At 39.6% G+C, this 72089-nt stretch overlaps 1 long non-coding RNA gene across 1 annotated transcript; it reads right to left on the reverse strand.

The window, feature by feature from the left end:
• Positions 1-10060: 10060 nt before the first annotated feature.
• LOC121637099 lies at positions 10061-32662 on the reverse strand. Its single transcript, XR_006009799.1, has 3 exons — positions 32651-32662; positions 27606-27612; positions 10061-10202 (listed from the first exon to the last, which is right to left on the reverse strand). It is a non-coding gene; the product is annotated as an uncharacterized LOC121637099 (long non-coding RNA).
• Positions 32663-72089: the final 39427 nt, after the last annotated feature.

A 72089-nucleotide genomic window follows, 5' to 3' on the forward strand; every position in this document is an offset into this window, starting at 1 on the left:
GTGTAACACTTGGTGGAGATGCAAAGGCACACTTAACAATGATGTGTAATTCCTTATTGATCCTGGAGGGAAAATCTCCCCTTGTTTGCTTTGCTGTGGGAATATCAGCTCTGTTCGATATCAACTGTCCAACATATCACAAAAAAAATAAATAAATAAATAAATACTGAAACAATCTAGTTGTAGTCCTGTAAATAGTGATTCACAGTCTTTGTCAAATCTCAGTCTAAGGCTAAGCTAAGACTAAACATTTGTCTTTAGATATGAGGAGGTGTGAGCTGGTAGTTTTCTAGAGTCTCTTGCAACTCTTTTCAAAGTCTTCTGATATAAGCCTGGCATTAGGGCGATCATGCTGTATTGAAATACTGAGCAAAAAAAAAAATGCAGCTGAAAATCCTTTTTTTTTTATGTGCTGCAATCATCTGGTCAATGTGTTTACCAATTAACTTTTGTCCACATGTTTGTCTTTGCATCTTCCTGCTGCTCCAAAACAGAACTTAAAACAGACGGATGAAAACGAGCAGAAGGAAGTTGCATCAAAGAGCCTCAACATTTAGGAGCTTTTGTTTCTGTGCTGCAGCAGCAGAGATGGCAGATGGTGTCGGTACCGGTGTAGTGAAACAGGTCAGCAAAGATTCAGAAACCAACAGGCATAAAATGAGCTGCTGTGATGTGGTAGGGTTTATGATTGGGGGGCTTATCTGACTTATGTACCTTTTGGCAATATTAGTAAGGCTACTAATCAGATGCAGAAGCTCTTTTTTGGAAAGTTTTTTGTTTTTTTGTTTGTTTATAGTCCGTGTCATTGCGAATAAATATGTCTCTTCTCAGATTTAAATAAAAAGTTTGTGAGAACAAGTGAACAAAGAAGTCTAACAGAAATTCCTTTAAAGACACCAACATTCTGCTATTTATTAAATAATGACTGCAGCTCAGCAATAAAAGAGAAACTGAGAAAGATTTATAGTTTACAACATATTTATATCATTGCCATGTTGGGGTTAAATGCATTTCATCTGAGGTTGAGCCAAACTGGTGTTTGATACTTTTATTTTACAAGTGAGAGGAAGGAAAGTGGCTTTGTTTGAAATCCTACAACACATTTATACCCTCACTGTTCTCTTTATCAGGTCCACATTGCCAGTAATGGGTTGGGCCCCCTTTTTCCCTCAGAAATGCCTTAATTCTTGGTGTAATAGATTCAACAAGGTGTTGGAAACATTCCTGATATTTTGCTCCATATCAATAGCATCACATAGGTGCTGCAGATGTGTCTGATAAACATCTGAACTGCTTGCGGATTTTTACAAGACTCCTCATACATCACATGGTGTGTGTGAGTGACTCCTATAGGATGCAAGCTACAGTGTCCAATTTGCAGGACACAAAAGGAAAGAGCTTTGTTCCCATGGCTGTCCAACACTTTAACTCTTCTGTCAGTGGCTGTCTTTCCATTTTAACAACTCCCCTTTTGCACTTTGCATATGTTTTTGTTGTTTGGTGTTGTGTTGCTGCTCTCTGTGCCTTTTTAATTGCCTCCTTGGGATAAATAAAGTACTTCTAATTGATCTGAATTAAACTGAATAATGAAAGTCTTCCACCACATCCCAAAGCTGCTCTACTGGATTGAGATCTGGTGACTGTGGAGGTCGTTGGAGTCCAGTGAACTCATTGCCATGTTCTAGAAACCAGTTGGAGATAATTTGAGCTTTGTGACATGGTGCATTGTCCTGCTGGAAGTAGCCATCAGAAGATGCTACACTGTGGTCACAAAGGGATGGACATGGTCAGCAACAATACTCAGGTAGGCTGTGGTGGTTAAACCAGGCCATGCTGGCATGGTTAAAGGGCCCAAAGTGTGACAAGAAAGTATCTCCCACACCATTACACCACCAGCAGCCTGAAGTGTTGATACAAGGCAGGATGGTTTCATGCTTTTATGTTGATTCCACCAAATTCTGACCCTACCATGTGAATGTGGAGCTGAAATGGAGACTCATCAAACCAAATAATGTTTCTCCATCTTCTATTGTCCAGTGTTGGTGAGTCTGTGTGAATTGTAGCCTCTGTTTCCTGTTCTTAGCTGACAGGGGACACCCTGTGTGGTCTTCTGCTGCTGTAGTCCATCTGCTTGAAAGCTGGACATGTTGTGTGTTCAGAGATGCTATTCTGCATATCTTGGTTGGAACCAGTAGTTATTTGACTTCCTGTTGCCTTTCTATCATCTCCAACCAGTCTGCCCATTCTCCTCTGACCTCTGACATCAACAAGACATTTTTATCCAGACAACTGCTGCTCACTGGATATTTTCTCTTCTTCAGAACATTCTCTATAAACCCTAGAGATGGTTGTGTGTGAAAACCCCAGTAGATCAGCAGTTTCTGAAATACACAGACCAACAACCATGCCACGTTCAGTCACTTAAACCCCCTTTCTTGCTCATTCTGATGCTTAGTTTAAACTTCATGAGGTCGTCTTCCCCATGTCTACATGACTAAGTGTGTTGAGTTGCTGCCATGTGATTGGCTGATTAGATAATTGTGTTAACATGCAGGTGAACAGGTGGAGCTGATAATGTGGACGGTGAACACAACTAAACACAACTAAGCATATTTGTTGTCAAATTAGTCAAGGTGATTGTTAACCATGCTGTTGCTGATGTTGTGTTTTTCTCATCTGTCAGATTGGTGAGGCTGTGAAACCATCAGTTCAGTCTGCTGTGAGGAAGATGATGATGCAGGTCCTACAATATACACGTGAACAAGAAGTCACGCACTGCTTGGATAAGTGATGAAGAACCAAACAGATATAATAAATGAACCTAAATTGTAGCCCCAGCTCATACCTTGGTTAACAGGTTGTTGTTTCCCTTTCAGCCTTTGCTCCCATATGACATTTCCTGCACTGAAGTTAAACCAGCTTGTGCGCGCCAAACAAAGAAGAGTCCAAACTGTCCTGCATCCATATTTCCTGAGCTCATGGCTCAGATGTGAGCAGTGAGAGGAAGGGAAGGGAAGAAGACTGAAATCTGAGGGGAAACAGCAAAGAAAGCCATCTCATAGAGATTGGAACTTATGTCAGAGTGGAGGTCTGAGTGATGAGAAGTGATTTGGAGAATGTTGCAGCGTGTAAAGCCCTCATCTCCTGGACTTAAATTTATTCTCCTCCGGTTCTCCCTCATTGAGCGCAGCATTACAGAGGAGTTATCTTTCCCTCTCAGTAAAGTCTTGTCTTGCTTCAAAGCTCAGCTCTTATTCTCCCTTTTCTGCTCTTCCCCGCCTTCTTTTACCTCCAACCCTCTTTTATCTTTGTTTTCTTTCTCTTTTTTTTTTTTTTTACACATTTTTAAAGTTTGCTTAGCTTCATTCTTACACCACTTAAAATAAATGAACAGCAATTAATTCCCACCTGCAAAATTTTATATTCTAATGTTCACACGACACTGGGAGAAACTAAATTCATAAATACATCCATCTGTCTATCCATCCATCCATCCATTCTTTGCCGCTTATCCGGGGGACTGGTTGCAAGAGCAGTACTTTAAGCAGAGAGACCTAGGCATTCCCAGGCCAGCCGAGAGACAAAGATCCTTCAGCATGTCCTGTGTCTTCTCTGTTACAGTAGGAACGTGTACAGTAGGAAAATATCCCCAGCAAGGCATCCAGGAGACATCATGACCTCATCTGGCTCTATTCTCATTTCTGACCATCAGAAATTTAATTCACTACCTATTTAGTCATTAGGGACAACAACGCCCATTTCAAAGAATTGACACCAAACTTTACATATTAATATTTATTTCTGCTTGCTTTCTGTAAACGTTTCTTGGGAGAAAATCAGCTTTAAACCAAAGAACATTCAAAGGACTTTAACCCTTTAAATAGCACTTTGAATACTTAATGTCACTGTTGACATTCTCTCTATTTAAGGTAAAAAGCACTTCGAAAATTAATGCTTTTTGAATTGCCTTGTAAATGAAATGCGCTATACAAATAAAATTGCCTAAAAGTTTCACATTAAGTTATATTAAATCCACATTTTTTTCATCTAATAACCTTTGCCAAATATAACTATGCATTCTGTGATGGCATCGCTGGTGTATGAATGTGTGGGTGAATGTTCGGTGATGGTCGGAGAGGCCGTAGGCGCAGACTGGCAGCCACGTTTCCGTCAGCTTGCCCCAGGGCAGCTGTGGCTACATACGTAGCTTACCATCACCAGGTATGAGTGAGGAGTGGATGAATAATGGATTCACAATGTAAAGCGCTTTGGGTGCCTTGAAAAGCGCTATATAAATCTAATCCATTATTATTATTATTATGATGTTAGAGTTTTTCTAGATAAACAGTAACATTGGTGATTTTTACTGTTCACCTCCATAATCAGTTACATTATTGGCCTGTGCTTAAAATGTTGTAAGCAAAGTTTAAAGTTTAATTGTAAAATTTGTCAATAGAGACATTTTGACAAATAATTGTGCTATTTGCATTAACACATTCAAAATGCTGACCAGATGATCTGAAAAAAGTTTTGAACCACAAAAAAAAAAAAAAAATGAACCAAAACCTTGTGCATAATGATGCAAAAGGTTTAATTCCCTCTTTATATTCTTAAGCAGAGATCCAGATACAGTATCACCAAATCACTGTAAAATGAGAAAGTAAAATGGCCAACAGCAGTCTATGTCTTCATGTTAAGATATTGTCAGCAGTAGTGGAATACGCTTCACCATATAATATTTATAACTTTAAATATGATGCAATGATGTTTTAAATATGATGATCGATCATTACTCCTTAGTTTTCATAGCAATTCTTGTCAGACTAACATGTTTCATGCATTTTAAAAGTCCACCTTTAGTTGACATTGTGTTTGGAGTTATGTGTCATTGTGTAGAGAAATGGTGCTGTTTAAAGTGCTGTTAGAAAAACAGTGTGGCCCCTTTAAGAATGGTCAAGCTAGAGAGGAAGGGAAGTGTCTTGGGCAAGATTGGCTGCCACATCTCTGTCAGTCTGCCCCAGGGTAGCCATCTTTACACGTGTAGCTTACCATCACCATGTATGAGTGAGGAGTGAATGAATAATGGATACAATGTAAAGCGCTTTGGGTGCCTACAAAAGCGCTATATAAATCTAATAAATTATTACAGGAGGGGAGGGGGTGAGAAAGTCGCTATGAGAAACTACATGTTTAACAATGAAATGTTTTTCTTCAAGTTTTAGCAATTTACACCACACAGCTCTTTAAGTTCCAGCAGTCCAGTGTTTGATTCACCACTGCTGGTAAACTGAAGGGAGCTAAGCTTGAAGCAAAGTTCTTGCTCACAGCTCTGAACAAAGAGAATATATATATATGTATGTATGTATAGTAGTATGAATTGATCATTCATAATTTACCTTTGTAGTGTTCAAAGCAACAAGCCTGCACTGTTGTATGAACACTTTACAAAATAGGACAAAATTCTTTCAGTGACTACAGACTCCTTCTTTCAAGGGTGTAACCGCACATCCACTCAACCTTTGCATTTCTTCAACTCATCCCTCTCTTTCTGCAAATCCTTCTCTATCTCATGTAGGTGAGCAGAGTGCCACTGTGGGCTTAATGAGCTGAGGCCTGCCGGAGGCCACCGTTATGAGCACTTCTACTTCTGTTCCCATTTAGACCTAGGGTTTGCTTTACAGGAGAGAGAGAGATGGAAAGAATGGGAATGGAAAGAGATGGAGGATACAGGGAAGGAAAAGTAACAACATTCACCAGCAACATCATTCATCCCCATCAATCTCCACATCACGTCATATTGATATTGATATTGTTCGTTGAAATTGTGATCTTGTATTTACACAAAATGGCTCACAAAATAGCACCTGGGTCCAACTGGACCCATATCAGTCTGACTGCCACTTAATTATGACGTCCCGTCTTGTTTGAATTCTTGCTTGTGTTGTTCTTACTCTCAAATGTAAGTCGCTTTGGATAAAAGTGTCTGCTAAATGACTGTAAAACAGAAATAGAATGTCATCCACCAAATCTGTGTTCTTGTGTGTCTCTTCAGGAGTGGACAATCTTTATTTCCTCCCCTTTGATTTGTTTTCTTTATTTTCTTTACTTACCTCCCCATTTACAAACAGGTTTGTAACTCATATTATCTTCCTGAGAAAGCCCTTTATTTGTTGATGGTTTTGTCTAATTTGTTTTAAATCTGGCTGTGAGGCATGCTATTCTCTGTTGGAGCAGAAGTTTGTGTCTATGTTTTTCTGTGATGGTGTGGTGACCCTGTCCAGAGGGTACCCTGCCTTTCACCAGAGCGCAGATGGGATAGACTCAGGCCCTCCTGTGAACCTGAGCTGGATTGAGCAGGTGTAGAAAATATAGAGATGGATATTACTACAGCTGTATTTTATTTTGTTTGAGGATCAGGTGAACACTAGAATATCTCTAGAACTTGTCTACTTACACTGACCTAAACCACTACCAGCCTGTTGCCCTCACATCTATGAATATAAAATGCCAGGACAAGTTGTTGCTGAATAACAACCTGCCAGCTGCCAACCTACAGCTGGGCCAACTCCAATTTCCCTAAAAGGTTTAAGGGAGCACAGAGGAGTCTGTAGCTTGTCTGCTACACCACATAATTCAAGATCTGGATTCTCCAGGCCACCTTGCCTGGATACTTCTCATAGATTTCAGCTCAGAGACGTAGTCCCTCCTACATGTCCTGGGTCTTCCCTGGCATCTTGTTCCAGTGGGACATGCCTGGAACATCTCATCATGAAGGTGGTATCCAAACCAGATGACCAAGCCACCTCATCTTGCTTCTCTGGATGGGGAGGAGGAGCACCTCTACTCTGAGCTCCTTCATGACTGAGTTTCCCACCTAATCTCCAAGGAAGAGTCCAGACACCCTGCAAAGCAATCTCATTTCAGCACTTGTTCTTTGAGTCACAACCCACAGCTGGTGACCATAGATGAGGATAGGAGCATAGATCAGCTGATGAATCGAGAGCTTCTCCTTTGGGCTCATGTCCTTCATCACCATGACAATGACCAATACACTCCATTCTCCCCTGACTCGTGAACAAGACCCAGAGATGCTTGAACATCTGCACTTGAGACAGGATCTCATTCCCAACCTGGGGAGGATTCTCCACTTGGTAACCGCTGAGGGCCATGGTGTCAGATTTGGAGGTGCTGATCCTTACTCTGGGCCCGCAGCCGGGGGGTGACCTAGACTGGAAAACCAACACAACAGCAGAGATCAAGAAACCCCAGCAGTGACTTTACTTCTTGAGAGTCTTGGAAACAAAAAAGGCCTAACCAAGGGTGTCCTATAGATGCTCAGTGGAAATGTACTGTACTATCATGTTGTATTCCACTGTGGTTTGCCAGCTGCACTGCATAGAAAAGGTCAATGTTCCATAGAATCATCAACACAACTCAGAGGATCATCGGCTGTCATCAAAGTCGTTCAGGTCCTGTTGCCTTAGAAAAGCCTAAAGCATCCTGTAGGACAGGGGTGTCCAGCTCCGGTCCTCGAGGGCCACAATCCTGCAGGTTTTATATTCCTGCTCCAAAACCACCTGACTCAAATTATTGAGTCATTGTGCAAAACTTAATAGGCTGTTGGATCTATTTCATTTGAGTCAGGTGTGTTGAAACAGGAAACACTCGAGGACTGACTTTGGACACCCCTGCTGTAGCACAACCCACCCATCACATCATCTGTTCCAAATGTTACCCTCAGCTAAGCGGTATCTACTACTGACTATCAAAACCAAAGCAAACAGGGGAATGCTAGACCAGATCACATGATGATCAGATGAACAGCTCATATCCCAGAGCTGTAGTGTTAGTAAATGACATGATGCAACATATTTACTGGTCTGAAATATTTATATCTGACATTAATATTTAAAAAGAATGTGTTTCTTTGTATGTTTTTAGTAATATATTTATACTTTTGGAAATTATCGGGGGGCCTTGTACCACATACTCCAGAAAAAAAATACCCTGTAAGACAAAACACATGTAGACTGGTTAGTCAAACTCTAATGAACCCTTCAAGACCCTGTTGTGACTATAGAGGAGGTCCACCACTCCACAACCAGGACCAAAACCACACTGCTCCTGTTCAGTCCTAGATTAGACTCTCTGATGAATCCTCCTTACAAGGAAGACAACACTTGACAGTACTGAGAAAACTTTATTATGACTGACTAAAATATGGGATTTTTACACTTTAGTTTTATCCAAAGTGTAGAAAGTATAAAGGGACGGCAGTGGCTTTGGTGGTAGAGCAGGTCGTCCAATAATTGGAAGATTGGCGGTTTAATTTCCACTCCCCCAGTCATCTATCGTGTCTTTGGGCAGGACGCTTAACCCCCCTTACCTCCAGTGTTTGCATCGCTGGTGTATGAATGTGGATATGAATGTTCAGTGGTGGTCGGAGAGGCCGAAGGCCCTGGGGCTGCCACGTTTCCATCAGTCTGCCTCAGGGCAGCTGTGGCTACACATGTAGCTTATCATCACCAGGTGAGAAGTGAATGAATAATGGACACAATGTAAAGCGCTTTGGGTGCTTAGGAAAGCGCTATGTAAATCTAATCCATTATTACTTTTTTATTATCCCGGTCATTATGTGTGTCGATTATCTGCCAACTCTAAGAACAATAAACCTGTAATTTTGTGTTTGTTAGACATGCAAACAGAACCCATGATGAGCAGAGAGGAGGGCGATGGAAACCTCCCAGACTCAATCACACCGACTGCTTTGCTTCCTTTCACCAGGGCAGCAGGAGTGCTGCTCTGGGACCAGCTCTTCAGTTCAGGTCATTATGAAAAGAGATAGCCTGGGGCACTTTTTTAATGATCTAACATCAGCACTTTTGATCTTGATTAATGCCGGCCATTATTACCCCAGCAGTGATGTTACAAAGCAGTGACTGGAATAAAGTGCAGGGAAAACACTTGCATCTCCCACTACAGCTTCAAGGTGGCAGATTGACAACAAAAGCAATATATAAACTGAGCATTTGCAATATTGTCACTCTATGAAAACTGTCTGAAACAATGTAAATCATTTATGGCCTAAAAAAAGCCTGGTGTTAAAGAATCTTCTAAAAACTTCCAGTCGTTTTATCCAACGCTCCATCTCTTCCACCGATGAGAAGGCCATAATAAACTGGCTTCAGGTATAGTCCCATGGGTAAAATGAGAAACTGATAACATTTCCTTTATCTGGTTTCCTCAGCTGTTCCCCTCAACAACAGAAAAAAGGAGGCTACAGAGTCAAACCATGACACAAAAACAGCAGGAGGAGGTAGGGGATGAGGAGGCCTCAGGGCAGACCCAGGACCCGATAGAGAGATTATCTCTCGGCTGGTTTGGGAATGCCTCTGTGGAGGGGGGAAGGCCAGGAGATCTCTGCTTAGCCCATTGCCCCTGTGACCTGATCTTGGATAAGTAGCTGAAAATGGATGGTTGGATAAAAAAACGGCTTGAAATGCTTAAGAGGTTTTAAATGAGATTGGACTTTTTTCAGAAACATAGCATTTTTAGGGGTGCATCACATGTTTTGGTCATCAGTTCTTTGGTCATGAGCTTTGTGAAACAGCAGCAACACGTGTTTGAGGACAGAATGTGGCTCTTCAGTTTTATATATTTGTATATATTTGTGTATTTTCAGATTCCCCAAAAAGTTGTGATACTGTGTAAAATGTAAATAAAAGCAGAATGAAATTATTGGCAAAGCTCATACTTTACCACAATTTATTCCCAATATAAGCAACATATCACACATTTAATCTGAGACGTTTTACCATGTCATGGAAAATATGAGCTCATTTTGAATTTGATGGCAGCAACTCATCTCTAAAAATTATTTCCAGTGTGATGTTCAGCATTGTGTAGCATCCCCTCTTCTTTAACAACTGTTTATAAACATCTGGGTATGCAGACCAGTTGCTGAAGTTTTAGACAAATGTTGTCCCATTTTCATCTGATGCAGGATTCTAGACTTTCTGGACTTTCTTTGCTGGCTGTTTCATTACATGATGCTCCAAAGGTTTTCTACTGGTGAAAGATCTGGACTGCAGGCAGGCCAGTTCAGCACCCGGACTCTTCTCCTGTGAAGCCATGTTGTTGTGGTGGATGCAGGATGTAGTTTAACATTGTCTTGCTGAATTCTGCAAGGTCTTCCCTGATCACTACTATTAACACATATTCAGTTAGTCCTCATGAATTCTGGAAATCTTTTTGAAAAATTTTGCACAAATAACCACAATTTTAGTGCAACTTTGATAAATCACATTGTTCCTCTGTATAACCTGATATACATACATATCAACAACTTTACTTCCTGTTTCTGGTAATGAACATGCAGATGTGTGTAAAAACACTACAATAGACTACCCATGACTCTTTCCAAAGTTCTACATCAAAGTGGTGGAAAACTGTTTTGTAGCACTGCATCATTGTGGTGGAAGACAAACATTTTTCTACATGAAAATGCTGCAACAGAATGTCTGAGATGAGAGCAGACAGGATAATTCACTGTGGTGGAGTTTCCATCCAGATCCGATGATGATCAAATAATCTGAATTTCTTTTCTTTTTTGTGCTGCTGATTGAATGCTTCGTTGCAGCTTCAAGATCACTCTGCCAGGTTGTACAAGTGTTGCAATATCAGATGGAATATATCTGAATTAATGGTAGTAGAATAAATTAAATGAAAAATATTTTACATGAATTTAAGATGCTTTTACATTAAAAAAAAGATGAATGAATGAATGAATGAATGAATGAACTTTATTGTCACTGCAACAGGTGCAATAAAATTTTTCAATGATGCAGTGAAACAAAACACTTCATCTTTTGTTGTAACTTTTCTCAAAATCTGCTGCTTTGTGAGCTGGTGCAGAGTCAAGGAACCTGGTGCTTAGCATGGAAGAAATTAAGTAGATGATGATCAATTTTTGGGAGGTACAACTACAACACGCACCCCACAGCATCAGGTGTCGTACAGGGAAGACAGTGGAGAACATCAAGATTTTTGAAGCACAGATCTTTGATGATTTCACACGGTAGAAAACACCTCAGTAGTGGTGAAAAGGGCCCCGCAGAAGAGGCACTTCCTCAGAAAATTGAAACCAAGTATCCCTCTCCACCAGCATCCCAACAATAGTTCATAGTGATAATTTCAAAATATGCAAGACATTTTTCAATCAGAGTGTGCTTTCAAAACAGCCAATATGTTGCTATCCAGGTGCTGGCATGTGACGCAGAACATAAACTGAATCTGTAATGAGATGTTCCTGACTGGAACACAGAGATGTGGATTGTGGCTTCTCAGCCTTTGGATGCTGCTGGGCAATGAAAGCTCCCGAAATGTACATAATTAATGTCAGTGTGCCTTCAGAACAAATCAGAAATGCATATATATATATATATATATATATATTTCATCACAAAGTTACATTGTGCAACTTTATGGAATATTTGGCCTCTTTTTAGTTGGTGTGTTTTGCAGTGGCAACATATAAAAAGCAAACTTTACACATTTTGTTATCGTAATTTTTTCTGTGAACACCCCCACACTGTTAGTTTACACTTCATAAACTGCATTATAAATAATCGAGTCGTGTAGGTTTTTAACTCTGTAGAAAACATGTTTTTTTTTAAACATGTTTTAATCAAATTCAAAGCTGTTTAAATAAAGAAATAAACTATTCATCTCAGCTGTTCTCCAATATGTGAGAACTGCAGACAAATGGAGACAAGATGACCTTCATGGGGGGGGGGGGGGGGGGGTTACATAACTCATCAGGCGTGGGAACGCCTCCGGATGCCTCAGTAGGAGATGCAGTGTTGCTGGGAGACGGATGGCTGACATACCCTGATCCATCTGTTGCTACCAAGATCTGATCCCAGACAAGTCAAAGAAGATGAACGGACATTAATTTTTTTAACACTTAATGTTCTTTGTGTACTTTTTTTGTCAGACTGAAATATGTATAGCAATATGTCTAGTGTTTTCAGTTTGATTCTCCAGTTTTTCTGGTTTCATGATGGAGTAAAATAAAAACGGGTTTGAAAGGATTGTCATTTGGGCTTAAAATAGCACTATGTAACTTACTGACCTTAAGCATATGAATTTCAGACTCAGTTTGATGGCATATTGACATTTTTGATGTACATTCCTGGAGCTATTGTTGCCCAGCACCATCCCGAGGATGAGAAAGATGGCAAGATGGATGCCAAGTTAGTCGTCCTTAAGGAATGTCACTGAAAAAAATCTGCCAAAGTTCAGCAGTGCCTCATTAAAAACATAAAATACTTTACATCTACATCACCTACATCTACCTACAGTCTTTCTATTATGATATTTAGATTTTTCAATGCACCTCAGACTTTTTAAAACAGTGTTTTTAGAGCCAAACAGAACAAGAAGTTTAACATAAAATATTTCTGCATGTTTTTAGAGCTTTGGTCAAAATACCACTGAACAAAACACCTCTTTCATTTCTTTCAGTGGAAAGTTCGCTAAGATTTTTGGAGGTCCACCACAACAGCCCGAAGGAAAAAAAAGAAAAATCCATTTGTTGTTTGTTGTCAGCTATCTCAACACTGTCCATCCTTTTTTTTTTTTTTTTTTCCCCCCCACTTATCCATGACATGTTCATGGAGGAGACACAGACCTCCCACTCTCCAGCTCCTCCTGGGGGATCCCAAGGCATTCCAGGCAAGAAGGGATATATAATCCCGCCAACAGGTCCCGGGTATGCCCCGTGGTCTTCTTCTAGAAGGACGTGCCTGGAAAACCTCCAAATGGAAGCGACCAGGAGGCATCCTAATCAGACATACAGGAGCAGTAACTCTACTCCAAGCTCCCTCTGGATGTGTGAACTCTTTCAGAGTGAGCCCAACAACCTTCCGAATAGGTTCATTTCAGCCTATTTCTACTATTTGTATGCAAGCGCTCAACTTTTACCACCTCGTTAGTCATCATCATTCTCCCCTATCTCCTTTCTTTTATCGTAACCAGCCATCTATACCAAAAACGTTGGTTGGCGGTAATTAAAGCTCTGCTCAGGACTATAGGTAAAGGTCGCAAAGTAGATTGACCAGTAAATTAAATTAAATTAAGCTTACCACAACAAACTGATGCAACTCCCTCAATAATCTTGATGAGGCCATCTGTCCACCTCTCACTCCATCTTACCATCACTTGTGAACAAGATCTCGAGATACTTAAACCTTTCTGCCTGAGGCAAAGATTCATTCCCAACTCGGGTAGAACCATGACCTCTAACTTAGAGGGGCTGACCTTCATCCCCACCTCAACACCTCTCACCTTAGTGAAAACAGCAAAGGAGTGAATGGAGACCTAAAATTTCATTCTTTCTTCCTCCACATGTGACCACATGGTCCACTTTACAGATGCAAGATGATCCAGAATTTATTCTGCAGTCCAAACCATCTCCTATAAATTATTTTGATAAGTGTAGGTTTAACATGAAATCGCTGACTTCTTGGAAAAGTGTTTACGTCATTGTTTCCAATCCATTAAAAGTTCCGTAAGGCTTCCTGACCTTGCTCACCTACAGATCAATCTTGCTTGAATGAAGGCTTACCCATAGCCAAAGATAGCATTTCTGAGCATTTTCCTGCCCTCATGTTTCTTTTCTTGTTGACTTCCGAATAACTGGCCTGAAGACATCTGCACTGTGAAACAAATTTGTTGTAAATATATATACACAACACTCCTTTTTATAGATTAAATGTTGTTTCGCTTACCCGCAGAAAAGCTAATGGATTTTAAATAAATAAAAAAGACTAATAGTCTAGTGTAATTGTCAGTGTGGGTGGATAAAAGGGTTTACTTTTGATCCTGATGTAGAGAAATGAATATTTGATGAACCAGAAAATAGCTTCTAACAATAGAAGAATGGCAGAAGGAGTCGACCGGCTGCATCTGCCAGGTACGACTCAAAGGAGGGTGTTGTGTGACCATGTTTATTTATGTGCAAGCTCCTTTGCATGCAAATACCTGCTGTCCAACATCTGCAGGTCCATGCATGTGTAGCTCAATGCAGGCTGGTGCTCAAACACTTTGCTGTCACAAAGAAATGTGCACAGCAGCAGTGGAAAGAATGAGCGTGAGGGGGGATTTGGGGGTATTGGAAAACCTAATACAATGAAAAGCCACTTTGCCTTTTGTTTGCTTTGCATGACAGGGGACAAAGCTAGCCACAAGTGGGGCTTAACATTCCATTTGGCTGAAGGAAAAGAAGGCAGCTGGCACAGCGGAAAGGCCACACTGTGGATCTATGGAACAAACCAATGGGACATATTGGGTTTCTGAGGCCACTAGGAATGCATGGGAACTGGACAGGGAGTGGGGAACACTGGGGATCGGGGCAGTTGGCGGAGCTTTGATAATGTGTGTCTGTGTGCAAAGGAGGTAGCGTAGTTGTTAACTATTTAATTGCTGACTTTAGAGGCTACAAAGGACAATATATACTGCATTTACACTCACTTCCTGTTCATCAGCTCCACCTGTTCAACTGCTTGTTAACACAAATATCTGATCAGCCAATCACATGGCAGAAACTCAAAGCATTTATATATGTAGTCATGGTGAAGACGACTTGCTGAAGTTCAAACTGAGCATCAGAATGAGGATTTAAGATACTTTGAACGTGGCATGGTTTCTGCTCTGAGTATTTCAGAAACTGCTGTTCTACTGGGATTTTCACATGCTACCATCTCTAGGGTTTAAAGAGAATGGTCTGAAGAAGAGAAAATATCGGCAAAAGATCACAACGAGTGCCACTCCTGTCAACTCAGAACAGGAATCTGACGCTACAATTCACAAAGCTTCACCAAAACTTGACATGACAAGATGAAAAAACATTTCCCGGTCTGACTTCATTTCATCTCCACGTCAGATGGTAGGGTCAGAATTTGGTGGAAAAAAAATAAACAAAAACACAGATCCATCCTACCTTGTTGTCAATTTTTCAGGCTACTGCTGGTGGTGTAATGATGGAGGTGGGTATTTTCTTTGCACACATTGGGCTCCTTAGTATTATTGTGTCTGGTTTAAACACCACAAAATACCTGAGTATTGTTGTTGACCATGTCCATCCCTTTGTGACCACAGTGTAGCATCTTCTGATGCTACTTCCTGCAGGATAATGCACCATGTCACAAATCTCCACCTGCTGTCTTGAACATCAATTGTTGTTGACAATTGCCAGTTCCACTCAGGCTAAATAAAATCAGCTTTTAATTGCATATAGCTTGTATTTAATAGCAGCAGGGCAGTTGTAGAATTGGTTTGGTTGTGCGAGGCAGGTTAGGGGCAGGTAAGATTATTTTATATATGTGAGCATCACTAGTGGAGACTACCACACACTGGACATATGCATGACTCTAAAAGCTTGGACAAAAATACATGCAGTTAATGATTTTGACATTCTTTTTAGTCAGTAAGTGATAAAATGGGTTGTTAAGGAATACTAAAATTAAACAAATTATTTTCAACATTGTCCAGGCAGGGCAGCAAAAGGGATGCTCCATTTTACAAACACGGTCAAAAGACATCTACAGTCACTTCTGGCATTGTTGCAAGACTGTAGACAACTATGCAGATTTTCTGGCAAATTTTACTGAATTGTATCTGCTTTGTGTTGCATACATGAGAGAAATTACGATAATATGAATGGTTAGCTTTAGTAACATGACGTCTCAAATGGCTGACCAGTAAAAATAACTACTCTTTTTAATTAGCTGGTGGTCACGCTATGCTAGTTTCCCCAGCAAAATGGGGGAAAAGGGTTCCATTGCACACCAGTGGTTAAAAGATATTGCTCTGGATGAACGATGGCTAAGTAATTTTCACAAATATAAACTTGCAGGTAAATTGGTGTAGCTCCATGTTTCCTTCTATGCATGTAATTGTCACTAACTGCAGAGAGATAAACCATACCATAAACCATAACTTTGTAAAAATTGTAAATTACAGGTCCAGTGCTGAGCTGGAATCCTTCCACAAACATATTTTGATGTATGCAAGAAAGGACTGTAGCTTCTTCTCACCAGTGTATGTAGCCTGGACTATACTGGCTGGCCTTAACAACAACCACCATGTCTATATACCAGTCATAGACCATAGATCAGTAAGAACCTCATAGCATTTTATTCTGCAGGTGAAATGCTGAGTCATGGTAGATTCTCAATAACTTAAATGCTGTGTTATATCAGGTACTATAAAGTGTCAAGAAATCATGGAAGTATTGTATGTATACCATGAAAGTGGAGAAGGACTACAACAACATCTCAGACTGCCATACTGCAGCAAAGGCTGCCGGCCACAGAGAGAATAACGTGGACCAGAACCATGAGACAAGATGATCCATGTCAGCATGGAGTTCTTCAGGTGTCCCTTCCCCAACCACCCAGCAGCTATGGCAGGAGCAAGTGAGCAGGGGGACTGGTGAGAATATTTGCAATACCATAAAAACATTAAATACTCTTTCTCTCTCTCTCTCTCTCTCTATATATATATATAGAGAGAGAGAGAGAGAGAGAGAGGGGCACTTCAGATTTGTGCAGCTTTATTTATAGTCTGCGAGGGATGAATCCTCAATATTGTCCATGTTGATCTGGGAATGTGTGCTGAATTCTCCAGAAACAACATCGTTACCATGCCCTGGTGCTCCGTACTGCCAGACAAACTGCCTATATGCTGCAAATCGAACTGTCACTTTTGCCGGAGTCTGGAAGCTCATCAACTGCTCGATGTCATTCCAGATGCGTCTGGCAAGCCAGAGGATCCCTTGCTGCAAAATAAATGCCACCACACAAGGGAGCATGGAAACACAAGAGTCTGTATGTTGCTTACAGCGCTTATCTAATATTGGAAGGCATTTCTCTGCCCGTTATGACACTGGCACCAAAATGGTTGACCTGCTGTGGGTGGACCTGTTCTAAGAGCATTTCCAGATATCTCCTGCAGAAGGTGCAACATCAGGCTCAGGTCAAGCATAGCTGTGACCCTTTTTGTGCTTGATCCAAATTGAGGCTTTTAATTCCTTTCATTTTAATAGAACATTCTTTGTTTCACACCTGGAAAGTCAACAAAGCCCACTGTGTAGGCAAGAAGAAAAAAAGAAGTCACCAGGAAAAATCATGATGGATCTGAAATTCCCTGGTGAAAAAAATATATATATAAATAGCTGAATTTAAAGATGGTAACATAGCATTCAGTTGGTTCATGTAGCAGTCATTATAACAAGCTATGATGAAGCATGAGCTCCCGCGACTCTTATTCAAGTTGATGTGCTCGGCTCTGGCACATGCTCGGACTCAGAGTCGTCAAGGCTTTCACTGTTTTCACCTCAAAAGGAAGAAATACAATAATTAATTAATTAATAAGACATTAAAAAAAATAAATAAAAAAAAGATTGTCATGTAAAATGACTTGCTAGCTATAAGCTTTGGAAAGAGCTGTGAGGAAAGAGGACGGCATTTTCTCAGCTGTGTTTCAAATTCTGCCTTTCTGGAGCTCCAGGAAACATCATCTACTGCAGCTTTAAGGCAGTTCTGAAGGAAAAATGGGGTCCAACCTGGTACTAGCAAGGTGGACCTGATAATGTTGACACAAGTGTACTTGTGTTGTCTGCCAACTGATTTCTTCTTCTGCAGTTGCAGAAGATAATTCATAATACATAATTCCCCTGAAAACAAGAATTGTGAATTATTTAATGCCCATGTTTTTTGTCTTTTGTGCTTCAGATAAATGGTCACCTTTAATTAGTCATGTGCTGTTTACACCCTTCCTCGAAGATAACAGAGTTTAAGCATTCCTGCTGTTTGTTTTCCTGGTTCCAACATTTAATTATTGACAGAAGACGCTAACGTGCACTCTGAGGCAAACTAATCCCAGGTGGGTGACTGATATGTGCCAGACGGTATGTCTAAAATGTACAGATGTATTGTTAAATTTTGAGCGTTTGAATCAGTACCAAGTGAAACCAAACTGAATCGGATGGTGAGGAAAAATAAAGTTTCACACCTTCAGTTTGTGTATTTGTGAAACCGGCCTGTTCCGGCTCCATTGCTGACACAGAACCAGATTAATGGCCCTCAGCCTTTTGTATTAAGACTGAGGAATCTGCTCCATTTTTCACACACTGACACACACACCAACATGGTTTCATGGAGCACCTCCCCCACCACCCATTTTAATGTTTTTATTCTATTCGAGCTGTGACATCATTTTATTGACAGGAGATAAAAACAGGAGAGATAGACGAGTTAAAAAGAGAAAAAAAAGGTGAAAGTGAGACATTGAGTGAAACATAGAAAGGAAGAGAGACAGCTTCCCCTTGACTTTCGCAGGTCTTGGACAGAGGGGGAGAAAACAAATTAGGGTGAGAAAAGAGGAGGATAAAGAGGGACCTCATGTTGATTAGCTTGGAGCAGCATGAATACTAATGAACAGAGTGTGGATCTGCACTGCACATGTAAATCTTAGAGAAAAACTCTGGAACCTTTTCCCCTCTTATCTAAACTGTAGGAGTACTCCGCATGCCAAAACTCTGCTTTACTCTCAGCACCTGGTTGACAACACATGGATCCAGATGACGACTGAGAAAACATGGACTTTTTTTCTGTCCTCTTTGAGCTGCAGACCTGCTCAGCCTCCCCAGAGGAATCACAGAAGAAGTGTGCAGTGTGTAGTGGAAGCAGGAGAGGATACTCCGTATTGATCAGCTCAGTCTGACATGAATACAAACTGGAGATTAATGGCTTAGCTAAAGGCATGAGAATCTCTCTGGAACTTTCTATCCCCTGAGCTGCTACATTATTAGCCTACAAGCCACCATGGCTGAGCTGGATCAGGTGTGTGAAGTACCGTCTGGAGCTGACGTGCTTTCGAAACTGTAGCAAAAATAACTAAAACTAGCAGAATTTTACTGAAACCCTGCTGGTGCAATCTCAGTGTTTTCAGTCTCATATGGGATCATCTGCTATTTGGTTCAGTTTAAGTGTTAAAGAGGCTCTACAGAACTTTGGCAGATTTTCCTAACAATGCTTAATTCTGCATCCATCTTGTGCTCTGAGCTCTCTCCAGCTAGTAAAAGACAGTCTTATCTTGACTCTTGTCTTTCTTCGATAATGTCCTCTTACTGAATCTGCCATGGGGAGGGGGTGTCAAAATAGACAGTGTTTATCTGCTTGCTAGTGTGTGATGTGGTGCATAAAGCAAAACTCAGCTGCAACATCGCACGGCATCCTGGAAGTTACATAGTGTGACTTTAAAAATGTGTTTCACCAGGTGAAATGTAGAAATAATACATAACTGCGGAGGCTTGTCCAGTGTCCCTTGAATCCTGGATCTTTACTCCACAATAAAATCTGTAACAGTAAACAATATCAGTATAAAAACATCTACGATCTTCCCCTCTTCCCCATGTTTATTATTCTGAGGTTGTGTTGGAAGATCAGATCACTGGTGTAACTGAAGTCAACCACCCACCGCAGGGTGCTGACCCACAGTGGGTGGTTGTCCAGGGTGGTCCAGTCCTCCTGGGTGTTAGGCAGGGCCTCTACCATGAAGATGGGTAGTTCTCTGGCTTGTTCTGATTGTTCTGATCAGACTTTTGGTTTTAGGAGAAGAATAAACTAAACTGTTTAATTTAAACTCTCAAAATGGAAAACAAACCTGACCCAGATGATCTTAGAAGTCTCGGTGCTGATATGAAGTCAGCAGATTGGATATTTACTTTGGACCAGAACCATTCAGAGTCTTGTGCACCAGCAGAAATATTTTCAAATCAGTTTCTTTTCCCACAGGAAGCCAGTGAGAACCAAAGTTATATGTTCCATTTTTTTGGTCTTTGTGAGGACGAGCAGCAGCATTTAGTATTAGTTGCTTTTGTCTCAGTGACTTTCTTTTAGAGAAAAGGCTGATGTGGTTCTTGCTTTGATGTCTGTTAAAATGTAGCTCAGAGTCCAAAATGGCACCAAGATATCTGGACTGATCTCCTGTTTTTATCATGATTAAAGCTGAGCACTTATCTTTGGATACTCATCTTTGAATTCAAAGACAATAATTTCAGATTTTTCTTCATTTAGCTGGAAAACATTTTAGTGCATCACTTACACTCATTAACACACAAGATAATACAGTTACTCTGTTTTCCTGCAGGTTTAATCTCCAATATCTGTTTTACAAAACTAAGATAAGCGATTATTTCCTGGTTATCCTGGCTGAACATGTCCAATGTTTCATAATAAGTAGGTGGTCTTTATACTACCAAAGTGGCTCACACATGGAGGTTTGTGGACATAGAACATCTAAGGGTTCTGGAGTGTTCTGTACTAGATCTTTTGGGCCCTGTAGGGTTTAGATTTTAATCCATAAGATAGTCTTGCGCCAACCATCTGAACATATCTTAGCATGACTGGGATTGGATGATAAACTGACCTCTAGTTTGTGGGATGACTTGAAGAAGCGCTTGTTGCTGCAGAATAAGGAAAAAAAATCTGTCTTTTCATAAGCTGCTTTGTCTGCACACTGAGGGGAGGCGTCTGTAATGAAAAGCTGTCAGTGCTGTCAGAAAATTTGTGCAGACACTGGAGTATTAGGAGGTAAGGGGAGGTCATGCATGAGAGGGAACGCCTCTGGATTGTTAAAAATATCAAGACAAGTACAGGTGTAACACTTACACAGTTACCTGTCGCAGAGGAACTTTCCTCTATGTGCTGTGTGGACTGGATTTTGTTGTAGAAAGGAGGAGAAAAACAATCCTCAGAATTTAGACATATCCGTGTACATGTCGATAAGGCTTGGGTGTTTGAGACAGATTTTTTTTAAGCAGTTTATGGATGTCAGCCATGCTATGCTGATAAATAGGAGAACATGTTTGCAATAAGTATGAATTTTATACCCATCAGCTTTGTGCACAGATGTTTAATGTGTTGTCTCCCATGATTTAAATGTCCTGTAGATTCAGAGAAACAACAGAGAAGTTAAAGTTGATTAGAAAAATTTGGTTTTATCTTTTAAAACTCAGTTCAAAGATTGGTGGTACCAGATACGTCTTCTTACTCGTTCTAAATCTCCTGGTTCTGAATCTACTATAGTGGGGGTTCAGCAGCCCCATTATAGTAGTACTCACCAGCCACTCTATCCGGTCCACCTGTCCAATTACTTGCTAACACAAAAATCTAATCACCACACTGAGGATTGCATCTGTGAAATGGACAAAATAATGCTCACAATCCATTTTGCACATTGGCCCTTGATTAATATGCAATATGGGCGTCTCTGCACTGGCTAATTTTGCATCTATATTTAGCAGGTTTGAAAGGCAGCTGCAAACTGGCACAACTCTACACACAAATGGCTGCAGTGATTGTTGCAAGTAGGAGGCATACACACCATGAAAGACGATGGCGAGACCACATCTTTTCTGATCGTGTAAATAATTTGGAATGCCAGAGGCAGTGATTATTGAGACATGTGGCTGCGTTGCTTTGTTATGCCTGATGGGCTGTTGCTGCTGCACTCTGTGGACCTGATAAATTGTATGTTCCTGCATTAATGGCCTCTTATTTTAAGATTTATTTGTACCTTTTATTTCCTTGGTTTATCTGCGCTCTGCTTCTGGAATCACTCAAGGTTTACTTTACTGTTAGAATAATTTAGTTCATGAGGTTTTTTTGTACCACATTACTTGCGATCAACAGCAGAATGCAACCCTGGACACAGAGGTCTCTGGAAGGATTGAATGCTTTTCATTATTTTTCTAAACTGAAATCTCCCTTTTAACCTTCCTCTCGTGCCAGCTTTCTGTTACCATCTCTTATGTTAATGGGTCGGTTTTGACCTGTGTATTTAAATCAGCTGTAAAATACACAAAAACAGTTATCTATCATCCAGTTTCTTTTTTTATTTCTTGGTTACCTTGCAAGGCCTTTTGATTCATGAAAATATTTATTTTAATGGTTTTGGTTTGGGCCGCTGGGACATTTTCTTCAGTTTATCAGTAAGATGGTAAAAGAACCTCATAACAATCATATAAATAAACAGAAGGTTGTTGTGTTATCTATTACTGAGGGATATTAGAACACATTTCTTGATTAAATTACTTTAATTTATTTTTTCTTTTTGTAATTATTAACAATGGTAACATCTGTGGTGTTACAGGTCAGTTCTGACCCAGGTACATTTGCTTCAAAAAAAAGGCCAAAAAGTGGAAACATCTTCATGTCGCTGACTTGTAACAGAAAACCTTGTGATTTCAGGGGTCATTTTGATGACATTTGCTCATCAGATGTGTCTTCTGGATGATACTCCACATTTTCTTCCTCCTCAGAAAGCTACTTATCCATATCACCTTTTCTTTTTTTTTCTTTTTTTTTTTTTGCTAATTTTCACCAAAAACATCTTCCAGAACTTGGCTCAGTGAACATGTTCTTCTCATTTTCACATATTGTAAATTAAGAGATGTGAACTCTGCTAGTCGCCAGTTCCATACTGAACACTGGACATGCAGCTTTGTTGGTTTTGTTTGTGTGCAGGTAAACAGGAAAACAATGCAAAAAGAGAAACCTCTAAAGCTTCAAAAAGGAGGAGCTGGCTGTCAGTGTGTTGGTTAACAGTGCACTTATGGTTTCAGTTTTGGCTCTAAGTATTGTTTTATAATCTTATTTTTACAACTGGGTCAACACCGACCCTAACAACACAAAGGTTAAAATTTCTACAAGAGCGTGTTATAATTTAGAGATTTTTTTTTAATTTATTTTGGGCTTCATTTTGATGAATTATAGGATCCTAACAAAGTAAAAAAGCCTTGGTGAAATAGACATATTTATGTGGTTCTTTTACTCCTAGTTCTTTAACACCTAAAAATGGGTCGGTGCCGACCCTAACACAAGAGGAAGGTTAAAGTCAAGCACATCATTAACATTGCATGACTGGTGAGATTCACTGAGACAGACGGCGGAAAAACATAAAATGAAGCAACAAACAGAGTCAGAGATGCACAGAGTGAATGGCCAACATTTACAGGTATAATTAGAGTTCATTGATTGCAGAGCACTCTACCACTCTACCAAATGCCTCTGACCACTATCCATCTATTACTCTGATTCATATGCTGATCTATTAGAGAGCAACAACAGCTTCCTCATATTTCCTGTTTGTGTTCAGTGTGTACGCCATCATTTACATCTTGATCTCTGGGAGGAGAAAGAGACTTCTGCACCCACCCAGACACACTTACAGTGTGTGCAGAATTATTAGGCAAGTTGTATTTTTAAGGATTAATTTAATTATAGAAAAACAACTATGTTCACAATGAACACAAAAGATTCATAAATATAAAAGCTGAATATTTTTGGAAGTTGGAGTGGGGCTTTATTAGTCTTAGTATCTTAGGAGGATATATCTGTGTGTGCAGGTGACTATTACTGTGCATAATTATTAGGCAACTTAACAAAAACTAAATATATACCCATTTCACTTATTTATTTTCACCAGGGAAACCAATATAACTACTCAAAATTTACAAATATACATTTCTGGCATTCAAAAACAAAACAAAAACAAATCAGTGACCAATATAACCACCTTTCTTTGTGAGGACACTCAAAAGCCTGCCATCCATAGATTTTGTCAGTGTCTTGATCTGTTCGCGATCAACATTGCTTGCAGCAGCAACCACAGCCTCCCAGACACTGTTCAGAGAGGTGTACTGTTTTCCCTCCCTGTAGATCTCACATTTGATGAGGGACCACAGGTTCTCTATGGGGTTAAGATCAGGTGAACAAGGAGGCCATGTCAATATTTTTTCTTCTTTTAGGCCTTTTCTGGCCAGCCACGCAGTGGAGTACTTGGATGCGTGTGATGGAGCATTGTCCTGCATGAAAATCATGTTTTTCTTGAACGATGTTGACTTCTTCCTGTACCACTGCTTGAAGAAGGTGTCTTCCAGAAACTGGCAGTAGGACTGGGAGTTGAGCTTGACTCCATCCTCAACCCGAAAAGGTCCCACAAGCTCATCTTTGATGATACCAGCCCATACCAGTATCCCACCTCCACCTTGCTGGCGTATGAGTCGGAGTGGAGCTCTCTGCCCTGTACTGATCCAGCCACGGGCCCATCCATCTGGCCCATCAAGATTCACTCTCATTTCATCAGTCCATAAAACCTTAGAAAAATCAGTCTTATGATATTTCTTGGCCCAGTCTTGACGTTTTATCTTGTGTGTCTTGTTCAGTGGTGGTCGTTTTTCAGCCTTCCTTACCTTGGCCATGTCCCTGAGTATTGCACACCTTGTGCTTCTTGGCACTCCAGTGATGTCGCAGCTCTGCAATATGGCAAAGCTGGGGCATCTTGGCAGCTTCACGCTTGATTTTCCTCAGTTCATGGGCAGTTATTTTGCGCCTTGTTTTTTCAACACGCTTCTTGCGACCCTGTTGACTGTTTTGAATGAAACGCTTGATTGTTCGATGATCACACCTCTAAAGCTTGACAGTTTTAAGAGTGCTGCATCCCTCTGCAAGACATCTCACTATTTTTTACTTTTCAGAGTCCGTCAAATCTCTCTTCTGACCCATTTTGCCAAAGGAATGGAAGTTGCCTAATAATTATGCACACCTGATATAGGGTGTTGATGTCATTAGACCACACCCCTTCTCATTACAGAGATGCACATCACCCGATATGCTTAATTGGTTGGAGTAGAACAACATGCATAAAGAGGATAATGTGATCAAAATACTCATTTGCCTAATAATTCTGCACACACTGTATATTTTCTTCTAGGAATATACAGCAGCACATAAAGTCAGTGGAGAATATGACATCTGAAGTGTGAAGGGTAAATGTTAATGTCTCTTTGTGGGCTATTTAACATGAAATTTGCACTTTGCAGATGCACAGCATCTTCCACCACATGTGTCATTCAGTGTTGTTGCTGGTTGCCAAGCATTTAGTCATTTTGGATTCAAATGTAAAACATGTTTAAATGCAAGTATGAAGAATCCGTACACATTCACTCATTCACCAATGTTATCATGGAAATCTTCTTAAATTTATTCTTAATTTGTACTTAAAAGACATTTTAATGAAAATTCTCCACCAGATTCATGAACGTGTAGACCGTGAAATTGTTTTTATCTTTCCTCTTTGAAGGATGAATGCCAATCTCTCAGAAGATGAGAGGACAGACCAGCTGGCCCTACTTTGCAGGTAAACATCCAAAATTGTCCATAAAAGGTCATGACTGACAGGTTGTGTGCAAATAGACACAGCCAGCGGTGGGAAAGAAAAGAAATAAATAAATAAACAAAAAATAAACAAAAAATTCCCACACAGTGAGTTTAAATTCATAAAAGCAGATTTATGTACAAACGGGTAATTAATTGCTGCTGAACTTGAAGTCTGGTCCCATAAGCATGTTAAGATGCACATCCTCGTGGTGTAGGGGGGTGTGGTACTATATAAAATTCAATTTTCATTTTTTCATTTATTCTATTCTACAGTCATTTAGCAGACGCTTTTCTCCAAAGCGAGTTACATCTGGGAGTAAGAACAATTTAACAAGTTGGCACATTATAAAATAAGTGGTAGTCAGACTGCTGTGAGTCCAGTTGGACCCAGGTGCTGTCGTGTAAGGCTAGAAGCAGTGCATTTTTTTGTCTTCCCCTCCCTACAATAGTCATTCATTATCTGTACTGCTTAGTCCATTATGGGTTGGGCGTGTGAGCTGGAGCCTATCCCAACATTTTAACAGGTGAGGGGCAGGGTACACCCTGGACAGGTCACCAGTCCATCGCAGGGCCAACACAAATTGAGACAACCAACCACTCACACTCACTCCTAGGGAGAATTTTTAGAGTGACCAATTAACCTGTGTCAGCCAGCGAGAACCCATGCAAACTACACACAGAAAGGCCACCGCCGTTTGAACCTTCCCCCAGCCAAGGCTCAAACCAGTGACCTTCTTGCTGTGAGGCTGCGGTGCTAACCACCACACCACCATGCAGCCACCCTTACAATAGTCCATTGTTTAATTACAGGGTCATGATTTCAACACACAATATCATAAGTATTATTCAGCTTATTCAGTACTTAGTTGAGCCAAAGAGCTGCACAAATCTTTCTAACGCATTCTGATGAGTAGAAGAGTTAAGCTAAGTGTGGAAATGCTCCTTAAACAACTGAGTCTTTAGTTTGCTTTTAAAAGTGGTTAAGGACTCTGCGGATCGGATGGAGTTTGGAAGATTGTTCCACCACTGGGGGACAACAGAGGAGAAGAATCTAGCTACTGATTTTGCGCCAGGTTGTGGTGGGAGCACTGGGCGTCTTTCACTAGCTGAGCGTAACTGTTGAGAGAAAGTGTAATTACAGGAATCCACTGATACCAGATATGTCGTGATTGATCTTTAGGAAAGGACTAAAGTATTGATAAAAAGTGGAACTGTTTTTTATCGCAAGGCCCGTAACATCAAATTATTTGCGGTAACAAATTTGATGAATTTCTTATAGAAATTAATTGCGTTGTCCCTAAATGAATCCTAACGTGCTGCATACAGACAACTGCTGCTGATATCAGCTCAGACTGTGTGTTAGTTCAGGTGCTGCTCACCTCACTTCTCTAAAAAGTAAAAGAAGAAGCTGGAGCCCCTCACTTCATTTTCTTACTCTGTACATTTATTGCCCCCTTTTCTGGTATCCAGACTTGACGTTCATTGGGAAATACATGACTTTCTTCCCTGGCTGAACAGGTGTGTAATAAACCATTTTGCACACATTTAGAGGGGTGGTAGGTCCTTCAAAGAACATCAGTCATTATTGTTAATGCATTAATTATTGTTAATACATTCTCTCTTCAAAGAGCCCAAAGAGAAAAAAAAAGTTTTCATTCCAGGATTTTCAAGGGCCCCCACCCATCAGTAGCCCAGCCCCCCACCACCACCACCTTCCCGCGCTACAGCCTCTGGGAACTGAACTGATGGGTATTTCTCCAATTCAATAAGGATCAATAACATCACATATCTCAACTTTTTTAAGATGTTTGAAATTGAAACTAATGATATTTCTTTGAAACCTCTGCAGAGTTTTCATCTTGTTAATAACTCAAAGCAACAGAGTGCAGCTCCAACAGCTGCTTTAACCCCGACAACAAAGATATCTTTTTGGACCTCAGACTTCTTCTTCAAAGCAGTTAGTGTGAGAAGACAGCATTGAAACGGACACATTCCCAGATGCTGCACAGCGGCCAGGCAGGGGTAATTGGGGTCCAGCAGTGTATACATAGAGCTGCGTCACTCACAGATAACAACATCGCTCAGTGAGAAGAACTGGACCAGAATACCGATGGACTCCAGCTCAGATGCTGACGGGTTACTGCCCTGGATCAACCTACCACATTACAAGTCAGCTCATACAGTATAATGCTGGGTACTTGTTCAGGCTATGCTCAGGAGTGCAGTTACACACCTTCTGAAACACAATGGAAATGTCTTTTTCTCTGTCAGTGTGATCCATGTGTTGGCTGATGAAGCGCACCATTTACATCATTCCACAAAGACGCTGCCATATGCTGCTCTCAGTTCCTGACGTTTCACTCGCTGCTGTTGTGACATTTGATTTGACATTTTTAATGTCACGTTCCAGTGTTTCCTTAAATCTGTCATTGTGGTTCTTTGTTTGCTGTGCTGCCTCTCTTCTCTTAATAAATTATGATAAATGTGAAAGGACAATATAGAAGGAAAATCCAGCCTTTTTTCTGCATCATTTAAATGTTTAAAATGGTTTTTAAGGTGTTTTACTGCAAACAAGTTAATTAAGAATAACTTAGATCAGTATTGATCAACACAATGTTCAACACAATATCTAACAACATTATGAAAGAACTGTCTATATTTACAGAATATCATATTTAGAATAGAATGGAATAGAATAGAATGCCTTTTATTGTCATTATACACATATACAATGAGATTAAGCCATCACCAATGTCAGTGCAAAGAGTTTTACAATGAAAGCCAAATATAACTCACATCCCTACAGAGATGGAGCTTACGTGATGTAACGTGGTTAATATTGATGCTCATCATCATCATGTCCACTGAAGGAAGGAGATTTAAGTGACTTTCAATGTGGCATCAGAAACTACTGATCTACTGGGATTTTCACACACAACCATCTCTAGGTTTTACAAAGAATGGTCTGCAATAGAGAAAATGTCCAGTGAGCAGCAGCTTACTTGTTAATGTCAGAGGTCAGAGAAGAATGGTTAGACTGGTTGGAGATGATAGAAAGGCAAAAGGCAGCCAACCCAGTATAACTCTTTTTAATTTCAACAAAAATCTGAATTTACTGTCTTTCTTACAAATACTTGTTTCAGGTCCTGTTAAACATGTATATATGTCATTCTAGAACAACAGTCAGCCTTAGGGCTGGGGTATACTTACTGTTAGCAATGCATCTGCGTACATATCACTGCTGCTACGTTTTCCTAGCGTTTGTTTGGCATGTAGGCCGCTTGCATTGATGCGAGGTAACGTGTCGCATACACGAGTTGCCATATTGATTTGAACACTAGAGGTGCTCATGCAAACAAGAGCATAAACACGAGGTCAGAGGTAAATACAATGGTGGATAGTTTTGAAGTGTGCCTCTCAGACCTATCAACATCTTTATGATTCTTCCCATCTTCTGCACAGTCACAGACCCTCGTGTCTTAACAGTCGGCAACGGCTTGTAAACGTTTTAGGGGTTGATGAGGAGACTTCCCAAAAACAAGTGGAAATCAAAGCAGGATCGCTATGGTCACTATCCTGGATATTGTACTGGCTCTAGCGTGGACCTCCAGTATTGAGTTTTTGGGCTTGTTGTGCTGTCATGCTGCAGCAGTATATACACAGACGGTGCAGAACGCTGATGAGAAAAAAAAGCAAGCATGTCCCAGGTCCTGAATTTCTGGTAGAAAATATTTTTTGCCATTCTGTATTATCTTTATTGTCATTCATGCTGCGCAAAAGGTATTTCTAAAGAAACTTTATCATCTGGAGACCTATAAATTCTCAAACTAAAGATCCAGAGAGGATCAGGATAATGCAGTCAGCTAAATGCTGTAACCTTGTTAGCTTTGAGTTACCACAACATCACGCTGTTGATATTGTCGATGATGTGGCTCTCAGATACATCCAGTTATCCATCACATTTAACTCCTCACTTCAAATGTTTTTTTCTTTTTTTTTGTAACATTTAATAATGTGTGAATAATCATTTGTGTTCTCTGTTTGACAGCAAACATCTGTTTAACATTTGATGAATTAAGGAAGCGTAAACACTGAGACAAACTCAGTGAGAAGTAAATTATTTGTCTGTTGCTTCACTAAGTAGATCAATTAATCCTGATTAAGAGCAGCTGTGCAAAAGCCAATGTGGTCTTAATTTGATATTAACTTTAAGAATTGTACAGTTTAAAAAACAAATGAACACCTGATACATTTCACCCTCAGGTGAAAAAAACATCTGGAAGGAGGAAAAATTTAACTCTTTCTGTGCTATTAACCAGGAACATGGAAATCAGCAGTGGGATAAGTGTAGCTTGTGCAGATATTAACCACTCAACCAGCTTTTGGATAGCTCAGTTAGCAGGGCATCTGTCTCCCATGCGGGAGACCTGAATTTGAATCCCAGAGAGCACGAATATTAACACCTTCCATTTGGCTCATTATGCAAGACCCTTAATGCTACTGCCTGACCACCTTCAGATCAAGTTGCTTTGGAGAAAGAAGTGACTTACATTTAAATGACTAGAATAAACCTCTAGTGGTGAACAAGAAGTAAACTCATGACACAAAACCACTGGTCTGCATTCCTACCTTCAGCCACAACTCTAATAATTATTTCACTTAAAAAAAGATTATGCTTTTAAAGAAGCTGAGGAGTTTTCTAACCATATTTTTTTAGTCCAAGTAAGAAGTTTGGATGTTCTGGCTGGATTCCTACAGCTGCTTTTGATTTCGACATGAATGAGAGAGGGTAACAGAAGTGAAAACAAAAGTTTAGGCTTTTACTTGCAGTGATTTTTATGCCTTTCACAGAAGACTTGGTGCAGATCAGGGATGCATGAACAATTTAGTAAGTCTCACCAGAGAGCGATATTGCAAGATTTGGTATCGATCTGATGTCAAGTAAATAACGGGTTAGTAACATCGAGACCAATACCATTATTGTTTATGGGGCAAAATTAACGCGTTATGGAAAGAGATTAATCTGTGGAATTAAAACATAATTTTTTATACATTATGAAATAAACAAAGTTATTACTCATACAATAAAAATCTGCATTTGGGATTATTTCAGTGAGAGAAGCTGATTTTAGGCATGTAGCTGCCTTGACACAGCAGTGAACTGAATCCATCAAAAAACACTTTATTCTACTTAGATTCTGATCGTTTTCAGGCCTTTCATTAAAGTGTTAATGTATAGTATTGATGCAAACTGATTTGATTTAACCTGCATATTATTCCCAGGTGCTATTTAATATTGGGGGAGAGTCGAACCGTGGCCTTTCTGTGTGAAGTTTGCATGTTCTCCCCGTGTATGCAAGGGTTCTCTCGGGGTACTGCAGTTTCCTGCCACCATACACTCTAAATTCTTGCTAGGAATGAGCATGAGTTTTTGTTACTTTGTGTTGGCCCTGAATAACATAATTAATCATTTAATATTGCAGATTTTCCCAAAGAATGTTCCTTAAAACAGCTCTGCTCTTGTGGATGTCCACCTCAGTTGTTTTTTCCTTTTCCAGATCTGTGGCCTGTTAGAATAACTACATGTTCTACTGAATTGTAACCAGCAGCAGTCAGGCCTTTACTGCCCACCTCTGGTGACTTCACACAGCTGAGTTTGTTACTTCCAAACCAGTTCATGGAAACAATTCTGATTCACATTTGCAGCTTTTTCAAAGATTGTTTATGATTTGTTTAACAAGTGAATTAAAACTGGGTTACGATTTGAAGAACAAATGACACCTTGATGCACACATGTGGTCACACTGTTTTATTTTTATTGTTTAATAATATTTTATGTGTGCACATTAAGTCATGGATGGTTCTGCAGTGATTGCTGTGTCTACTGTATCACTAATAGGAGGCAGTGTAGCACATTGAAGCCCAGTGGAACTAAGCTTCCTGATTTAAGTTTTTTTTTCTTTCTTCCTTTCTGCAGAATTTATTTTTGTATATTTCATTATCATTTATTTGCTCTGTTTTACAGAGCCATTTTTCTTATTTGCTTATTTACCTGTCTGTCAAGTATGTTTTGCCATTCTTTCACTTATTGGTTAAAAACTATGGGTACTCTCATCCGATTGGATGGAGAAGTAGATCCCGCCTCCTCACACGGGCGAGGCCGCAGCATATCGAGTGAGCTTGAGCAAGCACACCTGATTGTTGAGAAAAAAAGTTGTCCAGAGGCAACTAGGGTGTCCTGTAACGGAGGATTTGGTTAAGGATGAGAAAAAGGGAACGTGCAAGACGACCAGGGATCGTTAGGTCCTGAGTTTCTTACATTTGACCGTCCTGGTGAGTTAAGAGGAAGTTAGCGCTGCTAGCTTAAGTAGCAAGGATGGTAGTCACGCTCATTTTCCTGGTGTGTGTGCGTCACACATGCACGGATGAAGTTGTCAAAACGTGATGTTTTGGGTGATTTAACTGTTATTTAATTAAGGTTTAGAGATGTCTTTTATGATTACCGCAATAGTGTAATGTTACAACTTAAGCAAAAGCTCATGATTTTGTTTTTTTTCCTCTCTATCACTTAATTGATCTCAGGTGAAGTGCTGCTTGCTGCTGCCAGCACACTGTAAAAAGAACATTATTTGTGCAGTTGTAGCTAAAAGTGTACTGTAAAACATTTTGTTCAACATAGTTTTGTATGTTGATTTGAAAATGTTAATGTGATTTTGCAGTTAAAACAGACTCAGTTGATTAAAACTTGATTGATTTTGATTGTACACTGAATTTAACACATGATTCAGCAAGACTTGGAAAATACTTTTTTCTGGTTAATTGATTAGAATTCACAAGGCTGGGTTTAAAACATCCCATTTAATGCACTGTGAAAGTGAAAATATTATGCAGATTTATAATGCTGCATGAGTTCAAAAGTGTGCTAAACTTGGAATGAGGACGAAGATATGGTCATATTTGTATGTAAACATATTCACATGTGAGTTTTATGTGCTGAATATCAAAGCTGTATGCAATAAGGGAGTTTATTGTCATGCAGGCTGGTTTTTTTTTACCCCCCTTCCTGTTGGTGGTGTTCCGGATGGACTTCATGATTTTGGAGTTTCTCCTCTCTTTGAGGAGATGGCGAGCCACCCCAGACTCTAGAATTCATCTGCCAAGAAGAGAAAGACACCACCTTTCCCTCAAGATCCACGGTGTGGTAGGATTTTCCTGGACCACACAAACACTGACTATAGGAAAACTAAGGGTGCACCCGAGACATAGATGTAGATATATTTTTTTTTCCTTCTTGTCGGAGAGCAAGTATCCGATGAGACGTTGTTTTTTGGACTCTTTGGACCCGAGACACTTGGACCATTGACTTGACTGGATGCGGAATACAGTGAACCAGGTTACCTGGGATGGTACCAGTTACCACGTGAAATCTTTCTTTTGTTTCTTGCCGGCTATTATTTGTTAATTGTATTGTTATATTTTAGTATTTTGCCTTCATTAATATAGAGCGTTCTCTTCAAGTCGTCTGTCTCCCGCCAGTTCTTTATCCCTTGTTACACTGCCTCACAAACCTAGAGTTGGCCCACCGGAGGCTATATTGAGGCCTTGGTTACAACATTGATTCTGCCCCAGTGTGTTTACTCTTGTGCAGCTTCTTTATTCGGCTGAGTAAAGCTGCACTGAACAAATGCACGGTTCATCACCCATCTCATCATTTCTCCTGTTTTATATGAGACTTACCTGCAACCTAGACCGGACCTGTAACACATGAAAATCGGACAGTAAAACATGTTTATACTAACAAGACTAGACACAATTATGAGATTTCCATGTTGAAATTATAACTGATGACAACTGCATTGTTTCATTGCATTTATCATAAGTGATTCCGGGTGCTCTGCAAATTCAAAGTAGGATGGTTACACTGTAACGCAAACGTGGGCTGACCTTTCAGTCTCATTGGCTGGGTAAATGACAAGCGGAGGCTGAAGTCGATGCTGTGTGTTAATAGGTTAGACAAAAGCCACAGCCACAGATGTTTCTTTTACTTCTTTATAAGCCAACTCACAGTGACTTAAACTCCACAGTATCCATGAAATAGCTGAGAAGTCATGTTTCTTCCAACCATCTGTAAGATTTTATTGGATCGTTTGTTCAAAGAGGATAACGAAGCACAGCATTTAAAGAATCCTCTAACACAGATTTTGATCTATAAGTGAAAGACTTCTCATACTTCTTTGCTTCTGCAAAACAAGACATTTTCAGTGTGAATATAAGGGGTCATGTGACAGGAAACTTAAACAATCACATTAATGATGCATAATTAAAGATCAACAGTTTATTTTTTTTTTAAAACAAATCTCTATGTAAATGTTCCTACATTTTCCCATGATCAATGTGCTGTTTAGCTTCTTTTATCACTTCGCTATTGAACATCTGTGTTCTCTTGTTCAGCTGCAGAGTATTTATATCAGGGTATTAGTATAATTGCCACATTTTTCAGCAGGCTGAGTGAGGAATGCAGTTTTCTTTCAGACAATGAGACGTACAGGCTCGAACACCTTCCTGCGGCATTTTAGTAATAACAGGTATGAGAAGGGTATTGTAGTTTAACACTTTATTAGACGCTGGACCCTAATTGAGGGAAGTGGGACACAGATGTGCATAAATGGTTCAGAAAAAACTACTGAGTTGCTCAGCCTATTTATTGCTTTCAGTCAGTGCCATGCAACATTTATTTGTGGTGCGTTTTGTGACTAATTTACCAGTAAAGGTCAACTTTATGGGATCTTCCAGGAGCTAGTAAACATAGATGCTGGTTAAATGAACATCTGATGGATCATTAAAATGATGATTGAAAGGTTTAGTGCCCTCTGCATTTAAAAAGGCCAAATGGGAATTCAATATTTTCTAGAATATAATGACTATAATGACAAAGTACATTAAATAAGCCACCTTATTAGGTCCACCCTGTTTGTACCGGATTGGATCCCCTGTCTTCTTCAGAAGATAGGTAAGTAGGTAGGTAGGTAGGTAGGTAGGTAGGTGGGTGGGTGGGCGGCCAGGTAGGCAGGCAGGTAGGTAGGTAGGTGGATAGATGGATCTTAATACTTAAGAAATGGGCCAATATGTGGGTGTTGATGTTAAATAATGCATAAATCTTAGTTTGACAACCCAGGTAACTCATAATTCTCCTTCAGACACTCCAGCGACCCCTGCCCCTGCTTTGGATTCTCAATCAGACATGATGAAGGGATAACATGTCTGTGTTAGTATTTTCAGAGCCTGGACGATATTTCAGCATCAAGTCAAACACTGCCGATTTAGAGCGCCGAGCATTGCAGTGGCCAAATGATTTAACAGGTTATTATCCCTAAACACTATACACTTGTTGCTCTCTGAATTTTTCCATTACAGCCTAGTTAAGGGCTACCAACTCTAACTTCATAGAGCTATAGTTTTGATCAGTGGGCTTCAAACTACGGCTTGCAAATGCTATAAGATGCGACTTACCCTCATACTCTTCAGAGAGAAGGGCTCCTAACCGTCCATGGCTGGCATCTACTTCTAGCACAATAGGCTTCTGGAAATCTGCATAAGTAAGAACAGAAGCAGTTATTAATGCTACTTTGAGTAAATTTTGGGATCTTGAGTTTGAACAGAGTGTCCATAAGCTCAGAGGTCTCCTAGGTGTTTTGCATTTTTTACCAGAAGGAAGGAGTCTAGACACCAAATGATTCAAAGGGACAGCTGTCTTAGAAAACGCACCAATAAATCTCCTATAGTAGCTGGCAAACTGTAAAAATAACCGAAGCTCTACTAAATTAGTGGGCCTCTTCCAATCTCAAACTGCACCCACTTTGTCCGGGTCAGTGGAGACCCTTTCTACAGATACTACATGATCCACATATCTAACTCATTTTTTAAAAAACTGACATTTAGAGAGCTTCACTTTTAGACCTTGGGTTTCAAGCCATGACAGAACATGATCCAAACACTGCAAGTGTTGTTCCACTGTTGATGAAAAAATTATAACATTATCCAAGTACAAGAACACATACTGGTAGTGGCAATCTCCAAAAAGGCACTCAAGTTGCTGAAATGTACTAGGTGCATTACACAACCTGAATAGCATACATTTAAACTCAGATAATCCAAAGGGTGTGCAAAACGTCATTTTCGCCTTGTCCTTCTCAGCCATCTCTACCTGATTGTACTCACTAGCCAGTTCTAGAGTTGTAAACCATTGAGATCCTGCCAAGACATCAAGGGTCTCATCAATCCAAGTCAAAAGAAATGCATCCCTCCTAGTTTTGGCATTTAACTGTCTGTAATCCACACACACATATGTAAAATTCCATCTTTCTTTTGTACCAATACAATTGGTGATGCATATATGGATTACTACTTTCTCTGATCATCTGACGCTGTAGGAGCTGTTTAATGTGAGAATGTACCAGGTCATAGCTGCCATATCGGTGTCAATGGGATTTCATGTGTTATAAAGTTGGTACCCACATCAGATTTTCAAACTCAGGAGACTCCAAATGAATATCTGTTGTAGTGATTTCTGACTGAAAACTATAATGTGAATCAACTGAAAACTGTATGTGGGACTCAAATGACACAACTCAAAAGCCTTTCCCCTTTCTGCCTTAACTAAGAAAGGAGAAACCAGTAACCCCTCAGGAAGACTGCCCTCTTCTGGACCAAGAGGTTTGACAAACAAGTAAATTTGATGGAGGGTAGGCATCTGTGGACATGTAACTGGGACATAGTGAAAACTATTAGCATGTTCACAAAAAGGGTTCTTACCCTGAACTCAGATGAGAAAAAGGTTAAGAGAGTTGACCAACAGGCAATTAACATTAACCCCAGCAAAATCCACCTCCTCTTCCAAGTATTCACCAACCAAGTTACATACATTTGGATTAGTATCTTTATCAGAGCCTTGTGAACCCCCCCATCAGTGTTTGACTTTGCACACTGGCGAGTTCTAGTTTCCCATTTGCTTTGGGAACTGAGCACCATCTTTAGGGTTAGTTTTAATGAAGGTGGGACAATTACAGGCAATATGGCCACTGTTAACTTTTAAACCAGATTGGTTTTCCATCAGCTGTTTTCTGGGGTCTAGAATTGCATGCTTCAGAGGGAGGGACACTATTGGGGGCTAAAGCCTTCATTACCAATTCTAACTGGGTCTGCCGCGCCTTTAACAGTGACACCAGTTCACCACATTCAGGAGAGCATGGCACAGTGCTTTCACAGGAAACGCTTCATTTAAGACTGGACTGATATAACGGTTAAATTTAGAGCGCAGATTTTCATACTGTGTCATCCATTTTATAGTTTTACCTCAGACATCCAAAATTGTCCGCTGTGAATTAGCATTTATTAAATCTCTGTCTTATTTTCAGGGCGTGATTGCTCACACCATTGCAGAATTGGTCACGTAAATCTTTTGAAGCTACCGCTACATCCGTTTTGCCCACTTGATCTATTTAATCCATCAAGGCATGGGAATAATCAAGCAAGGACTCACCATCTAGTTGTCTGTGATTAATGAACCTGCATTGTAATGATATCCATGAATGCATACAACCATGCACTTCCTTATGAACATCAAAAATACATTGAACTTGTTCCCATTGAACCATTGGCAAGAACATAATTTCCGTTTTGGCAGCGTTCTTTCTCTGTATGCCTTCATGCTTGTAAGAAGTCTCTGTACAAGTTACCACAGAACTGCAACATTCTGGTTCTGTTGTACATAAATAACAGTGTCATTGTGTCTAATTCCTTCTCCACCTGTAGCTCCAGTTAAGGTGGAGGGTCTTTCTGAGTCTGTAGTTAATGCAGCTGCTTTCAAAGCTGCCAATTCCTTTACAATGTCCTTTATTTACTGTGACATGTTCTGTCTCTTGGGCTACTCTAGAGCGCTGCCGCTACTTGTTGAATCCATTTTGACGTCACGAGCGAAAGGTATTCCTCTGCCACATCTGCTGTCCGTATAACTAAATTAAACTTAACAAAAAGAGGTGACTTCCCCTAGGTACTTTTTACCAAACAATGTCAAATGTTACCAAGTGTAATCAATGTGCCAAAGTGCCACTGCCTCTTTTATCTATACACGCACGCACACACACATACATACACACACACACATATATATATATATAAACTCCATCGTTATGTTCAAGACACCAGTTAGAAATTATTTGAGCTTTGTAACATGGTGCATTGTCCTGTTGGAAGGAGCCATCAGAAGATGCTACACTGTGGTCATAAAGGGATGGACATAGTCAGCAACAATACTCAGGTAGGCTGTGGTGGTTAAACCATGACACCTTGGTACAAAGGGGCCCAAGGTGGGCCAATAAAATATGAATGATTGTGTCCACAAACTCCTTGACTTGTGCCTCCTGTTTTTAGCTGACAGGAGGCACCCGGTGTGGTCTTCTGCTGCTGTAGCCCATGTGCTTGAAGGCTGGACATGTGATTATGTATTCAGAGATGCTGTTCTGCATACATTTGTTGGAACAAGTGTATTTAACTTCCTGTTGCCTTTCCATCATCTTCAACCAGTCTGCCCATTCTCTTCTGACCTCTGACATTGACAAGACATTCTGATCCAGACAACTGCTGCTCACTGGATATTTTTTTCTTCTTCAGACCGTTCTCTGTAAAGTCTAGAGATAGTTGTGTGTGAAAATCCCAGTAGATCAGCAGCTTCTGAAATACTCAGACCAACAGCCATGCCATGTTCAATGTCTCTTAAATCCTCTTTCTTCCTCATTCTGATGCTCACTTTGAACTTCAGCAAGTCACCTGCACCATGTCTGCATGACTAAATGTATTGAGTTGCTGCCATGTCATTGGCTGATTAGATATTTCTGTTAAGCGGCTAAAAATGTGGGCCTGATAACTATATACTTTCCTTTGGGAGCTTAGCATTGTGTGATGCAGCCAACTGACCTCAGTCCTTGATCTTCCAATGGAAAGAGTCTTTATGAAGTTTTAAATTATGAGAAACAGTTGACTAATAGAGCATGTTGATTAACAGGTCATACCCACGTAACCTACTCTACCTAGGTCTATAACCCAGCAGCAGCATATGCGCGTTTTATCCAGACCCTTGATGAACATGTAATTATTTCTTCCTCTGTGGTTGCACTCATTCACTTATTTGTCTGTTGTTGTCTGCTTCCTCCTCTGTCTGGACAGAAACAGTCAGAGCCCTCCTCCACAAACCATCATGTAGGCTGACAGAAAGGCTGACTTGACACTCTTGACACTCCTCGCCTCTGTGTTCCATCATGTCAGCACATCCTCTGTTCCCTCTGCACTGCCTTCTTCTCAAAATGGACTGAATTATCAAAGTCCGAGACACTGATTCTCACTCACCACCTGCACATGGAGGACATCTTTAAATAATAAAACCAAAATAATGAAAGGTTATCAAATGACCTACTGGAGTTTCAGTAGACCGTAGAACAGACCAAAAAAAAAAAAAAAAAACATCAAGCACAAATAGTGTGGTTTTGTTTTTTTTTGGGGGGGTTGATCACAATCGATTCAAATGATGCATTTCCTGTTTTAAATGAAATCTCATAGCTGCTGTACGAGATATGAGGGATGAGCCGGCAGTCTTTTGTTGTGGTAACTTAACCAATCGGTGAGGGGCTCAGGGCTCATTTATACCTTCCTTTTTGATTCGAATTTCAGTGTTTTTGCTTGGACAGTTTGCCTCGTTTGGGGTATTGTGAACGTGCAAACAAATTCTGATTTGAATCAAAGAAGTGGACCTGGTCTGCCCACAAACGGAGGTCTCGGTTCGAATACAGGAAGCAGACTACAAAACAGAGTACATTATGGGATCAGCACACAGCTGTTTGTGGGTTACAAACAAACAAAACATAAGCGCATGTGGGGCATTAGGAAAAGTTTTGATAGAAAAATGATCAACCCAAGACCACAGCTCCATTTTTAGCTGTTATGTACTAAAAAAAGTTGTTTTGCATTAACCAATAGATGAACAAGTTTTCTTCTTCATTGTGTGTCTTGTCTTTTCCGTTAGTAATTCTTGGTGCAGTGCCCCCTCTAGCAGAGAGTGGAGCATCTTATTTAAAATGTTTAATTTCATTTGAGAAGTGCAATTTCAGTCATGAATACTGTAGTCCCCAATTGAACCAAGTACACTTTCAAAGTAGAACTGTTGCTCCTCCACATAGGGAGGAGCCAGACGAGGTGGCTTGGACATCTGATTAGGATGCCTACTGAATGCTTGCCTGTTGAGGTGTTCCAGGCACGTCCCAGTGACAGACCCTGGGGAAAATCCAGGACATGCTGGAGGGATTATGTCTCTTGGCTGGCTTGGGAATGCCAAGGATCCCCTTGGACGAGCTAGAAGAAGTAGAGAAAAAAAGGGAAGTCTGGGCTTCCCTGCTTAGGCGGCTGCCCCCACGATCTGACCCATAATAAGCAGAACTGGATGGATGGATGGATGGATGGATGGACATTATCAGCATGCTATGGTCCTGAAGAAGCTGCGAAGGTACCATGTAAACAGTAAACAGAAGGGGACCAAGGACCTAGCCCTGTGGTACCCCTGTGGAGTTTTGGTAAAATGTCTGAAATTTTTTATTTTTATCAGTCTGTTTGGAGTAAATGATCTAATGTTTATTGAGATCAGCAGGAGGTGCTACAGGCTATGTCCCACTGTAATAAACATCATAGTGTTGTTTACTGGACACTAAATTTATAAAAAGAAGAGAAACAGAATCAGAAAAATGTGGGGAGGGTTCTTCCACTGATTATTCTTTGATTTTACAGTTTTAGGTGTGTTCAGACTTTCTTTATTATCTCTTTATTAAGTGTGGATCAAATCTTTTATTGAAAAAGGAAACAAAACACTAACTTAAAGTTTTTGAACATGTTCAAACAGTGAAGCCACCATCATTAGAGGTGGACTGCCACAGCGTTTTATAATTGGCCCTGTGGTTATCAATACTTTATTGTCCAATTTTAATGCTGAAGACATGATTTTACACCTTGCTAAGGTTATCTGCTGTGTTAATTATTCTAACATAAACGACCCATATTGTGATTTGAATTACCAGCTGAAATGAAACCATTAATTTTCAACCATGTTAGATTAAGAAAGTTGAGCCTGACAGAGTCAATAGACAAGACTAAGATGTGTGTCTAAAGGGAATGAAATGAACTGGAGAAAAGACGGAGAGCAAAGTAAAAGAGAGGAAATTAGATGGGTCAGAGAGGAAGGGGGAGCACAAAGCCAAAGAAAAGATAGACGAGTGCAAGTCTTTCAGCACTGATCACTACATAGACAGCACAATGATCTGTGATTTCTAATATGTGTGGTCATCATTTCTGGGATCAGATACAATATCTCTTCTAAAAGCCAACTAATGTGTCACATTCTGGAAATACAGCTTTCCAGCCAGCTATGAATAAGGGAGGCAGAGTGATGGGAAAAAAAGAGGTAAGGGGAGGAAATGAAAAGGCGGGGAGGAGATGATGCTGTGGATACAGCAGCTGAATAAGAGAAAACAACAGAGGTGAAGACAGTTTTAGAATACAGTCTCACCAAACTGACTCAAAATTATTTATAACATTTCATTTCATTCCTTTTCTTTTATTCTTCCATTCTTTTCTGGTTTATACCGAAACTGTGACAGATGGAAAAGTTCTCTGTTTAAGCTCCAGGTGTATGGGAACGTACTAGAGTGGTATGAGATTGTGTTTTCATAACAAACCTGGTTTCTGCACCTTCAGCTTAGAGAAGCGGGGGTGTAGAAATCAAGCAGGATGTGGGGAGGAATGGAAGGATGAGACGAATGTAGGAGGGAGGAGTGGGAGGGATGAGAGTTTTTTGTGGTCACCCTGAGGAGTTATGGATGGCTCTGTTTTCTGTCAACAAGGTCGGATAAGAGATTACTTTGGTATAACTGAAACATACCGATGCACATTTACATTCACATATGTCATTTAATACACACACACACACACACTGTATCATACACACAGTGATATCATGCAAGAAGAACACATATTCGACAGAAATGCTGAGATTTTTATATTTGTATTTTTATTATTTTTTTATGTATTTTTATCTGAGGACCATCATGAGCTTAACTGGCAGTCATTCATTTACTTAAAGTGTTGTAATCCTCCATGCAACACTTCCACACTGATTACATGGTTCATGTTGGAGTAAATAACAAAAAAGCTTAAGGAAATTAAAGAAAACAGCTGGTATTCATATATAACTATGAAAATATACATAGTTGATGACAGGTGTGGACTGCAGACAGGTCAGTTCAACAGCTGGACTGGTTCTTCACAGTCATAAATATAATAAATGTGGTGCTGAAATAAGTAAGACGTTCGCTTAAAAAAAAGGTGAGATCAAACTGAATAAATCATGACAATATCAGCTCAGTATAATGGAATAATGAATCGGTAAAGTACATTAAAATACAATGTCATCACTTGGTTTATACATAGTCACTTTATGTCCACCTGAATGTTAACAGAAATATCTTAACAGCCAATCACATGGCAGCAACTCACTGCATTTACTCATCTAGACATGGTGCAGATGACATGGTGAAGTTCAAACCGAGCATCAGAACAAGGAAGAAAGTAGATTTTGAACGTTGCATGTCCAATGAGCAGCAGTTGTCCAGAACAAAATGTCTTGTTGAGGTCAGAGGTCAGACGAGAATGGACAGACTGGTTGAAGATGATGAAAAGGCAACAGGTAGTCAAAAAGCCGCAGCAGAAGATACGCCGGCTGCCACTCCTTTCAGCTAAGAACAGGAGACATTAGTGAAGGTGTTTGCGGGACCCGGTCATTCATATTTTCTTGACCTACTTTGGGCCCCTTAGTACCAGCATGGCCTGGTTTAACCACCACCGCCTGAGTATTGTCAGACCATCTCCATCTGGTTTCTTGAACATGACAATGAGTTCTCTGTACCTCAACGGCCTCCACAGTCACCAGATCTCAATCCAATAGAGCAGCTTTGGGATGTGGTGGAACGGGAGATTCTCATCATCAATGCAACTGACAAACCTGCAGCAACTGTGTGATGCCGTCAAGTTGATATGGAGCAAATCTCAGAGGAATGTTTCCAACACCTTGTTGAGTCTATGACAACAAGAATTATGGCAGTTCTGAAGGAAATAAAGGGGTCCAATCCAGTACTGGACCTGATTAAGTGGATGGTGGATGTACTGTATATACACAAAAATATAAGTAATATAAATAATAATAGTCCAAAAACTAGATATTAGTCCCAAAGCAGTTTGAGATGAAGTGATAATACATTTATAATTTTCCTCTGGGAAGTGTTGTAAACTGAGATCTTTCTTTTATTTTTTTCTTTGTAAATAAAAATGAATTCATATAACTGTTTCAAGTTAGTTCCTATTGTAAATGCTTGTCTCTTCTAACCAATCACATTCTTGCCTCATCACTGTGTTGAGTAAAGGGTTTACATATAACACAAACAAGTATTTAAATGAGAAAAAAAAAATCCCTGAAATTATCAACAACCTGAAACAGTTAAAGTGCTAAAATGATAAAATTGTGGTTTTTGAGGAGATACTCATGTCATTTTACCACTCGTCACAAAACTGTCTCAACTTCACATCAGTGTGGAATAAATCACCCTTTAACTCATGTGTTTATTTGGATGCTAGCTTGGTTAATTAACTTAACTGATGAGGTGAACAGACATTCAGTCCAGTTGAATTAAAGTAAGAGCTTCCAGTGAATGTTCAGTCCTGCATGTTATGTGGCATGTTTGTAATATCAACTCAGGGAATATTCTGTGCTAATCTAGATTAGATTGTGGTGGATTAGGGAGGCGGCATGTTTGTCCATGGCAGCGGCTCCCTGACACCAGTTTAATCCTGCCGATGAACCGAGACCACAAAGTCAGCAAGACCTAGGTGTTATCGCAGGTCAGGTCACTCAGTCCGACACATTTGTGGGAACGCAAAGTACACCTGATCTAAACAAAAATAATAATAATAAAAAAAAAACATTGGCGGGTAGAGCAGAAAACACACAGATACACCACCATTTATTCTTGTGACAGTGAAGAATAGTTGAAATGAAACAGGAAGTTTTAATATTCTCATCTGACAAAGAGTGTCTGCTTCGTCTGAAACAGATTTATGAGACAGACTCGAAGAAAATGCCTGACAAAAAAAAAAAGATAAATTACAGGATGGAGAAGCTGGTGGAAAATGCGGAACTAACTCTGAAAAAGTATAAACTCAGTTGATTGATGTGTGTGTAAAGCAAATAACCATTGTCTGAGTTCCAGGTGATAGTTAAAGAAGCTTTGATGAAGCCATGGTGAGGATAACAGCATCATTTAGTCTGACTCAGACTGAAATACACTAAGTCTCATCTCCAACTGCTGCTATTTACAGAAAATAAAACAAACACCACAAGGCTTTCTCACACACACTGGTGTGACATCTGTGTTTCTGGTGTAGAAATATGACCATATGGACAAGATGAGGAGTGTAACATTAGGATGCTGGCTTGGAGTTACGTCCTGAAAGAGAAGAGACCTTTTTAAATGTTCTGGAGACAAAATGATGTAGAAGGAAGACACTTTTCTGCTTTCCACATGTCTTAATTCATTTCCTTAAGTAACTGTACAGGATTTGACTCAATCTAAGAAAAATCCTAGCAGTTGTCGCACCAACCAAGATAGATAGATAGATAGATTTTGGCTGCGCAGCCTTTGACAGCACACTTTTCACAGGTTTTACACCACTTCTCCACATCCTTGTACATGTTAGGCCAGTATTAACATGCATGCACGAGCTGTAGTGTCCGGTCAACCCTTCATGACCCTGGTCATCATGTAGAAAGCGGAGGATTTCATTATGCAAACACTGAGGTAGTGCCAGCTGCTCATCCTCAGCCTATCCACCTGGAGCATGAATACAGAGGTAGAGTACTGACTCTCGCTCTGTGCGATGCCCCCACTGCCGTACCAGCCCACTGCTGCCTTTAGCCAGCTTATTTCTCTGTTTAATGTCGGGTATGCTACACCCTTCCCAATACTTAAGAAATGGGCCAATGTCGGTTGTTGATGTTGAACAACGCATAAATCTGAGTTTGACAACCCAGGTAACACACTAATCTCCTCCTGCACTCTAGTGACCCCTGACCTTGCTTTGGATTTTTTGATAGTTTCCATATTTATTTAACAAAATACTGAGCAGACATTAGCAGAAACCAAAGGAAGCAGGTGGTTAAAGAAGGATGAAGACATCACTTGTCTAACATGATCAATCACAGCATTACAAGACAAACTGGGCAGATGGACCGGGTGGAAGAAACGGACTGGTGGGACCTATTTGGTGCGAGGAGAAAATCGTGATGTTCCTCAAGGCACAGTCTTTGGTTTTTAATTAACATTTCCACTTACTCAATTTTAGAACTGAAAATGACTCAAATCTGTCAGGTGACATAAAGGTCAACATTTTTGAGAAGACAACAGAGATCATCACGTCTTTGACCAGCCAAGTCCCATCTGCAGATGCCATGCTTTCTGCTGCATGGAGGCTTTAATGGTTACCCTCGTCTCCTTGAAGAGTGGCTGTTAGTCAGGCATGAGCTACAAGTACAGTCGTCTCAGACATCTGACAACAGTCAAATACGTCAGCATTCATTTTATAGTCAGTTTGTACCATCCAGTTCTAACAGTCCAACAGATCACAAAAGGAAATTCAAAGCAAAAAAAAAAAAAAAACTGGCAAAAACTAAATCTACACTGACTCCCATAGGAGCTGTGGATGTGAAAAGGGAAACAACAAACAAAGAACAAAGAAAAGGAAGTGTGAACGTTCATGCTTGACTCTTTACAACATCGTGTTGTAAACTCCATACTCCAAATCAGACAGTTCTGTGAAAGTCTCTTCATTCTTTCCTCCATATGTTCATAACCTCACACAGTCTCAGTATGCCGTTTCTCTCAGTCTTCATGTTTAAATTTTGTGGTGCTTCACAACAGTGTGTTCAGTCACATATTTGCATGTGTACCAGGAGTCTTATTTACAAAGTACAGTCAGAAGGTTTTAATGGCTTTGGCTCCAATCCACATGTTGCCATGCTTATCAGAGGGTGTGTTTAGCTGAGTGTGATGGGAATAATACATGATGCAAATACATAATAGCAGTTTTTCTTTCTGAAATGTTCTTCAGTGACTTCACCATGATGGATCGGCTGATTACTTTACGATGTGTGCTAGCATCTGTTCTGCAGCTTCTCCCAAGATTAGGAACAAAAGCAGAGGGAAAATTACAAGCTGTAGGTCTGAGCCAGTTTTATTTTACAAATAAAAATACTGGACCTTAGCTGTACTTTGTCAAAGATCTCAAAAGTGTGAAGTTTTTGCTTTGGCCATATTTGGAAAGTGTTTGGTTAATTATAACTCAGGAGGCAGCTTCCTGTTTGCTTGTTAACACTGATTGGTATTAACAAATAAGACTGTTTTTATACAAGAATGAAATTTTTTTCTGTAATAAACAATATGGAAGCAACTGGTCATTTGCAGTGATAATGTGCTAGCAGGCAATAAAAGAAAACAATAAAACCGGCATTAATAAGCCAGAACTGGCAGATCATTTGTAATTTGTACATGATTCAGATTATTGTTTTATTTAATTTATTCTAATATATATATTAGCAGGTTTAGCTCCTGCTGAGATGCAAATTCATCTGTTTGGTTTGTTAAATAAACTGAAAACCAGGAAGCTGTTTCTGAAGCATGATCTTAGATCATACCCCACTCTACAAGACTTCCGCTCCAAAACCCAGGAAGGTAAACAGTTTAACACACTCATGTTCTAGAAAAATGTTTAATGGAGCAATGAGAAATGAGTCTAAGTAAAGGTCAGCTGGGCATAATTACAGATAACTAGTCTCTGTGCTGGAACTGGAAATTAAATGCACTGACCATTTGTCAGATTTTTTCTCAAATAAAAGACACAACTGTGTGGTTGCTCCACACAGTTTAACCACATTTGAGTCTAATAAATTCCGTAGCTCTCACTTTATAGTGTGATAGGAACCTAATTCAACCAACTTACAGTTAATAGTTCGTCTTTTGAACAAAAGTTGATGCTGAAATGCCAGATTGGACAAAAGAGACCACAAGTATCTAAATACAGTTCAGGTGTTGGTACTAAATGTTTTTTGGACTATACTTTGATTTTAGTTTCCACTCACCTTTGATTCTGCAGACCTGAGCACAACAAAATGAGTATAATTTGTGACACACTCACCACAATGAAACCTCTAAGTGTTTCACATTTCGCTGGAGGTTTGAAAAGGCACAAAGGCTTTTAAGCAATTAGAGCCGGCTGCCAAATTTTTACACCGAGCATCTGATGAAAACACTGCTGTCTCCAACTCCCGGATTCATAAATGATTTGGACACACAAAGAAACATGCATCTGACCCCCCCCCCCCCCCAAAAAAAAAAAAAAACTTATTTACTTAGCATTTATGCAACTAAAGAAGCATTAAGCACAACAACAAGCTGGTATTTCCACACTTGTTTAAACTTTTTCTAAAATTCACAAGACAGTTTTGATTCAGTTTCCTCTGTAAAAAAAAAAACGTCAGTCAGTATTTTTATGAATATTCACGACTTTGGTTGCACAATCAATTATGATTTGATTGATGAACTTCCCAATTTACATGTCAAAATATTCTAAAACAAGATGGGAAACAACCCTGTTTTTTGTTTGTTTGTTTAATCCAAAGCATCTTGTTACTAACCAACTAAAAGTTGTCTCAAGTGAGAGTGAAACCCTCCCCCACACAGGGCAGTCTGACCACCTCTTTATGAGTAATGATGCACAACATCTGGCTACATCTGTCATAACATCAAAGTCTCAATACTTAATTCAGCTTTACTGATAAAACTTTTTTCAAGCGTTTGAAGTTAAACCAAAAGTGTTTTTTACAGGGCAAAGCCAATTAAGAATTATTTTTAAGTAAATACTTAGAACCTTTAACAAAAAGAAAAAAAAGAAAATCAGCACTCATAATACAATTTAAAAAGAAATTAAATAAAAATTTAAACAATAACTGGAGCAAGAGAACACAAGAATGAAAAGACCAATAAATTGAGCAAAAGCTTCTGCAAGTCCTGTGTGCCGATTTTCTCTTTAACAGGACAACATCATCTATTAAAGACAACGTCAATACATCTGATTTCTAAACTTACTGGTAATCTGTTGTCTCCATCTGGTTGTACAGTCTTTAAGAGTGTAAAGACACATTAGAGTTAAGGATATGTCCCTGCAGCCATGTCCCAGCGAAACACCTTATCCTGCCTTTTCTGTATTCCTTCTGTGTACTTGTTAGCAGTTGTTTATCTATTTGGCTGGCTAGCAACCTCATACTTCCTATTAGAGCAAGACATGGAATAGAAATCTTCTGTAAGTAGAATAAGATAAAATAGCTGGACTGAATTTTATACTCAGCCCAAATAGCTGCAGGAAGCTCCCTCAGTTGCTATTTTATGTGTTTACTTCATTACTGATAAAAACGTATTGACATGTTAGTATTCTTTAAAATGTATTTTAACTTTGAGATCAAACAAATTAAATATTTCAAACGTCCATCTGATCCATACACATATTTGACTCCCTTTAATGAATAGAAACACAAACTGACAGTTAATAGCAGGAATCCTTTGATTCATCGCTGCTCTCCTCACATTCCTCACTCATAAAATATGATATATATCCTCAACATTTTCATCTTTAACACACCAGTAGAGCCCAGGAGTCAGTAAGTCAATCAGCTGTGTTTACTACGGCCTGGACTCTTGCTGTAGGCTATAGATAAAAATGTGCTTCTGTGAATCAAAGCAGCTTGAAGAACAGAAGCTTTATTCCCGGGGAGTATTAAAGTCCTGCCAGCTCTCCTTTTTTGACGTTCCTCCAACTTGTTGCTGTTGCCCTGAAGTTAGTGCTGCTCTCCCAGATGTAGGAATGAAAGGGCAAATTTTCATATAAAAGAAAAGACATATATGAAGACAAGAACATAGCGTCAGTCTGAGTGAAGCTCACTCCTACACACATACATAATACTGCACATACCGTTCAACACAGATGAATCAAATTTCCACAGCAAAGTTAAGAGGGAGTCACCTGTTGCAACAAGGAGTCTGATTATTTGTTTTAATATTAAACAGCTGACAGGTTAGCATCTCAACTTCTCACAAGTTATCAATCTGTAATAATTTCAAGGGATTTATAATGTTGTACAGAAAGATATGAAACATCTGATTACTTTTTCAGTTTAGATGTGAATTCACACACTAGATACCCCCAAATGTTAACCTATGTCATATCATAGATCCTAATACATTACCCAAGAAAAATGAAGCTTTGAATTGGGCAAACCATTTTCTGCTTCAGACAAGGACACAACCGAGCAGATGAAAACTTGGAAAATCTCTGAAATGTAGAACTTCTGGGTGTGTGGATGTGTGAAAGCAGTTAGGCTTTGGACTCTTCATGACCCACAATCTTGACAAGTAAAACAAGAAACAGAGGCTTTATTGCCCCATGAGCTTGCCCCAGCATATCATCTAGCAGAGAAGGGCCCTGACTAACTGGAGTAAAATGATTTGCAAACCTTTAACCGAGTGATTACTGCAAACTCTGACATGATCTGATTCAGCTACATTTGATCCCAACCAAAGGATCATGTAACACATCTTTTAATTAAATCCTTGGCTCGCTCTCACTTTTTATAACTTCATGATGAACTGAGTAACCTTGGTTCATCATCAACCTCCATAGGTTTCATGATTTGAACGATTGAAACAACCAAAAAAAAATAAAATAAAAATACACAAACCTTCAGCACACACTCTGGTCTACAATCAGTTGGACAGAACTACACAGAACTGGTGAGGATGAGGTGACATCGTGCATACAAGCAAAGTTATATCAACCCTGGTTTGGGAAACCGAACATTTCTCTAACAAGCAAATATGCATTCATAACAGGAATAAACAAGGACATTAAGATTGTACACAAACTTAAAGACTTGCTGTCAGCTGGTGGTTGTACCAGTTTTACATTTGTGAACTGGAGAAAATGAATTGTTTCTGGTAGGAAGAAAACTTTAAAAGCCCCCAGAAAACTTCAAGTGAATTCTGGAGAGGCCATCTACAATTTCCACAGATGAAACATTACTTGAAAAGTCTGAACTTACAATTGTGAAAAAGAAAGGAACCTCTTTCAGTTATAGGTTTTATATGTTGATCCATCGTTTGGCTAAATCCACTTATTCCAATGCAGGGTTGGGAGTCGGGTGGGGGTGGAGGGGGGTGCACAGTTTTATGTATCAAGTAAAAATATTATCTAGATCCTTGTCAAAATTAAAATAAAAATCCAACCTCAGATAAACAACAATACATGACATATTACACTGAGTCATTATTTACTGAACAGAAACTGCATCCACCTCATGATCCAGGAACTTAAATAAGCTCCTAGTAGCAATAAGTTGATGTAATGGTATTCTGGGTGATGTTATCAGTCTCTCTCATAGCTGTGGAGGAACCTTGTTCCACTCTTCTTTCCAACGTTGCTTCAGTTCATTGAGATTGGCAGCATTAGTTTCAGCACAGCTATTTGAAGGTCCCACCATAGCATTTCAACTAGGGTGAGGTCTGGACTTTGACTGGATCATGTCCACACCTTGACTCTTCCAGGACATTCTGTTGCAGATCTCCTGCTGAGTTTGGGATCATTTTCCTGTTGCATGAGCCAAGCTTTAGCAGAAAGATGGCATTTGACTCTAGAATACTTTGGTATACAGAGGAGTTCATGGTCCGTTCAGTGACTACAAGGCATCCAGGTCCAGCAGCTGTAGAACAAGCCAAAATCATCAGCCCTCCACCACCGTGCTTGACAGTTGGTATGAGGAGTTTGTGTTAATATGCTGTGTTTGGTTTCTTTGTACATTCTGACCAAAGATCTCCACCTTGGTCTGGTCTTTCCAAAAGACACTGTTCCAGAAGTTTTGTGGTTTGTTCAGATGCAGCAGCTTTGCAAACCTAAGTGGTGCTTACATGTTTTAGAGAGTCTTTCTCTTCTCTTTCAACACTCCCAAACAAGCCATACTTGTGCAGTCTTTTTGTGATTGGACTGTTATGAACTTTAACATTTAAGTGAGTCTGACATGTAGCTCTTCAGCTGTTTAAAGGTCCGCTTGAATAGATGAAATGCAACTCAAAAGGAACACACTGATGATTTTAGTCAAAAGAAAGCAGGAGATAGAAACACACACACACGGTGTTAACCATTGACACCTCCACCAAATACCTCTACGTTGAATATTTACTGTTACACTTGTCATAACCCGGCTCACGGCTATAACAAAATTACGCCAAATAGGGCTGGGCGATATGGCCTAAAAATAAAATCTCTGATTTTTTATAACCAAATCCGATTTCCGATTTTAATCGATTTTTTTTCCTTTTCTTTTACAAAACATAAATAAACTTATTAAAAAAATTCATTTGTTTATATAGATGAATGCTAGCAAAAATAAAGCATATAATGTCATAGCTCTTCCACCATATAAACGACTTCATATCTTACATTGAAATATGCGACACAATGCATCCGTGATCTCTTTCCATCTGGATCCTTATCATACAGGATCCACTGCAGAAATAATTCCCCTGATGAAGGTTGTCTCTTAACGAGGGTTTGTGGGTTAAGTTGATTTCTGCATCTCATAGAGAGCAGCATTTCTCACTGCAGTTATACGCACAGCTAAATCCCAGGTGTGAATGAAGGGTCACTTTAATGAAAATCTGTCAGACAAACACCATTCTGGTGTGGAGGGAGGGCTAAGTCTGCTGCTAAGTAACTATGGAAAAAAATCCCGATTTTCAAAAAAATTAATCTCCAGAAATGGAAAATTCGATTTATCGATTTTATTGATTAATCGCCCAGCCCTAACGCCAAACAACAAATAAGGCCAGTTATGATAATTTATTAATGAAAGATGAACCCAAACTAAGGCAAAATAAGATAACCATGAAGCGTGGCTGTCTGCAAAATCAGAAGTGTAGGTGCGTGCTTGGTTGTGTGTAGAATGTAATGAGTGCAGTGTTGTATGGTGTAAAGCTAAGCAAACGACAAGGTGCAGCCGGCAGAGGTGCGGCCAGGGAGCGGAGAGCGTGCCGCCAGGCTGGCCGTAGGCGGGTCTTTTATACGCGCAGTGCGTCTGGCCCTTGACGCATGCACGCACAGCCAGATACACTCCAGCTTCACCTGCACACACACATAATTGCAGAACACGGCCACAAAGAAGAAGGGGCCGTGACACTCATAAAGACGGGGATTCTCCCCAAGAATCACCGAAACAAAAATAAACATCAGAACCATGTACCAAATGTGCATAATTACCCAAGACTAAGCCACCATTACCGCCACCACCACAAATCACCCGTCCTCAGCCATACCCAACCACTCTGGCACCTAGAGGGGAAGAGAAGAAAACAGGGCAAACAAAACACAATGGTGACTAATCCACAGGTGCTCTCGACAACGCAACGGCCATAACATTCGTTTTCGAGAGTCTACTTTTAGATTTTATCACTGGGCAGTCCTATTTCCAATGGCCTTTCCCATGACAATAGTTACACACATCACCCCCATCACGCCAGCTAGGAGACATATCAAATTGATGCACGGGCCCTGTTTGGTGTTCGCCGCACCCATCCAAAAACTCCACAGTTGGAGAGCTAAAAAACACCGTCACATTTACACTGACTTCCTCTCACAATACAAACAGAAGCACGAGCAATGCAAGAAAAAACGCTGACCAAAAGGCACCAAACACGCAGCGGCAGACCACAAGCCCCGCTACCTTACCTGCCTAACCAAACTTACCTATCACTAAATCCAACCCTAGTCTTCACGCAGATCAGCGGCGGGTTTTTACGCACCGATAACCAGCGGGCATGTGAGGCAATCCTTACAGACAACCCCCCAAAACACTGCGGACATGCTCCCGAGATTACTGCTTGCGCAGCAAACACAAACCGCGTCCCCGCGACACTACAAAAAAAACAAACAGACGAAGCCCAAAGGAGCAGCGTCCCTGTTCCTAACCGGGACACAGGCCTGCAAACAATTGGTTAATCAGGTGCACCAGTCATACGCATTACTCACCGTGACCAACTGAAATCGGGGAAAACACTCCTCCACTCCCAGCCAACAAACAAAGATGCATCTCCAGCATGTAACGAACAAAAGAAGCATGCACCCAAAGGATTTTTCCACCAGGGAAAACCCACCAAAACGCCAAAACGACGCCAACCGGCCCTCCCCCTCCCCACAACAAGACCACCAATTTGCGCCCAAACATCAAATAAAGACCAACCAGAAAAGGCCCACAAAAGCGCACAACCAAAAGGCCAACACAACAAACTTCGGCACACAACCAGAGTCCAAACAAAAAACAAACCAAACCAGGCCAACCAAAGCACACAATCAAACAACGCGACAAACCCAGGCGAACCAAAAAAGAGGTCAACAACGGACAAGCCCCCAATCTGTCATAACCTGGCTCACGGCTATAACAATATTACGCTAAACAACAAATAAAGCCAATTATGATAATTTATTAACGAAAGATGAACCAAAACTAAGGCAAAATAAGATAACCATGAAGCGTGGCTGTCTGCAAAATCAAAAGTGTAGGTGCGTGCATGGTTGTGTGTAGAATGTAATGAGTGCAGTGTTGTATGGTGTAAAGCTAAGCAAACGACAAGGTGCAGCCGGCACAGGTGCGGCCTGGGAGTGGAGAGCGCACCGCCAGGCTGGCCGTCGACGGGTCTTTTATACGTGCAGTGTGTCGGGCCCTTGACGCACGCACGCACAGCCAGATACACTCCAGCTTCACCTGCACACACACATAATTGCAGAACACGGCCACAAAGAAGAGGGTCCGTGACACATGGATCAAACTTTGATGTAGACCAGCAGTATATACAGAAGTGAAGATGCTGGAAGGGTAGTATGAATTACCTCAGGGCAGGGCATTAAACAGTGTGGATGTGTTTTTATTTATAAGTCAAAATAAATGGTAAACAGAAGCATCCTCACTTCTGTTATATAGTTTCTGACCCAATATGTAAATTAGAAAAAAGACAAGAAATAGTAACACTGAATAAACTTATTCACTGTCACTGCCAGTCATATATTTAACGACTATAATCAACTGTTTGTTTTTATCTGTGATTTTTGCTTACATAAAGGTTGTTAATTTTGCCAAAATATTCAAACATAATTTTCATTAAAATCTGTTTGGAAATCCAGCTGGACATGGTGTTACATGTGTTGCTTGACAGCCACCGCAGCAGACACTACAGAAGAAGAAGCTGACAAATACTGGAATCTTTCATTTAAAGCAAAGCCTGAATGTAGCTGCGCTGTTATGTTACCAGGCAACCACTTTATATTTCAGTAGAATAGATTTATGTAAGCTCATCTTGACATACTAACATCTTGTGAAATTCGCTCAGTCAACTGAATATATTGTTTATTTTGGGAAACCACAGGTTATAATAGAGACTGATGACTTAACCGACAACTTTCAGGACCAAATCTCCAAGACGTGGATGTTTACTTCCATGGAGTAAAGCTCTCTCTTAGTTCTGGTAGTGTGAATGTGGCCCAGTTCACTAGAAAGCACTGAGGTTCTGAGAACTAGAACCGTGTGTGTGTGAAAACACTACCTGTGGAAGCAGATCCCAGTTTGGTTTTAGGAGGCAGACACATTCTACCTTTAAAATTAGGAGTCATACTTTTCTTTGTGATAAATCATAATTACAGCTGGCTTAATGACCCTTAATTAGGTGTTTAGTTATTGTCTTCTCTGCTCTCTTTACTCTCTATTTTAAATATCACTAGCTACGTTTGAATGGACAAATACTTAATCTGTCCCAGTGAAATCAATCTGATCAGAGATTCTAGCTGACGTTTATATCATATTAAATCATGGAAAGAATTAAAATGATTGTAGTGCTTTTGACATGCACAATATGTACTAATTCAGAAGGAAAAGTTTGTGGGGTTTTTTCTATTGTTATTATTTTTAACCTTTTGGCTGTTAAAATGCTTAATATTTTTTTAACTCTTTCAGTTTCCAACTAAAATGTTGACATCATTTCTTAAGGGCTTCCCTGAAACCTTTTGTCATCAAACCCCCACGTGGTTCAGTCATGCGCAGAAACAACATCCACCACAGAAACGATCAGAATGAGTGTAGACACGCTTCTGTTTCCCCACTGATCCATTTGTGAGTGGTTTAAACAACTCTTTTTGATAGGATTTAAAATTCTTTCCGATTGAATTTGTTTACATGATGCATTTTTAGTATGATTGGACATTTAATTGGATGAAAAGTGCTCCATGTGAACACAGGTATAGTTGTTGTAATTTATCTGTGTTTTTCTTTATAAAGAGTTTTGAGTTATGGTGCTTGTTGACCCCTTTATCCTGTCCTCTTCACCCCCAGTCAAAGCAGGCAGGTGGCCATCCTTTCTGAGGTGATAGAAAACCAGGAATCTGGAATGTGTTCATATTTGATGAGTTGTTACCAGTGAATGTTTGGTCAGTACGCAACTTTCTTCTTATTAAAACATGTTTGCATCATCATGTCAGCGGCAGCAGTGGGAATGCTGCACGCAGCAGGAATCTGAGCCACTACAAAGAGGCTTTGCATCATGTGAGGAATGAGATTCACAGCTTCTCTGTTCAGACCACCCTGGATATTTCCTTTTGTTTATCTGGTAATTTGCTTCTTTGTGTTTCTGTGACTTCTTTGATCTGTTTGTCTTCATTCCACTCATCCTCCAGAAGGATGGATTTTATTCTTCAGTCAGATTTCATTATTGCAGCCTGAACATTTTATCAAAGTCAGATTCTGTGGTCAGCCTCTGTATAAACAGGAGAAGCTTGTTTTAAAAGGTAGCAATTGCCAAAAGGGATCAGAAGTAATGATTAACATAAGGTTCATACAGAAATGATGAAGGCAGCAAGTTCCAAAGAGAGTCAGAGAGCTGAGATCACATCCAGATGTTTGTTCTGTCGCTCTCAATTACCTGAACATAGAAACATCTTTTTAAAAGCAGCAGTGACAGAACGTGTTAGGAATGTTGAGAATGTCCCTGCAGCTACATCTTCTTTGTCTCTCCTTCCTACCCAGTGATTTATGGGTCACACACACTACACATTCCTACTTCTCACACTGTGGTTACGTCTAATAATGACCAGCAAAGAACAACACCTCTCCTCCACAACCAATAAGTGTCAGCTAACACTGTTGTTATACAAGCAAGAATGAGTCAAGGAGTCACAAGCAAGTAAATTTCTTCAGCTACTTTAATATTTAAAATGATGAAACACTCTAATTCCCTCCCATCTTCTTAAAATGAACCAATTTCCAAAGTAAAATCACTGCCTAAATATGTCTTAAGTGGTCTAAAGTGCCTAAGTGGTCATATTGTTGTCAGAGGCAATTTATTGGTTACTGATAAAGTATTGATATTTTAACATAACAGCTTGTGGCTGAATTAATTTGTATTTAAAAGAGTCAAATTGAGGACTCAACAGGCAGGTCGAGAAACCAAAACTTCAGCTTCCAAAGAAGGAAATTAAAAGGAAAAGAGACAATGCAAATAAAAAGAGGCAGTAACCATGACGAAACAGACACACACACAAAAAATAGTGGTTAAATGAGAAAGGAAGCAGAGCAAGAACATGAAAGAGAAGGAAACACTGAATGAATCATCAAAAATAAGCAGATCTTCAACTGAGACCGATGTGAAAGTAAGAAAAAATATACCAACAAACAAAAGGCATAAAAATCCAACAAGAACCTAAATTAAGAGATAAAGAATATAACCACATACAAAACATTATTTTTAACCAAAATTAGACCAAAGACCAGGGCTGAGCTATCACCAGCTGGTATTAACAGTGTTGATTGTCAGGAAGCTGTCAGGAGGTTCAGGAGGCATTTTTACTTTTTTTTTTTGTTTCTGGTATTGCGTTCCTTCTAGTTAATAATGTTTAATATTATCTAATTCTTCCTCTCCAGTCTTCATTTAGGTTTTGCCCTGTGCTGTACTCATATTTCTAGTGTCCGTTCCTGTCATGTAACCTAGAGCAATGATTCTTAATCCAGGTCCTCGGAACCCACTACTATGCATCTTTTAGATGTTTTCCTACTCCAACACTCCTGATCCAGAGTAATGAACTGAAGAAACACAGATGTAGAGGATTATCAACCTGATCTTGTAGAAATAAAACAACCACAACACTCAACACGTATTTACGTTTTCCGACACGTATTTGTTAAAAATTATGTTCTGGACAAAAGAAATCAGAGCAGGTCAATGGTGAAGCTTTGTCGTGGTGTCTGACTGTTCTGGTTCTGGGACAACACAATAAAGGCACAAGTTACTTTTCTACTACAGAAAAAAATAAAGTTTCATTTTTATTGTAATTTAACTAAATTAACTCAGGCTGCTCTTACAAATGGTTCATTTGATTTCTTACATAAATGATGCACAGATATTCGAACCCATCCTACAAAATCTAGACCCCATCAGGGCAATGATAAGTCATGTTTGCAGGACTTTTCTGGTTCTGAAGCAACAACAAAAGAATAAAAATTTTAATATCTATCATAATTTCACTTGATTTAACTACAAAAGACTCCTAATTTTTTTCTTTCTAATAACATCTTTTTGTGTGTAGGATTTTATGTTTTTTTATGTTTACGTCATCAGATCATTTTGAATAAAACCCGACCACTGACTCTTGAATAGTATAGTATTTATAGTATCATTTCAGGTATAGTCGGATGCTGAACAACCAATGAGGTGCCTTGCATTGACTCAGTTCCAGATTCAGAGGTACTGATACAGAAAGACTCCCGATCCTGACGGGATCCAGACCGCTGCAGACCTCTAATCCCCAGCATTACCGAGCATTTTCGGCAAAGCATCATAAAACTAAGACATTTAAACTTTGACAATGAGCAAAATAACAATGAAAAAGCTGCTTCTTATTCTCAATGGACCTTAAACAAATTAGATTAATGAATAGATAAACTAATCAGTCTTTTTTAATTTACAAAGATCCTCTCAGTTCTTGCTACCGTGGTTGCTATGGACGCTGCTAGGTGCATGGCATGTTCCAATCTCATTTTCTGCTGTCTGCCATCAATGGGCTACGTTCCATGTCAAGCTCATTTCAGCCAGTGCAATTGGGAGTTTTAAAAACTTTGTCTGTCTATTTTCTGTTTTTCCTTCATTTTCTCTTTTTTTACAGTTTGCAAGGACATGCATTAATGCTCTTCAACATTTTTGCCTACTTTTTATTTCACAATGGAAACTTGAAAATACACTTACCTACAGGGGTAATTGAAAAACCGTATGTATGTGCAGTATAAATCTTGAAATATTACTATGAAAAACATGATCAATATGGGGTTATGCAGGTCTTTATACACCACGCCCCTTATTTAACCCTGCTTTACTTTACTGGAGACCCAGCGGTACATAAATTAATTACTTATTTATTTTAATTCAATTTACAAGTTTATTTAGCAGGACGTATGTGTAAAACATTGCTTCATACAATTATACAAAGTAAATGCCATGCATACAGGTTTCTATCCAAGGCCAATTTGCAATCCTTGTCCCTGGTTAGACTTTCAAAATGAAAACAGACAAAACAGAATTGAGTTAAAAATACTTTTAATATTAAAATTTATTATTTTTATTAAATTATTAAAAAGGCAAACAATACCATCAGTATCTGCAATAAAAGGAAAGTTTGAGGTGTGTGTGAGTGTGTTTGCATGTGCACAAGCAAATACTTTAATCTGTATTTTTATTTTTTGAAAACCCTCCAATGGCTATTTTACTGAATATATAATGACACCAGCCTCTGTAGCATCCTGACCCTCTAAATCTAGGCCTGATGAGTTGATGCGATCTGATCTCAAGGACACACACACACTTCAAGCTGAATTCATACAGATATTTAATGCAGCATTTTCTTATTTTATAACTATATTTACTGCTGTTCATAATTAAACAGGATGCAATAGCCTTTAGAACAAGGGGAACTACTATTGTTTGAACATCAGCACAAAAACCTGAACCTAGCAGACAGATGAAAATCAATTTCCCAAAATGTAGCATCAGTGGTCCACAGCTCCACTTCTACCTCTGAATTGTGGTTTTTACCTGCCTGCAGCATCAAAGGACTCCAAGAATGATGTGTTTCACCCTCTCCTCCTCTTCCTCACCATACTTTAATCACATATTGTGTGATGGTTGACTGTCAGATGTTTGGGAGGTTTGTGGTGGTGCTACAACATCTCTGTCTTTCCACACACATCATATATCATACCGCAGCTGTACAGTTCCACATGTGATGCAACGGCCTGAGTGAGAAAGAGATGCTGCTGCACCCCTACACTCTGTCATTCCACATATGACTTTGGCAGGCAGAAGAAGAACTAGACCCAGCCAACTGGGTATAATTTAGAGAAGATCCTGATATTATAGTTACTTTTCACTGTATTCCAGTCCTCATAGACTGCATTTTTGCCCCAAATCACTAAAATATTGATTGATTCTAGAACAGAAAAAGCTGGTATTGGCAGTATTGATATTTTGGTATCAATCTGCACATCACTATTATGCATTTCCTGTTTCAGAACAACAATGGCGGCCAACATGGTGCAGTATCTTTAGGAGCTCGTGGAATATAAACGAAGAAACATATTGTCAACCAAAACACCTACAACACGACAATAACCACACACGAGAGACTAGTGGTTACGCTGATTGTTGGGTAGTGAAGGAAGCCAGTAGGCTTGGACAACCATGCTGTTGTCCAAAGAACTATAGTATTTCTGTCCATTTCCACTGACCACTAGTGTACACATCTGCATACGGTAAATGAAATAAAGCTATGAGTTTCTTGCAATTTGTATTTAAAATGTGCATACCAAACAAAAGGAATCTTAAATGTGGAAGTATGAAAAAGACAATAACAATGAAGTGCAAACTAGTCAATCAAATATATACAAGTAACATAAGGCAGTGCAAACAAGTTAGTATAATTTGTAAACAAAAAAAGTTACCTATATAGAGTGAAGTAAAAAAATTAGCAGTGCTAACAAGCCAGTATAATGTTCAAATAAAAAAGAAACTATATACAAATAAAGTAAATAAATGAGGTTCAACTGTCTGTATAATGTGTAAGTACAAAATGGAAATATATAGAAACATTAAGTAAAGAAGAAAAGACAACTAAATACAAATTAAATGTAGGCACTTCAGTACACTATATTTGTTAATGGTTTAAACTTTGTTTTCACCTGGAATCTTTCTCAACATATCAGCACTGTGGCTGCAGAACGGTGCCTCCTCATCCGTAGCACTCAGCAGCCACTCTACCGTTGCTTTCCTCCTTTTATTAGTGCGCTGCACCTGCTTCATCACACACTGACCAATCACAAGGAAGTACTTTAGCGTAACCGTACTGCATAGCAGGGGTGCAGGTTGGATCTGGAAGAGATGTGAGTCAAGCCTCCGCGGACATACACAGAGCATATGGCAGTGACGCTATAACCAACCCTATGCAGAAACCCCACAAGTATAAATCCAGCATAAGTTTGTGAAGGTCATTGTCAATGAAATGAGGACAAATAATATCTCTGCCTTTCATTAAACCAAATACATCACTGAAAATGTCTTTGTTTGCATGCGCACCCAAATCACATTAACAAAGTACAATCAAACAAGTGAAGAAAAAGAAAATTGAATAACATCTAAAAATCTATAAATTTAACACCTTCTTAAAATGCATTAAAATTTGACGTCATTAAAAAAAAGTTTTGGCAACAAGGACTTTCCATTAGATGCTTACTGTTTGTGGTTTTTATTACTTTGTGGTAAAAGCTTATCGGCCATGAACTGAGAGTTGGAGTGAAGCTTGCACAAGCATGTGTCTCAATCTTGAACATGCTCTCAGCTAGATCCTCATCCTTCCTGTCTATTGTTGTCTTATTCTTCTCTGCCCTTGCCAGTTGGGTATTAACTGGATTCGCTACCCTACCGTGGCGTGTCTTTACTTTCATTTAATGAATCTAGGTTCCTACATCCTCCATCATTATAGTCACTGCATTTGGGTCCTTTCTCCTCGTCTTCAACCACCGATCATGGTATTAACAATAAGCTGGCTAGCTTTTACAGTTTGGGACTTATTCCCAATTTTAGAAAGACATTTGACACCAGCCTCCACCATTAACATTTAAATAGTTTAATAGGTGTTCATCAGTCCTGTATAAGACTGTCTAATACAGAGGGTGTGAAACAATTCATGGATGGTACAGAACAATTTCATTTGTTAAATCATGACCCTTTTGTCTACATTTTTTAAAGTTAAATAATAACAGCAAATCCACCCACTCCTAATTGGACTGACTGACCCAAATGTCCGCATCAGTAACAGCGTTTTGTTGGGTAAATTTTTCATTCCTGCTTTGACTTTTCTGGAAATATTACCGGCTTGGTTCTGGTCTGCAGATTGTAGATGTGACACCAGTGGGTTCAAAGCTGTTAAAACTAGCAGTATTTAAGCTTCAGTGATCCAGACCCATTCAGAGATTCTGCAGAACTCATAACTGGTTGTTGCTGATTGTGCGTTTTGCAGATTACAAGTGTTAGTGCAGAAGCAGGACAGAGAGGAGAGAGGGGGTCGACTGGGGGTTTCTGAATCTAGAAATTCACTTCATTCACACATACCGAGAGCTGGTTTGTGTGCATTGAAAACACACGCAGAAAGAAAAATAGGAAATAACACACTCCCTCTGAGTCTTGCAGAGTGCACCTTAAATAGACAATAAGACAGCAGAAAAAGACAAAGACAGGACAGAAGGTGGGAGGACCGGTGATGAAAGAGTAACAGCCTGTCCTTGTATAATGAAAGGAGCTGGATTGTAAAAGTAGAGGTTTAATACATCAATCAGAGTGATACTTAATGAGGAAAAGGGAGGAGAAGGGAGAAATTGGATATACAGGAGGTTTCCTTTTCTTTTGTCTCATTAAAAGTTAATTAAACCTGAAGCTACATACTCTAACTAGGTGAATATATCAGTGTTAGCAGCCTTTGATGAAGTCAGACCTGTCAGAGAAAGGAGCTACATGCACTATCTTCTACAGAACATTTATCAGTGCAGACCTGATCAAAAGCTGACAGCCTGTTGATGCTAATCCGTCTTTTGATTGCAGCCTCATTGCATTAGAAACTTGTCAGCAAATGTAAAGGTGGTGGTGCATCATTACTGGGCGGAATTTTTTCATTTAGTAGAACTCTGAAGTCAATGTCAGTGTTTAATTTAACAGATGCAGGTCATCACTGTCGCTGTTTTGTTTCATAGTTCTTTAAGGGTTGCCAGAGGTGGGTAGTAACAAGTTACAATTCTTCCATTACATTTACCAGAGTAACTTTATTTTAAAAAAGTACTCCCATGAGTAGTTTTATTGCACCATACTTTTATTTTTACCTGAGTAAATTTGTGAAGAAGAAACACTACTGTTACTCTGCTACATTGTGTAATACTTAGCTTATTATTTTTTTTATTTTTTTATCATTTCAATTAGAAACTATTTAAGTGATTTAGCGATGGTCTCGATCAGTTGTTTTTCAACTTTGTAAAAGGTATTCCAAAGTTTTCTTTGAACATTTTTCCCTAATTTTAAGTCTTTGGGCTGGGCCATTTTCAGGAAAATGTGGTTTAATCAATGATTAATTTGAGCAAAAAAACACTCATGAGGGAAAGGATGAACCAGTGTCGTGTCAACACAAAACAGTCAGCTTAGCATAGAACAGTTTCTATATTTGGTTTCTGTATTTGGATTCTTTTATATCATTACTATTCTGTAGTGGCAAGCTATTTATGGTCACGTGACGTACGTTTGTGCCTGCCCATGGGCAGATAGGGATCATTTGGCCTTTAGACCTTCTAACTCAAACGAAAAACTCAAACCAAGCAGGTTCTTGGCATACACCATTTATGAGGTGACCTACGGTGTCATCTGGGAGCATTGCTGCAGGCCTTAAAAAAGAAAAAAAGAAAAGAAAAAAAAAACAATTTAACAAAATGGTGAGATTTTGCAGCCTGAATCTGCTGGTATCATGGGCTGTGGAGGAACAGTATTCGACAGGTTATAGTAGACATTAATATCTGACGATAAGCCAGAGCCAGATCATCCAGCAGCAGCTTTGTAAGTTTTGTTTTCAGCCTGGTCATGAAACAGGTGACCATTTCCTGCTCTGAATGCAGCTACTGCTGCTGCTGCTGCATGAGGCCTCTTCTGGTTGCTTTTGGACAGGGGAGGGGCCTGTGCAGCCCCCATTCCTCATTGCAAAGTCAGTCTCCAAAAGTCTCCAATACTACCAAAAAAAGTTGCTAGATTTGTCGCTAGTCGCTTTTTGAAGAAGAAGAAGAAAAAAAAAAAAAAAATATCACTAAATTGGCAACACTGCACACATCACATTGGTGTGTGAGTGTGCCCCCTTGAGGTGAGGCAGCGTACTGTTTGCCTCACCTGCTGACTTTTCTCTGCACTTTATTGTACGATAAAGACGAATATTTCTCTCACAAATACATCAAAGATGTTATACAGACTGTAGAGAATCAGGGTGTATAACAAGTATTTATGCAAAGTTCATATTGCCGATATGCTGAGGAACAGAAACAGGCACTCGTCATGCAACCCAGTTTGTATTAGTTTGCACCGTCAGAGTTGAGGCACAGCTCGCTCGTTCCTCCATCGGGGTTTCTGCACTGTATTTGATCAGAAAATACTCAAATTCAGCTATTTTTACTTAATAAACTGTCAAAAATGTGTTATAGTCATACTTAAAATGCATTTTAACAGATCAGTGGAAAATATTAATATTTATTTCATGCACTTTGCTTTTTTTCTCATGACTAGTGATGCCTCACCTGCCTCTCCTGATCGCATGCCTCTGGTTTCTTCATAATGCTGCTGTACCTAATGTAGGTGCTGTAACTATAAAACCAGAGTGAAACATATTTTAGTCATGCAGAATGACAACTATATAATAACTAATGTGATGTTGAACACATCATGTCAACGTCTGTCTGCTGTAACTGTTTTGTTTGCTCTATACAGTAAAAAAGTCAATTTATTCTACATCTGTCACATTTTTAATGTCAATTTTTAATGGCACCAAAATGATGAGAGTTGGCTCTGCTCTGCCGGCGGGTCACATTTGGTGCCCCATGTTGTTGTTGAAGATATGGAGATGCTTCTCAAACTTCATCAATGCATTTTTCAATGCAGCAGAGCCTTTGAAAACACACACACACAGTTTGTCATATTTCTTTGTTAGCACTTTTTATAGATGAACAAAGATGCTCCAGCTGGGTTGGTCTGACAGTCTGTTTGTAGCTTCACCATTTTTTATATTTTGTGGCTTTTCGAGAGTTTTGTCTGTATGTGTGTGTTCTTCTACATGAGCATATATTCTTGTGAGATAAAGAGTGTTACAAAGACTAACCAGCTGTGTTGACAGAAGAAGCTGATTCTCTATTCTCATCCCTTCATCCTTCTTCCTCCATTTGGTCCCACGCACGCAAACATACACATACACACACACACACACACACACACACACACACCAGTGAACTCAGCCTCCTAAATCCACATACACTCGCCCACAAACACATTTGCCAAGACTTGGCTATGAATCTTGTCACTTTTAATAAACAGTTACATCTTTCAGGCTGCTGACGTCGCAGAGATGGAGAGAAACGATGGAAAAAAGAGAACAAAGGAAAGTCTTCCTGCTGAACATCACTGAATAAAACTGAAATCTGGATCATCATTCTACTGCTTACAAACACTAGACACAAACTGGCTTTGTATAAACGACTGACATTTAATGTGATGTCCTCTGAACTGACACATCTGTGTATGTGTTAGGTTCACAAAAGCATCTTCCAGCATGTTGGGTTGCCACGGCGACCCGTTGATTGTATTCAGTGATGCCCAGTGACTGTCTGCTCCTCTGTGGCTCAATGAAATACAACAAAAACACTCCTCCTTCACCAGTCTACTGTACTGCCCACTTTTCCATTCCTGTTAATATTAAACTAAAGACAATACATTAGAATTAAAAGTAAATATTTCATGTTTTCTTCGTACAAACGGGTTGAGTGAGGACATCTCTGTGTATGAATGAAAGAAAGAGAGGATTTCTTCTTTCTCTCTCTCTCTTTCTCTCTCTCTCTCTCTCTCTTTCTCCCTCACATCCACCAATAACATCTCCTGTGCTCGGAGCAAAGCAGCTTGAGGAAATAAGATTTGTTTTGGAGGCTGAGAGAGAGGAACAGCAGCACAGGGAGATGGCCATTTTTCCTCCTCCTCCTTCTACTCAACTCTCTCCATCCTTGTGTCTGTGGTTTATTTATTCTGAGGTTTGTGACTTTTCATTTGTCAAACAATCACACAATGCCTTTAATGCTCCAAACAGAATTAAAATTTGAATGATCATTGATTCTCAAAGTGAAGATGCTTCCTCAGAAGGATGCTAAGGATTCTGAAAGAGTCAGATAATCTTGGACTGTTGGAAGGATGTAATCTGGTTTCAAACACCCCTGGTTGTTCATCACTAAAACAATTTTTTAACATTACAAAGACGAAGGGATCTGAGCATTCACAGGAGTGACCAGCAGTTTAAACACAAACACAAATATTATCCAGAAAAACAAGGTATTGGCAGAGCAATTCTCCAAAGGAAAGGTTTTCACACACGGCGTCACCAGTGAACAGCTTTGAGCAAAGTTTTATTGATGTACACATTCCTCTTATTTTACTAGGATTTATTTATAATTAACTCATGTTCTCATGGGACTCTGACATGGCTGTACTAGTCAAAATAGGCACAAACTATTTTAATAGTTTAACCATTAAAACCAGTTATTTCTTCTGTTTGCACCATTTTCATGTGTTACAAGAAAAGACGAAATGCGCCTAGATGTCGCTTTGATCTTTGCCTCTAACAGTAGTAAAGTGAAGAATTTTTTTTCTGCTCACTGTAATGGTTGCATTTTAATATTTTTTTTTATTTATCCATACCACACATTCATACATGATATAGTCACTTATAGATCTATGGAGCCGTCACAGGGAGTTCATCAGGACTCAGTTCTGGGACCAGATTTGTTTTTGCTCTTTGTTCTTCCTTTTGCTCATATAATTCAGTGATGTTACCTGCCTTCTTTATGCTAATAATTCATGCTAATTTTATTCAGCTGTTCTGTTTATTTAAACCCTCTGAAGTCCACAAATGTCCTCCCTTTATTAACTGTCTGACATGATGGTCGAGCAACGGGTACCTAGTTATTCTCGTTGAAGCTCAAGTTAACGTTGCAAATTAAACCATTTTCATTACATTGTCAAATCTGATTTATATTGTGGAAGATGTCATTCTACTTTACCATCTGAGTTGTTTTTATGTTCTGTCCTTAAGGAAGGGTACAATTATTTGAATCTCCTTAGGTGTGAAAATAAATGATGCTCTACAGATATTCTTCATATAAATTACATGGTGGAAACAATCTCCCTGCACAGAATAAAACTTTTAAAATACAACAATATGCTAATCAGGCACCTGCCTGTCAGCACACAGGATACCAGAAACCCAAGAGTCGATAGCAGAATAAGTCAGTAGCACAATCCACATACCCAACTCCACTGCCCAATAAAATTTCACCTAACAAATATAAAGAAGCTTTGTCATAACAAAGGAATAATCCACCAAATACTCATTTCTTTACTTCATATTACTTTGTACATAAGTAAGAAATTCCACAGTATAAATCAGATTTGACAATGTGATGAAAATGGTTTAGTTTATTTTAGATTAGTTCATTGAACAGAGTCCATATACAGCAGCAATAATCATAAACAAAAATATGCTTTGTACCAGATTGTAGCCATCTGAGTCATTTTCATCTTTAGTCCTTGAGACACACAAAAATACAATTGAAATACACACCAGCAGAGCTTAAACAATGTCCCTGGTGAGGCAGGGGACATTGAATCTAAGTAACCTGCGTTCCCTGCCTACATTGTTGAGCTGCCTGTCTTGGCAGTAAAGTCTTCGTTGAAACTGGCTATGAGAGATGAGGGATGCCATCAAGCTGTCAGGTGTTTTTTGGCCTGTGGGACTCTGGAGAAAGCTGACTGGTATTGGCAGGCTTAGCAAAGTCAGTGAGGTAAAACACTGTGGGAGGAGTTTGGTGAGGTCATGGAAAACAACTTCTCAATGGCTTTGAGGAGATTCTGGTCCACCATCTGGCAGCTCAGGAGGGAGAAGAAGCTCACTCTCAACACTTTTTCCATTGGGGATGGGGTGCTGCTGACCTTGACTCGGGATGTTGCGGGTCGATGGAGGCAATACTTCCAACTTCTCCTTAATCCACTGACACATCTTCCGATGAGGAAGTAGTCTGTGTACACAGAGTTGGGCTCTCATGTCTTTGGGGCTGATGGTGCAAAGCCCAACAAACCTGTTAATGGGTCATAGCAGCTGTATGCATCAGTTAATGTATGTAAAAAGTTACTTAAGTGCTGTGGGGGTATTTTTTTAATGTTTCTCAAACAAACCCTAATGCCACTAAATCAATGTTATTTCTCATCTTAACTTTCTTAACAAAAGCAACAAATGCCAGCAACATCTAAGGCTAGGTTCACACTGCAGGGCGTAATGCTCAATTCAGATTTTTTTGTGAAATCTGATTTTTTGAGAGTCCGTTTACATTTCCAATTAAATGTGTGTGATTTCCTGAATGAACCTTATGTGCACCAAAGTGTCCCACATGCGTAGAAGACATGACAACGTGACAGTGAGCGTGCAAATAACGTCTTTGTGTTTGCAGTAACAGCGGAGCATATGTTGCAGTTTTAAAGTTATTGTCCAACCGTAGCCAGCACATTTTCAATGGGCTCGTTTTAGGGAGGAGATTTCAAAAGAGGAGAGCCAGATTTTTGGCCATCGCATTTTGTGGACAGTGACAAGATTTTCCGGCACTGTTGTGAATCTTGTGAATGACAACAGCTCTTCTGGGTCCAAAAACAAAGAAATCACTCTTCCAAAAAATGGAGGAAGGGGCTGTAATTTCTTTTATTTATTATTTTTTTTTACACAAATAACTGGTATCTCATAGCAACACAGTACACATCATTGCACTTCAGATCAAAAATGCTGGCTCCACGGAAAACTTACGCTGTTACACAAACCCTAAAGATGATTATGGACTTAGACTCCAAGAACTCAGTCTTTCCGATTTATCATTTATCAAAGCGTTTACCAGTAAGAGTGATGGAGCAAAACAAGATCAGGAAGAGTTTGAGGCACAGATGACCAAGAAGATGGAGGATGCCAGAGGTGTGGAATGACACAGGTGTATCATTCAAAGGTACATCACAACGCTTGATCAAGTCAGTCAATCCCAATCACAACAAATTACAATGGGTTATTCTAACATTCAGAATTTTGATGGAGAATATATTTTGACAGTGACTTTGAACTTTGGCCACCAACACTAATCAGTTCATCATTGAGTCCAGATGAAGCTTTGTGGCTAATTTAAAATAAATAAATAAATCCATCAAGCCATTCTAATGCGTTTTTTTTTTTTTTTTTTTTCTCCGGTGATTGTGGCCGTTATTTTTGAGTTAGAAGCTCTAATGGAAAAATTATCCTTACCTCCTCCCAAAAGTAAAGAATTCTTTAAAAAATTTATTGGATCCAGGCTGTGGTCCTGATCACCCCCAAAACCTAATTACTTGTTCCTTATTCCATTTCTGAGATTTACTGAAAATGTAATTAAAATTCATTCATAAATTTTTCAGCTATGTTGCTAATGTCTCTCAGGTCAAATCAGTCTCAATACAAACACAAAGCCAACCCCTCTATGCTCATCCATAGTAGTGAAACTGCGTCATGCACCAGCATTTCATATCGTTACCTTCCTAAAATAATGGCCTAAGTCATTTTTTTTACAAAATTGATTATTTTGCCTAAATCATCTTTTTGTGACTTAGGCTGTTTTATTTGGCCTAAGTCAAATGAGAGTGTGATGAGAGGCAATTTTACACACTTTTCAAAATGGCTGCTGCTTCAAGAAGGAAGTTCTATCTAGCCACTGAAGTTATTGCCATGATTCAGGGCTCATCCTCCACTGGTAAGTTATGAGTTTTTACTTTAATATCAACATGGCAAGTTTTTGCATAATTATCTAGTCTTCTTTTTCAGTTATTTAGTCAGGATTTTTGCTAGCAAAAAAAGCTAACTCCATGAAGCTAGTAATTAGCAAAGAGCTGGAAGGTGCCAGAATATGTGGCTGTTACAAATGGTGAGCTTTATGTTAACCCTTTTATGTCTTTTTAAATATTTCATTCACATTTTTGTATTATTTTTTTGTTCACAATACATGATCTAAGAAAATTTGAAATATTGTATTGCCGTCTAACATCCTGAAAATATGTGTAGCTATAACACAAAAAGGATCTTCTTCTGTTATTTTATTAAAGTCTCACTTAATCATAATAAAATGAATCATAAGATCATTTTACCTCCATACTATAGTAATATAGATGGTATGTAGACTGTAGTATGTAACTGAAGATGCCAAGCAGACATATCTACACCATGAAGACAACATATCTGAGGATGATGTCATCACCGATCCGAACTATGCCCCATTCTGTGATGAATCCTCTGCCTCTGAAAATGAAAACGGTTTAACTTTGGTGGGAACAACTGTAGAACAGCAGGATGAGGATACTGATTTTAACAATAGAGTCAAAAGGAAAAGAAATAAACACCCTAGTCCAGCAACATGGAAGCAAAATGAATCCCAGGAGAAACACCTGAGGGGGATGTCATACAAGAGCAAAGATGGCAAAGAAATAAGAGCCAAGGCAATGGGTCCTCCCTGCAACTCAAAGTTCTGTCAGCGAATCTCAACTCGAGGCTGCCAGGTTATTACAGAAGATTTGGGCAATGAACACCTGGGAGGAACGTTGGTTATATGTCACCACTTTGGTCAAAAAAGTTAACATAAACCAAAAGAAAGTTGCTGAAAGATCCAGATGCAATTCATCATTGTCCTACCAGCTGAAGCTTCAAGATGGGCTGAGTCTCAAAGTGTGCAAAGCACTTTTTTCCTCTACTCTTGGTCTCCCTGATAGAACCATTACACACTGGCTGAACAAAGACACCATCAACCATGACAAACAAGCAGCACCACCACCACCTAAATCTGGACCTAAGAGTGGCAAACATGCACACCTTGAAACAGATGCCAAGGATTTTCTGAAGGACTGGTTGAGGAACCTGCCCACTGTTGATTCACACTACTGCAGAAGCACAGAGGCCAACAAAAACAAGAAATTTCTGCCCCCAGGTACAACCATCTCCCATCGGGAATATCAACAGGCAGCTGCAACTGCTGGAGGAAGGGCTGTTGAAATACGATATTTCTCAGAAGTGTTCCATGAAGGAAACTATTCCGTATTCATTCCGCGAAAAGATCAGTGTGATGTTTGTGTTTCATTCAAGCATGGGGATATCAGCAAGGGTGAGTATGATAAACATATCTCACAGAAGGATGAAGCAAGGCAAGAAAAACCCCATGACAATGATTCTGTGAATGAGGAGAAGTCTGTTTGGACAATGGACTTGCAAGCTGTGCTGTTGTCCAAAAACCCAAGTCAGCAGCCTGTATTACAAAACAAAACGGCAGGTCCACAACTTTACCCTCTTTAATTTGGGATCAAAAGAAGGCTACTGCTACATTTGGGACGAATGTCAGGGCAACCTGAGTAGTGAAGCATTTGCACACCTTCAATATTGCTACTTTGAAGGTGTGATCAAAAACCATCCAGAAGTCAAGGAGATCATAGTGCGTTCTCAGAGCTTGCAAGGAAATATGGAGTACTAATAACACAAAAATACCTTGTTGCAGGGCACACACAAATGGAGTGTGACAGCATGCATCATACTCCAGACTGCAAGAATCAGGCCATCACCTTACCATGTGAAGCTGCTCAAGCATGATCAGTTCCTGAAAATAAATGGATCTTACTTCACTAGCATCAGACCAGGCAAAAAAGCTGGGGATCCAACTGTCCATGACTTGCGAGCTCTTCAGTTTGGCAGTGATGACAAGATCCGTTTTAAACTGTACTTCTCAAAGGACTCCACATGGGAAGCACTGTCACAGAGGATACAGGTGCCAAATGAGCCAATAGCATGGATAAAAATGTTTCCATGTGCTCTGCCAATCCAGGAAAGGAAGTTCCAGGACCTCCAGTCAATAAAACACGTCATGCCAACTGAGTGTCATCACTTCTTTCACAATTTGCCACATTAATAGGCATCAGTGGAGAAAGTCGTAAAGAAGAAATGAAGGGAGAAATGATGAGATAAACACTCCACTTTAGCATGATATTTAGTTTGTTTGTTAGTTATGCTTTATTGTTAACTGTGTTGAAGGTTCAAAATGGCTGAAGTCACAAAGTCATGTTAAAAAAATTTGCCTAGGTCATTTATTCTACTCTTGTTACATAATTGAGCCATTGTTTTAATTTGTCAATAGTCATCTATTGTCACAACCTTTTTGAATGAAATAGCTAATAAATATAATATATTCAATATTTTGTGCAGTTTTTGTGTTTTGTGGAAAACCAGGAAATATAACATAGGCCATTTATTCAGAAAGGTGACGATATGCTGCCTTTCGTTGCCATTTTTTTGTGTAAATACAAGAGCATCACTGCCGTTTTAGAGAATTTATGCCGGGGGCTCACCACACAGAGCAAAAGATGAGACCCCTCTAGTAACCCAGCCATCGAGTAGAGCAGCCTCGAGCTGAATCCACCTTCAAGGATTGTGTATTGAGCTGTTTGTTGTCTGTTTATTTTTTTTGTTTGTTTGTTTTTTTTTTTCCTCTTTGGTTTCTAACAGCAGCACATCTCAGAAATATGTTCTCAAGATTTTATGCAGCAGATTTTGAATAAGTTATTTTTCATGAACAAATACAAACTGTTAACTATTTTCTTTGTTTCCATGGTTAAAATGATAAATTCGTTCCACCTCAAACGCAAAAAGTCAAAGCTCTTCCACCTTAAGGCCTCTGACATGTCATTCACGGGGAGCCTCTACCTCAAGACCACGACAAAAGTTATGCTCAAGGTCCTCGACCCCATTTTAGAACCATCAAAACAGTCTAAGTGGACCCAGCAAAAAGGGTGTAGAGAAGCAAGAAAGCACCCAAAACCAGTTATATCTGGAACTGATAATGTTCTGGAAAGGGGGCATATTGCAGAGAAGCTGGATGTGGAGACCCCATCACTTAATTCCAGCTAAAGCGTCCTGTAGGGCCCAGAATAGACAAGAACTGCGTGTAATTTTGGCAATTAAATTTTTTCCTGTAATGGTCCAGGTGCATGCAGGATCAGATATATGGTGCAGGGAGCGGCCAAACTTTAGCTTTCCTCTGAGCCATTTGAACAGCGACAAGTTTCTAGCCATAATTTGGTCTCTTTGTATTTGTTGCATAAAGTAAGA

Source organism: Melanotaenia boesemani, chromosome 3, assembly GCF_017639745.1.
Source record: "Melanotaenia boesemani isolate fMelBoe1 chromosome 3, fMelBoe1.pri, whole genome shotgun sequence".
In the NCBI taxonomy this organism is placed as follows: Eukaryota; Metazoa; Chordata; class Actinopteri; order Atheriniformes; family Melanotaeniidae; genus Melanotaenia; species Melanotaenia boesemani.